The 63,492-nt window shown below is 70.9% G+C and overlaps 2 protein-coding genes across 5 annotated transcripts in view; one reads left to right on the top strand and one right to left on the bottom strand.

Annotated features, from left to right (window-relative positions):
• Window positions 1–3,617: 3,617 nt before the first annotated feature.
• COL5A3 (collagen type V alpha 3 chain) lies at window positions 3,618–54,771 on the bottom strand. 4 transcript variants are annotated; one of them, XM_084610546.1, is made up of 67 exons: window positions 54,580–54,771; window positions 49,613–49,780; window positions 48,658–48,871; window positions 47,768–47,930; window positions 45,809–45,931; window positions 45,079–45,225; window positions 43,885–44,013; window positions 43,603–43,785; window positions 43,166–43,213; window positions 42,771–42,812; window positions 42,576–42,638; window positions 42,346–42,420; window positions 41,976–42,059; window positions 41,816–41,872; window positions 41,442–41,495; window positions 41,049–41,102; window positions 40,045–40,098; window positions 39,475–39,528; window positions 39,280–39,333; window positions 39,153–39,197; window positions 38,799–38,852; window positions 38,679–38,723; window positions 38,428–38,481; window positions 38,004–38,048; window positions 37,707–37,760; window positions 37,231–37,275; window positions 36,911–36,964; window positions 36,578–36,622; window positions 35,962–36,015; window positions 35,539–35,646; window positions 35,406–35,459; window positions 35,267–35,320; window positions 34,503–34,547; window positions 33,651–33,704; window positions 33,165–33,209; window positions 32,838–32,891; window positions 32,225–32,278; window positions 32,084–32,137; window positions 31,759–31,866; window positions 29,029–29,118; window positions 28,885–28,938; window positions 28,450–28,557; window positions 28,091–28,198; window positions 27,133–27,186; window positions 26,797–26,850; window positions 26,309–26,416; window positions 25,577–25,630; window positions 24,984–25,037; window positions 23,666–23,719; window positions 23,052–23,105; window positions 22,650–22,757; window positions 21,743–21,796; window positions 21,349–21,402; window positions 19,117–19,170; window positions 18,712–18,765; window positions 18,339–18,446; window positions 17,990–18,043; window positions 17,702–17,755; window positions 14,874–14,981; window positions 14,507–14,560; window positions 14,172–14,207; window positions 12,789–12,842; window positions 12,366–12,615; window positions 10,867–10,979; window positions 10,514–10,582; window positions 9,763–9,999; window positions 3,618–3,894 (listed from the first exon to the last, which is right to left on the bottom strand). In XM_084610546.1, the coding sequence occupies exons 1-67, from the start codon at window positions 54,677–54,679 to the stop codon at window positions 3,748–3,750; spliced, it is 5,391 nt and encodes a 1,796-aa protein (XP_084466672.1). In that variant the 5' UTR covers window positions 54,680–54,771; the 3' UTR covers window positions 3,618–3,747. The 4 variants fall into 4 exon arrangements, with proteins under 4 accessions (XP_084466672.1, XP_084466673.1, XP_084466674.1 ...); XM_084610547.1 differs by having other exon boundaries at window positions 43,885–44,010; XM_084610548.1 differs by having other exon boundaries at window positions 54,586–54,771.
• A 5,123-nt stretch (window positions 54,772–59,894) lies between these two features.
• The window catches only part of RDH8 (retinol dehydrogenase 8), a gene marked incomplete at its 5' end in the record, with an annotated part of 6,884 nt that continues 3,286 nt past the window's right edge, over window positions 59,895–63,492 (top strand). Inside the window, 5 exons of the mRNA XM_084610441.1 lie at window positions 59,895–60,000; window positions 61,376–61,537; window positions 62,028–62,207; window positions 62,423–62,516; window positions 63,230–63,413. Coding sequence (XP_084466567.1) covers window positions 59,895–60,000; window positions 61,376–61,537; window positions 62,028–62,207; window positions 62,423–62,516; window positions 63,230–63,413 — 726 coding nt within the window. The remainder of the gene's footprint in view (window positions 60,001–61,375; window positions 61,538–62,027; window positions 62,208–62,422; window positions 62,517–63,229; window positions 63,414–63,492) is intronic.

Raw genomic sequence — 63,492 nt, 5'->3', positions numbered from 1 at the left:
TCCAGCCTCCCCCGATTCACAGGCCATGACGAAGTGGGGGGGTTTCTTGGTTTTTCCAATGGTTTGCATGCTGAGGGGGTGGGACTCAGTTTCCCTGGGTGTTGCTGGTTTAACGAGGGGATGGGAGAGGGAGTTTGTGGGGACACAGGGCTGGCGAGGGAACTTGGGACCCCGGCCAGGAGCCTGGAGAACGGACACCCCAGCGACTGATGACTCAGTGACCGGGAGGCCCAGCTCGGGAGGCCCAGCCGGGTCTGGCCAGTGGGGAGACAATGGGCTGCGGAGAGGGGACCCCGGTGACCTGACCAGCCGGTCCCAGCCAGAGGGGCCAGAGGACAGAAGAGGGGAGAGGGGGCCCAGGCGACCCTGTTCACCTGGAGAGAAGACAATGGGCAGAGGGGGGGCTTGGGGCTGGGGATCTCAGAGGCCCAGCGGGGAAGCAGGGGGGCTCGGGGCTGGAGAGAGGGAGGGGGCAGACAGAGCCCCCCTGGGTGCAGGGGAGACTGGGATGTGCTGTGTTGAGGGAGGCCAGGCCTGAGGCTGGAGAGTTTCCTGTGCTGGGTTCAGATGCTCACTAAACCCTCCTGGCCGAGAGTCACTCCGGTCTAGAGAACGGGGGTGGGGGTGGGGGCATCATTTCCTTCGGGGGGTGGGGGCCCCAGGGGCCCAAAGCGAGGGGACTCCCTGAGGAGCCCTGTGACGAAGTGGGACTGTTCTTAATGTTTCCTCTGAATAGTGTGGGGGTGCCTCAGTTTCCCCTAGGCAGTTCTTAAGTATCTAGGTGGTGGGGTAAGGGCGTATGATCATTGCAGAGCCCTAGAGGGCAGGTGTGTGCAGGGGTCTGGACACAGAGAATGGCCGACACCCTGTTTCCTGGCCACTGATGGCCTGGCCCTTCCCCCCTGCAAGGTGAGAGCTGAAGGGTTGGAGAACAAAGGAAACCGGTGACCTCCTGGCCCAGGAAAGGGACAAAGCCCAGAGGAGGAGGGGCTGGAGGGGGTTTTCAGTTTGGGGCTGGCTGGGACATGGAGTGAAGTGCAGACGGGGTTCTCTGGCTCACTGCCCCCCAAAATGGACCCAGCTGAGGGGTCCCGTTCTCTGCACCTACAAGCTCTGTGTTAGACCATGTTCCTGTCGTTTAATAAACCTCTGTTTTACTGGCTGGCTGAGAGTCCCGTCTGACTGCGGAGTTGGGGGGCAGGACCCTCTGGCTTCCCCAGGACCCCGCCTGGGTGGACTCGCTGGGGGAAGCGCACGGAGGGGCAGAGGAGGCTGAATGCTCCGAGGTCAGACCCAGGAAGGTGGAAGCCGGGGGAGCTGTGTGTCCTGCAGACAGGCTGCTTCCAGAAGGAGACTTCCCCAGAGTCCTGCCTGGCTTCGTGGGTAGCAGTTCCAGAGCATCGCCCAGGGACGCCGTGACAACTGGTGGGAGCGGTGGGATGTACTGAACCCCATGGATGGCGCTTCCTGCAGTAAGTGACTGGGGAGCAGTAAAACGAAGGGGGATTGACGGGGACCAGGCGTGCTGAAGATTCGGAGAGAGACGGTTTCAGGGGGTGGTTAACCCCTGGGAGTGTGTGACCAGAGAGAAGGACTTTTGCAGTCACAGGGTCCCCCGGGGGATTGCAGCGAGCGGTCCCAGGGGCGGAGGAGTCTGCAGCTCGACCCTGGCAAAGAGGGGGTGACCTCGAGAAGGGCTGGCACATGAGGGGTTCTCCCTGGAAACCGTGGGGAGCTGAGAGCACACAGGCCTGTGAGTCCACAACACCTTGGGAAGAGCGGAGTGATGGCCTGTCACCGTCTCCTTAAGAAGGACATTGTAGCCCTGTGCAGAAAGAGAGGGTTGCGCATTGGAAAGTTCACCACAGCAGAGTTCATCGTGCAGCTGGAGGAGGATGACCGCTCTAAGGGACAGATTCCTGACCCCCAATGGGGCTATAGCAGGATCTGGGAGCAGCTGGAGTGGGAGCCAGGCATCCCCAAGACTCCTGTCCCCGACCAGACGCAGGTTCCCCATCAGGGGATCGGAGACAGACGGGATTGGAGCTGAGTCTGAGAGAGCAAGAGGACAGTGAGAGCCTGAGAAAGAGCTCCAGAAGCAGCAGAAGCATGAACTGGCGGTGGGGGAGCAGAGAGGCATAGGGGAAACTGAGGCACCCCCACACTATTCAGAGGAAACATTAAGAACAGTCCCACTTCATCACAGGCCCAATGGCAGAGACAGGTGGGCTGAGTCTCCAAGCGGTGCGGCTCCAGGAGGTGGGAGGGCTGAACCCTGAGAGAGGGAGGACCCCCAAGAAGGGCTGTCACACTTAAGGGGGTTCCCCCACGGACCGCACGGGGCCAAGAGTGGGCACGATCTGTGAGTCTGTGACAACGGCACAGGGCACTGGGTGAGTTCTGGGGAGACATGAGGGGGCAGGAGGTTCAGGGGCTCAGAGGCGTGGGGCAGGCCTGGGGCAGAAGGGGTACAGAGGTGCGGGGCAGTGGTGGGGGTTCGGGGGGCTCAGAGGCGTGGGGCAGGCCTGGGGCGGAGGGGGTACAGAGGTGCAGGGCAGTGGTGGGGGGTTCGGGGGGTTCAGAGGCGTGGGGCAGGCCTGGGGCGGAGGGGGTACAGAGGTGCGGGGCAGTGGTGGGAGTTTGGGGGGCTCAGAGGCGTGGGGCAGGCCTGGGGCGGAGGGGGTACAGAGGTGCGGGGCAGTGATGGGGGTTCGGGGGGCTCAGAGGCGTGGGGCAGGCCTGGGGCGCAGGGGGGCTCGGGGCAGAGAGGCGCCGGGCGCTGCGCTTTCATACAGGTTGGTTTATCGTACAGTTTCCGCGCTGCCAAGAACAGACGTGGGGGCCCGGCGAGCGGGGCAGGGGTGAGGTCTGGGTCTCTCGTCCCCCCAGCGCTGCCCTCGGGTTCAACCCCGAGGTGTCTTGTGGGGGGGGGGGCTGGATACTTGCCCCCATGACGCACCCCGCTGCCAGCCGGGGGGTTGTTGGGGTGGGTCCTTGGTGTCTGGCTCCGGGGGCTGCAGCTTCACCCTTTGGCCGAGGGGCCAGGATCGACTCCCCCACGGGGGAAGGAGCCCGGCAGGAGGTGGGGGTCGGGGGGTGTCCCGAGCTCCCCCCTGAGTTACAGGCGTCTCAGGGGGCGCCAGCTCTCGGCCCCACCCAGCCCTGGGAGACACCGGACGGACGGACGGAAGGACGCTCTTCGGCAGCTTCCTGCAGGGGCGCTGGGGGGCCCGACGCTGGTCTGTTCAGTGGGGCAGGGCCTGGATCCCCCAATCGGGCCCCTTGCCTGGGTGTCATGGAGTCCGGGGGGGGGCTGCTTTGCCCCCAGGGCCCGTCCTGCCCCAGCTGGACATTGTGGGGGGGCTGCTGGGCTAGAGACATGTCCAGTGCGTTGCTAACAGAGGCTCCTGGGGGTATCACGGTGCCACGGGGGGGTCAGTCCGTGCCCTGCTCCCTGTTCAGGCCACAGAGGGGCACCCGCCCGCTTGCCCCACAGCACCGGCCCTGGGGGGGCCTGCAGCGTTAATAGGGCTGGGTATCCCGCGGGGCTCCCTGGGCTCGGGCTGGGGGGCCAGCGGCAGAGTCCTGAGTGCGCCCTGGGGACAGTGAGGAAGGGGCACCCGTGGGGGGCAGCGTAGCCCTGGGAGCCGCCCCCCCCGGCAGTCCGGAGCAGGTCCCCAGGGATCTCTGCCCAGTGGCAGGCAGCCTGGCCCCGGGAGTGTCCCTGGGGGGCTCCACGCGGCCCCCTCAGCCCATGAAGCAGACGGGGCCCAGCTCGAAGCCGAATTTCTGGTTGGCGCCTCCGAAGTCCAGGACAGCCACGTCGGCCAGGGGCAGCTGCTCCAGGCGGGACGATCTCACCTCCAGCACCGTGCGCGCCTGGCCCCGGCGCAGCTGCGGGGAGACGGGCAGTGTCAGGGCTGGGCAGGGGCCACAGCCCGGGGGAGGGGCGGCCTTGCCCTGGGGGAGGAGCCAGCAGCCCGGGGGAGGGGCCGCCTTGCCCTGGGAGGAGGGGCCAGCAGCCAGGAGGAGGAGCCTGCAGCTCGGGGACAGGGCAGCCTTGCCCCAGGGCTATGGGGCAGTGGGGGCTGCCCCATAGCCGTGGCCACTGGGACCATCCAAAAATTACTGCGGCCCCTTGAGAGCAGTCCCAGTGTGAGGCCTGGCTCCATGGGTGGGGGTGCAGGAGTCCCCGGGCCCAGGCTGGAGAGGCCCCCCCACGGGAATGGCACGGCCGGGCTTGAGCCAGTTCCTGGCAGACCTGGAGAAGCTATGGGGCAGGAACAGCAGGGTGGGAGTTGTGGGGCTGGACTTTGGGGCGGGAGCTGAGGGGAAGGCAGGGGGTGGGAGCTGTGGGACGGGGGCAGCATCTATGCGGCGGGGGGGGCCGTACTCAGCTCACTTGGCAGCTGTCGCGCAGGGTGTGGACAGGTGCCGCGGGGCTGTGGGGCAGGCTGGGGTCAGGAGCTGTGGGGCCGGGCTGTGGGGCGGGATCTCTGGGGCAGGAGCTGTGGCGTGGGGGCCCAGCTCACCTGGCAGCCATCATGCAGGCCATAGATGGGCACCCTGGTGCTGTGGGGCAGGCCGGGGGCAGGAGCTGTGGGGCGGGGCTGTGGGACGGGAGCTGTGACGAAGTGGGGGAGATTCCTGGTTTCCTTGTTTCCTGTGGGGTTTTTTTCCCTTGGTTTTCCTATGGTTGCATGCAGGGGGCTGCGACTCAGTTTCCCTGGGGGTTACCGGTTGAACGAGGGGACGGACAGCAGAGGGAGCTGGTTGTTCCAGAGGCCCCGCGAGGGAAGGTGGGACCCCGGCCAATGGCCTGGTGACCCGGAGGCCCAACTCAGGAGCCACCGGTGGGGAAACAATGGGCTGCGAGGACCCCCGGGACCCGGGTTCCAGCCAGACGACCCTGTTCACGGCCCTGTTCCCTGGGAGAGAGGACAATGGATGGGGGGGGCTTGGGGCCGGCCCCGCTGGGAAGCAGGGGGGCTCGGGGCTGGAGGGAGGGGGCAGGCAGAGCCCCCCTGGGTGCAGGGGAGGCTGGGATGTGCTGGGCTGAGGGAGGCCAGGCCTGAGGCCGGAGAGTTTCCGGTGCTGGGTTCAGATGCTCACTAAACCCTCCTGCCTTACGCTGGCCGAGAGTCGCTCCGGTCTAGAGAACGGGGGTGGGGGCATCATCCCCTTCGGGGGGTGGAGGCCCCGGGGGCCCAGAGCGAGGGGACTCCCTGAGGGGCCCACGGCAGAGACAGGCGGGCTGAGGCGCCGAGCGGTGCGGCTCCAGGAGGTGGGAGGGCTGAACCCCGAGAGAGAGAGGACCCCCAAGAAGGGCTGTCACACTGAAGGGGGTTCCCCCCACGGACCGCATGGGGCCAAGAGTAGCAAGACCTGTGAGTCTGTGACAGGAGCTGTTGGGTGGGAGCTGTGGGGCAGACAGGAGCTGTGGGGCGGGAGCTATGGGGCAGATCAGAGCTGTGGGCCGGGAGCTGTGGGGCAGGCGGGGGCGGGAGCTGTGGGGCAGACCGGAGCTGTTGGCCGGGAGCTGTGGGGCAGGCGGGGGCGGGAGCTGTGGGGCAGACCGGAGCAGTGGGCTGGAAGCTGTGGGGCAGGCGGGGGCGGGAGCTGTGGGGCAGGTGGGGGCGGGAGCAGTGGGCCGGGGGCTGTGGGGCAGGAGGGGGGGGGAGCTGTGGGGCAGACTGGAGCTGTGGGGCAGGCGGGGGCGGGAGCTGTGGGGCAGACTGGAGCCGTGGGGCAGGCGGGGGCGGGAGCTGTGGGGCAGACTGGAGCTGTGGGGCAGGCGGGGGCGGGAGCAGTGGGGCAGGCGGGGGCGGGAGCAGTGGGCCGGGGGCTGTGGGGCAGGCGGGGTCGGGGGCTGTGGGCCGGGGGCTGTGGGGCAGGCGGGGGCGGGAGCAGTGGGCCGGGAGCTGTGGGGCAGGCGGGGGCGGGAGCTGTGGGGCAGACCGGAGCAGTGGGCTGGGAGCTGTGGGGCAGGCGGGGGCGGGAGCAGTGGGCCGGGGGCTGTGGGGCAGGCGGGGGCGGGAGCTGTGGGCCGGGAGCTGTGGGGCAGGCGGGGGCGGGAGCTGTGGGGCGGGAGCTGTGGGCCGGGGGCTGTGGGGCAGGCGGGGTCGGGGGCTGTGGGCCGGGGGCTGTGAGGCAGACGGGGACGGGAGCTGTGGTCCGGGAGCTGTGGGGCAGGCGGGGGCGGGAGCTGTGGGCCGGGGGCTGTGGGGCAGGCGGGGGCGGGAGCTGTGGTCCGGGAGCTGTGGGGCAGGCGGGGGCGGGAGCTGTGGGCCGGGGGCTGTGGGGCAGGCGGGGGCGGGAGCTGTGGGCAGGGGGCTGTGGGGCAGGCGGGGGCGGGAGCTGTGGGGCAGGCGGGGGCGGGAGCTGTGGGGCAGGCGGGGGCGGGAGCTGTGGGCCGGGGGCTGTGGGGCAGGCGGGGGCGGGAGCTGTGGGCCGGGGGCTGTGGGGCAGGCGGGGGCGGGAGCTGTGGTCCGGGAGCTGTGGGGCAGGCGGGGGCGGGAGCTGTGGGCCGGGGGCTGTGGGGCAGGCGGGGGCGGGAGCTGTGGGCCGGGGGCTGTGGGGCAGGTGGGGGCGGGAGCTGCGGGCCGGGGGCTGTGGGGCAGGTGGGGGCGGGAGCTGGGGGCCGGGGGCTGTGGGGCAGGCGGGGCCAGGGGCTGTGGGGCAGGCGGGGGTGGGAGCTGGGGGGCAGGTGGGGGCGGGAGCAGTGGGCCGGGGGCTGTGGGGCAGGTGGGGGCGGGAGCTGTGGGGCAGGCGGGGCCGGGGGCTGTGGGGCAGGTGGGGGCGGGAGCTGTGGGGCAGGCGGGGCCGGGGGCTGTGGGGCAGGCGGGGGCGGGAGCTGGGGGGCAGGTGGGGGCGGGAGCAGTGGGCCGGGAGCTGTGGGGCAGGCGGGGGCGGGAGCTGTGGGCCGGGGGCTGTGGGGCAGGCGGGGGCGGGAGCTGTGGGCCGGGGGCTGTGGGGCAGGCGGGGGCGGGAGCTGTGGGCCGGGGGCTGTGGGGCAGGCGGGGGCGGGAGCAGTGGGCCGGGAGCTGTGGGGCAGGCGGGGGCGGGAGCAGTGGGCCGGGGGCTGTGGGGCAGGCGGGGGCGGGAGCTGTGGGCCGGGGGCTGTGGGGCAGGCGGGGGCGGGAGCTGTGGTCCGGGAGCTGTGGGGCAGGCGGGGGCGGGAGCTGTGGGGCAGGCGGGGGCGGGAGCAGTGAGCCGGGGGCTGTGGGGCAGGCGGGGGCGGGAGCTGTGGTCTGGGAGCTGTGGGGCAGGCGGGGGTGGGAGCTGTGGGCAGGGGGCTGTGGGGCAGGCGGGGGCGGGAGCTGTGGGCAGGGGGCTGTGGGGCAGGCGGGGGCGGGAGCTGTGGGCAGGGGGCTGTGGGGCAGGCGGGGGCGGGAGCTGTGGGCCGGGGGCTGTGAGGCAGGCGGGGCCGGGGGCTGTGAGGCAGGCGGGGGCGGGAGCTGTGGGCAGGGGGCTGTGGGGCAGGCGGGGGCGGGAGCTGTGGGCCGGGGGCTGTGGGGCAGGCGGGGGCGGGAGCTGTGGTCCGGGAGCTGTGGGGCAGGCGGGGGCGGGAGCTGTGGGCCGGGGGCTGTGGGGCAGGCGGGGGCGGGAGCTGTGGTCCGGGAGCTGTGGGGCAGGCGGGGGCGGGAGCTGTGGGCCGGGGGCTGTGGGGCAGGCGGGGGCGGGAGCTGAGGGCAGGGGGCTGTGGGGCAGGCGGGGGCGGGAGCTGTGGGGCAGGCGGGGGCGGGAGCTGTGGGCAGGGGGCTGTGGGGCAGGCGGGGGCGGGAGCTGTGGGCCGGGGGCTGTGAGGCAGGCGGGGCCGGGGGCTGTGAGGCAGGCGGGGCCGGGGGCTGTGAGGCAGGCGGGGGCGGGAGCTGTGGGCAGGGGGCTGTGGGGCAGGCGGGGGCGGGAGCTGTGGGCCGGGGGCTGTGAGGCAGACGGGGACGGGAGCTGTGGTCCGGGAGCTGTGGGGCAGGCGGGGGCGGGAGCTGTGGGCCGGGGGCTGTGGGGCAGGCGGGGGCGGGAGCTGTGGTCCGGGAGCTGTGGGGCAGGCGGGGGCGGGAGCTGTGGGCCGGGGGCTGTGGGGCAGGCGGGGGCGGGAGCTGTGGGCCGGGGGCTGTGGGGCAGGCGGGGGCGGGAGCTGTGGGCAGGGGGCTGTGGGGCAGGCGGGGGCGGGAGCTGTGGGCAGGGGGCTGTGGGGCAGGCGGGGGCGGGAGCTGTGGGGCAGGCGGGGGCGGGAGCTGTGGGCCGGGGGCTGTGGGGCAGGCGGGGGCGGGAGCTGTGGGCCGGGGGCTGTGGGGCAGGCGGGGGCGGGAGCTGTGGGCCGGGGGCTGTGGGGCAGGCGGGGGCGGGAGCTGTGGGCCGGGAGCTGTGGGGCAGGCGGGGGCGGGAGCTGTGGGCCGGGGGCTGTGGGGCAGGTGGGGGCGGGAGCTGTGGGCCGGGAGCTGTGGGGCAGGTGGGGGCAGGAGCTGTGGGGCAGGCGGGGCCGGGGGCTGTGGGGCAGGCGGGGGCGGGAGCAGTGGGCCGGGGGCTGTGGGGCAGGCGGGGGCGGGAGCAGTGGGCCGGGGGCTGTGGGGCAGGCGGGGGCGGGAGCTGTGGGCCGGGGGCTGTGGGGCAGGTGGGGGCGGGAGCTGCGGGCCGGGGGCTGTGGGGCAGGCGGGGCCGGGGGCTGTGGGGCAGGCGGGGCCGGGGGCTGTGGGGGAGGCGGGGGCGGGAGCAGTGGGCTGGGGGCTGTGGGCCGGGGGCTGTGGGGCAGGCGGGGCCGGGGGCTGTGGGGGAGGCGGGGGCGGGAGCAGTGGGCTGGGGGCTGTGGGCCGGGGGCTGTGGGGCAGGCGGGGGCGGGAGCTGTGGGCTGTGGGCTGTGGGGCAGGCGGGGCCGGGGGCTGTGGGGCAGGTGGGGGCGGGAGCTGGGGGCCGGGAGCTGTGGGGCAGGCAGGGGCGGGAGCTGTGGGGGAGGCGGGGGCGGGAGCTGTGGGGGAGGCGGGGGCGGGAGCTGTGGGGGAGGCGGGGGCGGGAGCAGTGGGCTGGGGGCTGTGGGGCAGGCGGGGGCGGGAGCTGTGGGGCAGGTGGGGGCGGGAGCTGTGGGGCGGGAGCTGTGGGGCAGGTGGGGGCGGGAGCTGTGGGCCGGGGGCTGTGGGGCAGGCGGGGGCGGGGGCTGTGGGCCGGGGGCTGGGGGGCAGGCGGGGGCGGGAGCTGTGGGCTGTGGGCTGTGGGGCAGGAGGGGCCGGGGGCTGTGGGGCAGGCGGGGGCGGGAGCTGTGGGCCGGGGGCTGTGGGGCAGGCGGGGCCGGGGGCTGTGGGGCAGGCGGGGGCGGGAGCAGTGGGCCGGGGGCTGTGGGGCAGGCGGGGGCGGGAGCTGTGGGCCGGGGGCTGTGGGGCAGGCGGGGGCGGGGGCTGTGGGCCGGGGGCTGGGGGGCAGGCGGGGGCGGGAGCTGTGGGCCGGGAGCTGTGGGGGAGGCGGGGGCGGGAGCAGTGGGCTGGGGGCTGTGGGGCAGGCGGGGGCGGGAGCTGTGGGCCGGGGGCTGTGGGGCAGGCGGGGGCGGGGGCTGTGGGCCGGGGGCTGTGGGGCAGGCGGGGCCGGGAGCTGTGGGCTGGGGGCTGTGGGGCGGGGGCTGTGGGGCAGGCGGGGCCGGGAGCTGTGGGGGAGGCGGGGGCGGGAGCAGTGGGCTGGGGGCTGTGGGGCAGGCGGGGGCGGGGGCTGTGGGCCGGGGGCTGGGGGGCAGGCGGGGGCGGGAGCTGTGGGGCGGGAGGGCCGGGCCCGGCTCACCTGGCAGCCGTCGTGCAGGGCGAGGACGGGGCTGGCGGTGCGGTTGTGCCCCATCTCCTGCCCGTCGGCGCCCCGGAGGCGCAGGGCCCGGGCGTAGCTGGCGGCCCCGGCGTGGTACCAGGCGGCCGCGTCCTGGCAGCTCAGCGTGAAGGTCTGGCGGGCGCGGGCGCTCAGCAGCCGCAGGAAGGTCAGTTGGGTCACGCCCAGCGGGTTCCCCTCCGCGTCCACGTAGGAGAACTGGGGGGCGGCACCGGGCAGGCGGCCTGAGTCGGGGGCCCCCGGCCCGGCTCCCCGGCACCGCCCCCCGGCTCCCCGGCACTGCCCCCCGGCTCCCCCGCCCCCCTCCGAGGTACGCCAGGCCCGGCCCCCGGCCCCGCCCCCCGGCTCCCCGGCACTGCCCCCCCCGTCTCCCCCCGCCCCATCCCCTCCGGCCCCCCACCCCCCTCCCGGGTACGCCAGGCCCGGCCCCCCGGCACCGCCCCCCGGCTCCCCAGCACTGCCCCCCGGCTCCCCCGCCCCCCTCCCAGGTACGCCAGGCCCGGCCCCCGGCCTCGTCCCCCGGCACTGCCCCCCGTCTCCCCCCGCCCCATCCCCTCCAGCCCCCCCGCCCCCCTCCCGGGTACGCCAGGCCCGGCCCCCCGGCACCGCCCCCCGTCTCCCCGGCACCGCCCCCCGGCTCCCCCCGCCCCATCCCCTCCGGCCCCCCCGCCGGCGGCCCCCCCCCCGTACGCCAGCCCCAGCCCCGCCCTACCATCCTGCCCCTCCGGAAGGTGCTGAACCAGCTCCCCGGCTTCTCCTTGCTCCAGGCAGCCAGTCGGACCTGGGGGGCGAGAGGGGACAGCTCTGCCGGTGCCCCTCACTCCCGACCCCCAGCCCCCTTATCCCAGCCCTGCCCCCCACCCGCAGCTCTGCCGGTGCCCCTCACTCCCGACCCCCAGCCCCCTTATCCCAGCCCTGCCCCCCACCCGCAGCTCTGCTGGTGCCCCTCACTCCCGACCCCCAGCCCCCTTATCCCAGCCCTGCCCCCCACCCGCAGCTCTGCCGGTGCCCCTCACTCCCGACCCCCAGCCCCGGTATCCCAGCCCTGCCCCCCCCCCCACTCACACTCTCGAATCTCTTGTCTGGGAACAGGCAGGTCTCCCCGCCTGCCGTGAAGTTGCAGAAAACCTTGAAGGCGTCTCGAGTGCAGCCCTGGTTGGGGTCGATCCAGTACTCGCCTGGAGGAAGGGAGAGGTTGGGGGGCAGCCACAGGGGCCTTCCCCGGGCTGGTCCCTCTGAACGCCCGGCCTGCCCCCCACGCCCACTCCTGAGGGGTGCCCCCGTCTCACCCTCTGGCGTGGGCATGGCACAGAGGTGCCCCCAGACCCGGCCTGGGCCCCCCGATCCCCAGCACCCACGTCAGACAGCAGGGCCTTGGGCCCACCCTCCCCCCAGATTCCAGGCTCCCAGCACCCCCTCCCTGGACTCCGGGGTCCCCAGCACCCCCCAGGGTCCCAGCACCCCCTCCCCACAGACTCCAGGCTCCCAGCACCCCCTCCCCGGACTCCGGGGTCCCCAGCACCCCCCAGGGTCCCGGCAACCCCTCCCCCCAGACTCCCAGCACCCCCTCCCCGGACTCTGGGGTCCCCAGCACCCCCCAGGGTCCCAGCACCCCCTCCCCCCAGACTCCCAGCACCCCCTCCCCGGACTCCGGGGTCCCCAGCACCCCCCAGGGTCCCAGCACCCCCTCCCCCCAGACTCCAGGCTCCCAGCACCCCCTCCCCGGACTCCAGGGTCCCCAGCACCCCCCAGGGTCCCAGCACCCCCTCCCCCCAGACTCCAGGCTCCCAGCACCCCCCAGGGTCCCAGCACCCCCTCCCCGGACTCTGGGGTCCCCAGCACCCCCCAGGGTCCCAGCACCCCCTCCCCCCAGACTCCAGGCTCCCAGCACCCCCTCCCCGGACTCCAGGCTCCCAGCACCCCCCAGGGTCCCAGCACCCCCTCCCCGCAGACTCCAGGCTCCCAGCACCCCCCAGGCTCCCAGCACCCCCTCCCCGGACTCCGGGGTCCCCAGCACCCCCCAGGGTCCCAGCACCCCCTCCCCCCAGACTCCAGGCTCCCAGCACCCCCTCCCCGGACTCCGGGGTCCCCAGCACCCCCCAGGGTCCCGGCACCCCCTCCCCCCAGACTCCAGGCTCCCAGCACCCCCCAGGGTCCCAGCACCCCCTCCCCGGACTCTGGGGTCCCCAGCACCCCCCAGGGTCCCAGCACCCCCTCCCCCCAGACTCCAGGCTCCCAGCACCCCCTCCCCGGACTCCAGGCTCCCAGCACCCCCCAGGGTCCCAGCACCCCCTCCCCGCAGACTCCAGGCTCCCAGCACCCCCCAGGCTCCCAGCACCCCCTCCCCGGACTCCGGGGTCCCCAGCACCCCCCAGGGTCCCAGCACCCCCTCCCCGCAGACTCCAGGCTCCCAGCACCCCCCAGGCTCCCAGCACCCCCTCCCCGGACTCCGGGGTCCCCAGCACCCCCCAGGGTCCCAGCACCCCCTCCCCCCAGACTCCAGGCTCCCAGCACCCCCTCCCCGGACTCCGGGGTCCCCAGTACCCCCCAGGGTCCCGGCTCACCGTCGGGGAAGTGGGGGTGACAGAGCTGCAGCTCCTTGCAGACGCGGGCTGGGCTCTCGGGGGTGCCCCGGGGGCATCTCAACTGCTCGACCTCGGTGCGCAGGGAGCTGAGTGAGGCGTACACCTCCTCCAGCCCCTCGGGCGCGTAGTCTGGGGGCCACGCCTGGTCCCCCTGCTCCCCCTCCGCCTCCCGGCGCCGCTTCCGGACCCGCTCCATGGGCAGGGGCTCCAGCGGCTCCGCCGGGCGGCCCTGGGGGCGAGACGCGGGTGTGAGGGGGGGCAGCACCCCGGGGGGCTCTGGGAAGGGAATCCCAGCCAGGGGCACTGACCCACCCCCGTGCCCAGGCTCGGGGGCCTCCACCCCCTGCTGACCCCCAGCCCCCACTGCCCCCGGCGGCCCCCCGGCTGCCCCCCAGCACTCACCGGTGGCCCTGGGGGTCCAGGGGGTCCTGTGTCTCCTCTGGGGCCCAGGGCTCCCTGCAGAGGAAGAGCAAAGGGTCAGAGCATGGAGCTGCCCAGCCAGAAACTCCTGCACCCCCCTCCCTTCCCCCACAGCCTCCCCATCGCCCCCCTGGAGCCCCCTCCCCTCCCCCACAGCCTCCCCATTGCCCCCCTGCAGCCCCCTCCCTTCCCCCACAGCCTCCCCATCGCCCCCCTGCAGCCCCCTCCCCTCCCCCACAGCCTCCCCATCGCCCCCCTGGAGCCTCCTCCCTTCCCCCACAGCCTTCCCATCGCCCCCCTGGAGCCCCCTCCCCTCCCCCACAGCCTCCCCATCGCCCCCCTGCAGCCCCCTCCCTTCCCCCACAGCCTCCCCATCGCCCCCCTGCAGCCCCCTCCCCTCCCCTCCCCCACAGCCTCCCCATCGCCCCCCTGGAGCCTCCTCCCTTCCCCCACAGCCTCCCCATCGCCCCCCTGGAGCCCCCTCCCCTCCCCCACAGCCTCCCCATCGCCCCCCTGGAGCCCCCTCCCCTCCCCCACAGCCTCCCCATCGCCCCCCTGGAGCCCCCTCCCCTCCCCCACAGCCTCCCCATCGCCCCCCTGGAGCCCCCTCCCCTCCCCCACAGCCTCCCCATCGCCCCCCTGCAGCCCCCTCCCCTCCCCCACAGCCTCCCCATCGCCCCCCTGCAGCCCCCTCCCTTCCCCCACAGCCTCCCCATCGCCCCCCTGCAGCCCCCTCCCTTCCCCCACAGCCTCCCCATCGCCCCCCTGGAGCCCCCTCCCCTCCCCCACAGCCTCCCCATCGCCCCCCTGCAGCCCTCTCCCTTCCCCCACAGCCTCCCCATCGCCCCCCTGGAGCCTCCTCCCTTCCCCCACAGCCTTCCCATCGCCCCCCTGGAGCTCCCTCCCCTCCCCCACAGCCTCCCCATCGCCCCCCTGGAGCCCCCTCCCTTCCCCCACAGCCTCCCCATCGCCCCCCTGCAGCCCCCTCCCTTCCCCCACAGCCTCCTCATCGCCCCCTGGAGCCCCCTCCCCTCCCCCACAGCCTTCCCATCGCCCCCCTGGAGCCCCCTCGTGTCCCCCACAGCCTCCCCATTGCCCCCCTGGAGCCTCTCCCCTCCCCCACAGCCTCCACATCGCCCCCCTGGAGCAGGGCTCGCACCAGCAGCCCCCAGGGACCAACGGACTCTGGCTGTGGAAGACCTTACGTGGGTCAGGAGCCAGGACTCCTGGGTTCCCTCCCCGGCTCTGTGGGGTGGGGGGTCTGGTGCAGGTCTCCTGGGACCCTTTCCTGGCTCTGATCTGGGGGATGCCCCCCCCTTGCTCCCCACCCCTCCTGGAGCCCCAATCCCTGCCCTGGGTACTCACCGGCGACCCCTTGGAGCCCTTCTGACCCAGCGGCCCCTGTGGATAGAATGGGAGGGGTGAGCGTGGGGAGGTGCTGGGGGTCCCGGAGCCAGGGCATGGGTGGGGGCCATTCTCCAGGGGTCTCTGGGTGGCACTGGGGGTCTCAAGCCCAGCTCCCGCCCCATCCCTGGGACAGACAGACGGACAGACCGGGCTGTACAGCACTGGGGGGCCCCTGTAAGAGCAGGACGTGTGCCCAGGCCTGGCGTGCAGAGGCCGGGCGAGGGGCCCTGGGGCGTGGAGGGGGCAGGCAAGGGGCACGGAGGGGGCGGGCCCAGCGGCTGTGTGATACTCACCACGAGCCCAGGGGATCCAGGAGGGCCCGGGGGGCCAATGGGGCCAGCCAAGCCCTGCAGGGAAGGGACATGTCAGCTCTGCTCCCTCCGACCAGACACTGACCGACGGCCACGGGGGACCCCACTGCTGACGGTGCAGACCCAGACGTGTTTCCCCAGCGCCGGGAGATGTGGGGGGCACATGCAGCCTCCCCATCCTGCCTGACCCCCCACCCCACACACAGTCTCCCCTTCCTGCCTGAGCCTCCCACCACATGCAGCCCCCATCGTGCCTAAACCCTCCCCCCCACATGCAGCCCCCACACCCCTCACGCAGCCCCCATATTGTGTCTGAGACCCCCGCCCCCATGCAGCCCCACATACTCACGGGGTCTCCTTTGGGCCCTGGGGCCCCCTGGTTGCCAGGCAGCCCCTGGTCGCCCTTCTCCCCCATCTCCCCCGGGGGGCCGATGAGCCCGATGAGCCCTGCGTGACCCTGGGGTGGGCAGAGGGTTTAGCTGTGGGGGTGTCTGTGCCATGGAGCTTGGGGGGGGGGTCTGTCCCACAGAGCTGGGGGGGTCTGTCCCATGGGACCCCGATCTGGGTAGTGGTGTAGATAAATCTCTGCATTAAGCATCTTCAAATAACTTTCATATGACTTTGTATTATGCCTCTATTTTCAAATAACTTTGTACCAGATCCTTATGTAGAAAACTTTGTCTTGAGCCTTGGTATAAAGTTAAAAAAATGTCTTTTTGCTCGGAGTAGAATAAGATCTTCCCCCTTTTAATCAATTGCCCTGTGACTGAAGGAGGTGGGAACGAGTAAAGGCCTGGAAGGCAAGGGCCTCCAGACAGCTGCAACAGTTGGAGAGGGGATGGAAGCCAGACCCAAGAGCAATAAAACTTGTCAAGTGGGCTCCTAAAGAAGATCAGGTTTCAGAGGAGCAGCCCTGTGAGTCTGTATCCGCAAACAGAACAGGAGGCCTTGTGGCACCTTAGAGACGAACCCATTTATTAGAGCATAAGCTTTCGTGAGCTGCGTCGGCTGCATAGAATGGAACCTAGAGTAAGAAGATAGACATCTACATACAGAGAAGTTGGAAGCTGCCGTACAAACTGTGAGAGGCTAATTAGTTAAGATGAGCTAGTATCAGCAGGAGAAAAAACCTTTTGTCGTGATAATCAAGGTGGCCCATATATCATGGGATATATCACACTGGTATGCCATCCTGTGCCAGCAATGCCCCTCTGCCATGTACATTGGCCAAACCGGACAGTCTCTACGCAAAAGAATAAATGGACACAAATCTGACATCAGGAATCAGAACATTCAAAAACCAGTAGGCGAACACGTCAACCTCTCTGGCCACTCAGTAGAAGATTTAAGGGTGGCAATTTTGCAACAGAAAAGCTTCAAAAACAGACTCCAACAAGAAACTGCTGAGCTTGAATGAATATGCAAACTAGATCCCATGAACTTGGGTTTGAAGAGACTGGGAGTGGCTGGGTCATTCCACATATTGACTCTATTTCCCCATGTTCAGTATCCTCCTCACACCTTCTTGTCAACTGTCGAAATGGGCCAGCTTGATTATCAGGACAAAAGTTTTTTTCTCCTGCTGATAATAGCTCATCTTAACTAATTAAGCCCGGCTCCACCCCTCCCCCATCTAACTCACCTGGCCAGGGCAGTTACGGGGAGCAACCAGTTGGTAGCCACAGCAAGAGGGGGCGCGTGTGAGCCCAGGAGCGTAATGTCGGTCATGTGCGCATGGTGCCGCGTTGCTTGATTCGCGTATGACCAATAAATGTGGCACTTTAACTTACTCCCCCGAAAAGATCCTGGGCAGAACGTTACGTACACCAGCGGTGTAAACAAGCGGAGCCAAGTGGGAATGTTCCTGATGTTCTCTGAACACTGTGTGTGCCTCGGTTTCCCCATGTTCCCCATGCTGGGGGGCGACGGGTGTGTGAGGCTGCAGAGACCCCCAGAGGGCAGGTGTAAGTACCCTCGGCACAGGCACTGGGGGGCAGACTGTAACCTAGCAACCCCCTGATGCATGGCAACACATTAAAACAAATGAAGGGCCCCAGCTGGACGCCCCCCACCATGTGCAACGAGAACCCAGGAGTCCGGCCCCAGCTATACCACCCCTCCCCCAGGGTGCTGGCAGCTCCCGTCCCCCACCCCACAGCTGCCCAAGGCTTAACGCTGGGTTAAGGCCCCCTGTGACGAAGTGGGACTGTTCTTAATGTTTCCTCTGAATACTGTAGGAGTGCCTCAGTTTCCCCTAGGCATTTCTTAAGTCTCTACGTGGTGGGATAAGGCAGGGGGTGTAACTGTTGCGGGGAGCAAAAGGGCCAGGGTACATAAATGGCGACACTCTGTCTCCTGGCAACTGATGGCCTGGGCCCTTCCCCCTGCAAGGTGAGAGCTAAAGTGTTGGAGAACGAAGGAATCAGGTGACAAAGCGGGAAAGGGACAAAGCCCAGAGGAGGAGGGGCTGGAGAGAGTTTCAGTTTGGGGCTGGCTGGGACGTGGAGTGAAGGGCAGACGGGGTCGTCTGGCTCACTGCCCCCCACAAATGGACCCGGCTGAGGGGTCCCGTTCTCTGCACCTGCAAGCTCTGTGTTCGACCATGTTCCTGTCGTCTAATAAACCTTCTGTTTCCCCGGCTGGCTGAGAGTCCCGTCTGACTGCGGAGTTGGGGGGCAGGACCCTCTGGCTTCCCCAGGACCCCGCCTGGGCGGACTGGCTGTGGGAAGCGCAGGGAGGGGCAGAGGAGGCTGAATGCTTCGAGGTCAGACCCAGGAAGGTGGAGCCGGGTGAGCTGTGTGTCCTGCAGACAGGCTGCTCCCAGAGAGGAGACTTCCCCAGAGTCCTGCCTGGCTTCGTAGGGAGCAGTTCCAGAGCATCGCTCGGGGACCCCGGGACACCCCGCAGCGAGGGCAGCTCTGGCTGTGATGGGGCCTGGCACAGGGCAGCTGTGGGGCTGGCAGCAGTGGCCCCAGCATGGGCCCCATGGGGGTGGGGAAGCTCACAACTGGGGCAGATCCCAGGAGCCGCGGGGGAGGGGGGGGCTCTGAGTGGGGGGTGCAATTCCTGGGCCTGCAGCGGACTGGGGGGAGCGGTGATGCCAGGCCAGCAAGGGGAGGGGGAGGGGAGATGGCTGAGCAGGGTGGGGGGGAGGCCCCCCGTTGGGGCCCCACTCACCTTGTCACCCTTGTAGCCGGGGTCTCCCTTGAGGCCGGGCAACCCTGTGGGGCCCTGTGAGAGACGAGAGGCCATTACCCTCAGTGCCCCAGCCCTGCCCCCCAGCCCTCCCCCCCAGCCCCAGCCGCCCAGCCCTGCTCCCCTGTCCCCAGCTGCCCAGCCCTGCCCTCCAGCCCTCCCCCCAGCCACCCAGCCCTGCCCCCCTGTCCCCAGCCCTCCCCCAGCCCCCCAGCCCTGCCCCCCAGTCCTCCCCCCAGCCACCCAGCTCTGCCCCTGGAGCTCACTCACCATGGGGCCCGGTGGCCCTGCCTGCCCCGGGGCCCCCAGCAGGCCCTGCTCCCCCTGGGGAGGAAACACAGAGTTATGAGAGTACAATGTGGGGGGAGACGTGGCTCCCCCAAACCGAGGCCCCCCAGCCACAGGGCAAGTCCCTGACCCCCTGCCAGCTCCAGGCATCGCCAGAGCCAGACGGGGTCACCCCACAAACCAAGAGCCCCCCAATTCCCTCATCCAGCCCTCCTGCTCTGCCCCCTCTGCTTACCCCCACCCATCCAGCCGGCCACCACCCCCGGCCAGCTGCCCCCCTCGCCCACCCCACCCCCACCCGCACTGTGCCCCACCCCCGGCTGGCACTCACAGCTGGACCGGGGATCCCGCGCAGACCTTCAGAGCCAGGCCGGCCAGGGGGTCCCTGCACCCCCACGGGGCCCATCTTTCCGGGAGGCCCCTCGGTGCCAGGCTCGCCCTGGGCAGGGGGAGAAATGTCACGTCAGAGCCCGGGCACCAGGCAGGGATCCCCGTCTCACCGGCTCCCGGGCAGGGGGGTGAATAGAGTTGGGTGGGTCTCAGCCCAGCCCTGGGGCAGGTGTCCCGAGCGCACTCCCCCGCCCCCCGGGCCTCTGGCTGCCAGCTCAGCACAGACGGGGGCTGCCCTGGGGGGGGGGGGCAGGATCTGGCAGCACCCGCGACGAGGCACCAGAAGCACTGGGGGACTGGGGGGGTCCCCTTACCTTGGCGCCCTTCTCGCCCGGCCGACCCTCACGCCCGGCTGGCCCCACTGCGCCCTGCACAGAGACAGGGCGAGTGAGTCACCCGCACCCCTCAGGCAGCCCCAAACCCCATGGGGCCTTGGGGGGGAGTGAGCCCCCATCCCCCCTCCCTGACCCCAGTGGGCCCCTTCCCCCAGATCCTGACCCCATTAGCCTGTCCCCCAATCCCCCCACCCCTGACCCCACTGGGCCCCTCCCCCCAGATCTGACCCCATTAGCCTGTCCTCCAATCCCCCCATCCCTGACCCCATTGGGCCCCTCTCCCCAGATCCTGACCCCACGGGGCTCCTCCCCCAATCCTCTCCTCCATGACCCCATTGGGCCCCTCTCCCCAGATCCCCGACCCCACTGGCAGCCCGTACTCACCCTCTTCCCTGGGGCACCGGGAGGACCTGGTTCCCCAGAAGCGCCCGCTGGGCCCTGCACAGAAACCGCACGGTCAGGGGTTAAGAACATGGGAGCGGCCAGACTGGGTCAGAGCAAAGGTCCCTCCAGCCCAGTGTCCTGTCTCTGACAGTGGCCAGTGCCAGAGGCCCCAGAGGGAATGAACAGAACAGGGCAATTATCGAGTGGTCCATCCCATCGTCCATTCCCCACTTCTGGCAAACAGAGACTAAAAACATCATCCCTGCCCAGCCTGGCTAATAGCCATTGATGGACCTATCCTCCAGGAACTTTTCTAGTTCTTTTTTGAACCCTGTCTTGGCCTTCACAATATCCTCTGGCAAGGAGTTCCAAAGGTTGACTGCGTTGTGTGAATAAATACTTCCTTTTGTGTGTGTTAACCTGCTGCCTATTAACTTCATTGGGTGACCCCTAGTTCTTGTGTTGAGAAGGGGTAAATAACACTTCCTGATTCACTTTCTCCACACCAGTTGTGGTTTTATAGACCTCAGTCGTATCCCCCCGTAGTCGCCTCTTTGCCACGCTGAACAGTGCCAGTCATTTTAATCCCTCCTCATCCACACCGGGGCGACCAGCTCTGCCCGCAGCGTTCAAGGTGTGGGCATCCCAGGGCAATAGGATATTTTCTGTCTTATTATCTCTCCCTTTTTTAATGGCTCCCAACATCGGGTTAGTTTCTGAGCCCGATGCGGCACACTGCGTGGTCTTCAGAGAACTCTCCACCATGGCGCCCGGATCTCGCCCTAGAGGTAGCTGACATTCACCCTGAATACAAAGAAACTCCAAGGTGTGGTGGGCCCACGGCTCAGCCAACTGGGGGTGGGGGGCTGAGGGACCATGGGCAGGTGACTGGCTTGTTTCCTGCAGGCCGGCTGGAGCAGGGACCCAGACAGGACATGGTGAAGCAGGCTGACTATCAGGGTTCAGAAGACACCCAACCTTCAGCCTCCGGCTGGCCACACTCACCCAGCCTCCCCTGCCCTGGTTTGTCCCTGCGGGCGTGGCTGGGTTTGTATTTCCTTTCCCTGCTCTCCGCCCTGGCCTCGCGAACAGCACAAGGTCCGGCCTCGCACGCAGCTTAGAGCGGCTGAGACGCTCAATGCAGTTCACGTCCCAAACGTACACGTGTTGCATCTTCCCTGCTCTCCGCCCCAGCAGCCAGCCTGTGCGCGTCCCTCCGAGACAAGCCCGCGGGCTGCGCCCTCGCTGTGCGCTCCAGCGCTGGCTTGTAGGACGTCCTGGCAGCTCTCACCCCGGACTGACAAAGAGCCAGAGATCCAGCCCAGATGGGCTCCAGAGCAGCTCGGCTGGGCAGAGCCCTGGTGTGATGAAGTGAGCAATTTTCTTTATGGTTGCATGAACACTCTGTGTGCCTCAGTTTCCTGTATACTGCGTGTGTGAGGAGGGGTGGGAGGGGGAGTTCGTTGCTGCAGGGGACCAGGTGTGACCTCGCCTAGCAGCTGGGACCCTGGACGGACACTGGCCTGGAGATTGGGGACCCAGCGACTGGTGACCGGGAGGCCCCCCCAGCTCGGGAGCCCGCTGGTTCTGGCCAGCGGGGGGGGGGCAAAGGACAGAAGAAAGAGGCTGCGGGGCCGGAGGGCCTGGCCCCAGTGAGAGAGAGAGCCACCCTCGCAGGGGCACTGAGGGGGGTTCCTCCCGGGGCCGTTCGGAGCCTGGGAGTCCGTGACACCTGGCTCGGCCGCATGGCCCATGTCTGATCCTTCGCTGCTCTGCACCAACCTGGGGCCTTCCCGGGCCGGGGGCTAACGAGCCCGTCGCTGCTTGGGGGCCAGGGGTCGCTGCCAGTCCTGGCTGAGCCGCGCTGGTCCCGGCAGAGGGGCCAGGTCTGTGCCCAGGCGTCTGGCTCAGCTGGATCCGCCGGGCAGAGCTCACAGTGGGCAGCAGGAGGGCTGGGGCCCAGAGGCTCAGCCTCAGAGGCCGTGGGGCCACGTGGCCAGGCCTGCAGGAAGAGCGGGTCCCCTGGGGGCTCTGGCACACCGAGGGGCTCCTGCCTGGGACGGCTGGAAAGCCGGGGCTCAGCGCAGATCTGTGACACCATCCCCACACATCACTTGTTGGCCCCTCTGTTAGGGGGCCCGGGGCCTCTCCCTCAGGGGCTCTGGGTGCTGCTTCCAGCCCATGGATGTCCGTGCGGCATGCCCCCCACCCCATAGTGCTCCCATCACTCACCGGCATGCCGGGGTCCCCGCCGTCACCCTTCTCCCCGGGGGCACCGTCCAGGCCCTGCGCACAGGGGACGGGTTAGTGGCCTGCCCCAGCCAGCACCACCCCCACACTTCCACTTCCTGGCAAGCTCAGCACTGCCCCCGTCCTGGGAACAGAGCCACGGATAGAACCCAGGAGTCCTGGCTCCCAGCTCCCCCACTAACCACTAGACTCCCCTCCCCTCCCAGAGCCACGGATAGAACCCAGGAGTCCTGGCTCCCAGCCCCCCCTGCTCTAACCACTAGACTCCCCTCCCCTCCCAGAGCTGGGGAGAGAACCCAGGAGTCCTGGACAGATCCCTCTCCCCAGGGCCTGTCAGGATGGGCTGGAGCCACGTGGGGCAAGCAGGGGTACTCACCGGCACCCCGGGGTCTCCAGCGGGGCCTGGGTCGCCAGGGAAGCCGATGGGGCCCTGCAGGGAGAAACGGTCCGTGAGCACAAGGCAGAGCACAAGGCAGAGCCCAAGACCCCCCCAAGGCCTGGACACCGGGGGAGTGGGAGCAACTGGGGGCTGGGCGGGTGTGAGAGGGTTGGGTGCTGGGTGTTTGGGGGGAGCTGGGTGTGTCACGAGGGGGGTGGGTGTGCTGGGATGTGGACTGGGTGGGAGATGCAGGGTGAGGGCAGCTGCCAGCAATGAAGTCACGACCCCTGTTCTCCTTATCCTCCTTTCCCCCTGCTGTGCCCCCCAGCCCCGCTGGCCCCATGCGGAGCCCCCCCCAGCCCCATGCTGTGCCCCCTAGCCCCGCTGGCCCCATGCGGAGCCCCCCCCAGCCCCATGCTGTGCCCCCCAGCCCCGCTGGCCCCATGCGGAGCCCCCCCCAGCCCCATGCTGTGCCCCCCAGCCCCGCTGGCCCCATGCGGAGACCCCCCCAGCCCCATGCTGTGCCCCCCAGCCCCGCTGGCCCCATGCGGAGCTCCCCAGCCCCATGCTGTGCCCCCCAGCCCCACTGGCCCCATGCAGAGACCCCCCCAGCCCCATGCTGTGCCCCCCTGCTGTGCCCCCCAGCCCCGCTGGCCCCATGCAGAGACCCCCCCAGCCCCCCGCTGTGCCCCCCAGCCCCGCTGGCCCCATGCAGAGACCCCCCCAGCCCCCCGCTGTGCCCCCCAGCCCCGCTGGCCCCATCTGGAACCCCCCCAGCCCCATGCTGTGCCCCCCCAGCCCCGCTGGCCCCATGCTGTGCCCCCAGCCCACTGGCTCCATGCGGTGCCCCCCAGCCCCATGTGGTACCCCCCTGCTGTGCCCCCCCCAGCCCTGCTGCACTCACCAGGTTGCCTTTGGCTCCATCCTCTCCTGGGGGCCCCCTCTTGCCCGGGGCCCCAGCGGCGCCCGACGGACCAGAATCTCCCTTCTCCCCCAGTTCCCCATTGATGCCCTGCAGGGAGACACGGGCGTCAGGGCTGGCACTGGGAGGGCAGCATCCCATGGAGCTTGCCCCCCTGGCGCTGCTTCCCCCACTCCATGGTGGCCCCAGCATGGGGCTGGTGGACACAGGACAGCGAGGCGTTAACCTGTGAGACTAGCTGCTGCAGGAGGGCGCTGGGCCAGGCACCCTCAATTCGCTTCCAGGCCCGAGACTTCTCAGCACACTGCCGGGGGGCCCCCGGTCCCCGCTGTGTGTCCTGGGCATAGACAGAGACCCCCTGTCCCACTGTGCCCCAGAACTTACCGGCTGGCCTGGCTCCCCTGGGGCCCCGGGGTCTCCCGCCTCACCCGGCTCTCCCTGAGCAAGGAGAGAAGAGCAGAGTGAGCCCCGTGCTAGCCCAGCTGATGGGCACAGCCCCGCTGGGCTGGGGGACCCAGAGGGCAAGGCTGGGGGCAGGATGGAGAAGGGGAGGATTTCTGTAATATTTATACGGCAACTATGAGTGACTCAGTTTCCCCACTCGCACTGTACTGCTCTCCCCCCGAGTGTTCATTCTCCTTCTGGGGCGGGGGAGAGGGAAGGGGGGCTGTGTGGGCTGGCAGGATGCACTCTGCAGAACTGCCCTGGAGAAACCAGAGCTGGACGGGGAGGGGGCCCTGTCCCGAGGAGGCGGGCTGGGATGGGGCCCCAGGGAGGGGCATGGGGACAGGGGTGGAGGTTCTGCCCCGGGAAGGGCGCTGGGACAGGGGAGGGGGCAGGTGTGCGGGGACATTGCTGGGAGGGGGGCACGTAGCTGGCTCTGGGGGGCAGAAGGTTCCCATACACCCTTCCCAGCTGGGGTCCCCAGTGCCCTGGCCGGGGGCAGGGGGGCAGGACACAGCATCATGGCATCCCCCGTGCCCCTTCCCCACACTCACCTTGTCCCCGACGGCGCCCGGCTGACCCGTTCCACCTGGCATCCCCTGGGGGCCCTAGGGACAGGGAGGACGCGGGGGTGACGTGAGGAGGGTAGGATAATATCTCTTGGAAAGGGGACCGGCCCAGAGCGAGTTAACGAACTCCCAGCCTGACCGGACCCGGGGCCGCACTTTGAGGGGGGTGAGGAAGAGCTGGCAACGCAGAGAGCTGTGAAATGGGCGTTGGAGGGAGAGAAGGGGGCTGTGTGCGCAGGGCCTGGGCGGTCAGCAAACGAGTCTTGTCTGTTGCTATGGCTTTGCCTGAAAGAGTACGATCCTCTCGGTCTCTTGGACGGTGGAGGTAACCTGCATTTAGTTAATGTTTATTTGATGGATAAATGACCCTGGGCTAACTGCAGGATGTTTGGGAGACAGAAAGTCAAGCCTGTTGTGTTCTCAGGCCGAGAGGCTGCTGGAAATGTATAAAGACCCTGGGACCCGATCCTTCTTCATCGCAGATCTGCTTTGGGTTTCAAGAAGGGGAAACCCTGAGCCACAAGGACTGAGATCCCAGTCGCTGACTGGAGTCACCCTGAACATGGACGCTGGACTATGACCTCTGGACTTTTTGGCAACTGCAAACTCACCATCTCTGCTCTGTATCTGGACCTCAAGAATTGAACTCAGGTCTGTCTGTATATTGATCTTTCAACCAACTCTCTCTTTTATTTTTTAATAAATTTTAGTTTAGTTAATAAGAATTGGCTAGAAGCATGCATTGTGGGTAAGATCTGAGTTATCATTTGACCTGGGTCTGGGGCTTGGTCCTTTGGGGTTGGAAGAGCCCTTTTTCTTTCACTGGGGTATTGGTTTTCATAACCATTCGTCCCCACGACGAAGGGCCCTGGTGGGGATACTGGGAAACTGGAGAGTCGAAGGGAATTGCTTGGGTGACTTGTGGTTAGCCAGTGGGGTGAGACCGAAGTCCTCTCTGCCTGGCTGGTTTGATGCCTGAGAGGGGGAGAAACCCCAGCCTGGGGCTGTGACTTCCCTGCTCTAAGCAATTGGTCCTGAATTGATACTCCCAGTTGTACCCCGCCAAAGGCAGCATCATTACGGGGGTGGGGGGGGGGGGAGAGGGAAAGACTCGCTGCTCAGCCCCCCGGGAGCCCTGTCCCACTCCTTCCCGCCACTGGGGCTGTGCCCTGCCAGGCAGTGAGGCTCACAGTGCCCGCCCCACAGCAGCCTCTGTCGCCCCAGGCACCCTCTGCCCCTGGAATTCCCCCCCGCCGCTCCATGGCAGCCTCCACTCCCGCCCCGGAAAGGACGGGGAACTCACATCGCCGCCGGCAGGTCCCTGCGCCCCACGTGGCCCCGCAGCGCCGGGAAGGCCCTGCAGAGAAGGATAGGACAGGCAGCTCGAGCCAGGGGGTACGGGGCACCGAAGGGGCACAGTCACTCGGGGAGGGGCAGTGGGGGAGCTAAGGGGAGGCAAGGGGGCAGGGGGATTTCTTCACACAACGCACAGTCAACCTGTGGAACTCCGTGCCAGAGGATGTTGTGAAGGCCAAGGCTATAACGGGGTTCAAAAAAGAACTAGATACGTTCCTGGCAGCTAGGTCCATGAATGGCTATTAGCCAGGATGGGCAGGGACGGTGTCCCCAGCCTCTGTTTGCCAGAAGCTGGGAATGAGCGACAGGGGATGGATCACTGGATGATTCCCTGTTCTGTTCTCTGCCTCTGGGGCACCTGGCGTCGGCCACCGTCAGAGACAGGACACAGGGCTGGAGGGACCTTGGGTCTGACCCAGTCTGGCCGTTCGTATGTTCTTATTGGAGGTGAGGGGAGGAGGGGGGCAAGAGGGGAGGGGCGGGGGCAGCGGAGGGGTGGGGGGAGCTGAGGGGCGGGGGGGATCTCCGTGGAGCTCATACCATGGGGCCGACATCTCCGCTCTCGCCCTTCTCACCCTGCGGGCCCGGCATGCCCTGCGGAGAACCACATGGGGGGTTAACCGGGGGCACAGGGGCTTCCCGACCCCTCCTGGAGCATGTAGGCCTGCCCCCAAACTGCTCTGCCAGTGCCAACCCGCAGCCCCTGCCAGCCGGGCCCTGGGCTCCCCCCACAGCGCTGCCGGTGCCCCTCACTCCCGACCCGCAGCCCCTGCCAGCCCGGCCCTGGGCTCCCCCCCACAGCACTGCCGGTGCCCCTCACTCCCGACCCACAGCCCCTGCCAGCCCAGCCCTGGGCTCCCCGCACAGCCCTGCCGGTGCCCCTCACTCCTGACCCACAGCCCCTGCTAGCCCAGCCCTGGGCTCCCCCCACAGCGCTGCCGGTGCCCCTCACTCCTGACCCGCAGCCCCTGCCAGCCGGGCCCTGGGCTCCCCCCACAGCGCTGCCGGTGCCCCTCACTCCTGACCCGCAGCCCCTGCCAGCCCAGCCCTGGGCTCCCCCCACAGCGCTGCCGGTGCCCCTCACTCCCGACCCGCAGCCCTGGCCAGCCCAGCCCTGGGCTCCCCCCACAGCGCTGCCGGTGCCCCTCACTCCTGACCCGCAGCCCCTGCCAGCCCAGCCCTGGGCTCCCCCCACAGCGCTGCCGGTGCCCCTCACTCCTGACCCGCAGCCCCGGCCAGCCCGGCCCAGCTCCCACCGGCGCCCGTCCCTACCTGCAATCCGACAGGGCCGCTCAAGCCAGGGAATCCCCGAGCCCCCTCATCTCCCTTCTGGCCAAACATCCCCTGCTGCCCACGGCGGCCAGGCTCCCCATCCATTCCCTGCAGGGCCAGAGGGGTCGGGGTCAGTGCCCCCCCGGGGCAGAGACCCGCCGGTGCCCGCCCCGTGCAGTGCCCCTCCTCGGAGGCAGAGTTGGGGGTTGTGCAGCTCGGGGAGGTCTCGCAGTTCGGGGTGGGGGTCGCACAGCTCCAGGGGGGTCACACAGCAGCGTGAAGGGCCAGGCACAGTGCCCGCAATGGAGACTGGGGCAGGAGGGGTCTCCCGGGAGTGTGAGACGCAGCCCCGGGCACTAGTGGGGCACGGAGGGCGGGGCTGCGTGTGACTCCCTGGTGGGGCTGGGCGGTCAGAGGGGAGCAGGGGTGCTGAGGGGTGACTGGGCCGAGGGCCCCAGTGGCCAGCTGGGTGCTCCCTAGATACTCACCGCGGAGCCGGGGTGCCCGATGGGTCCCTGGATACCAGTTGGTCCCGGTGGGCCCTGGGTGGGGGAAGCGCAAAGTTAGAGCTGGGGCAAAAGCAGCCCCTAAGCCAGGCCCCTGCCCCCCTACCTGCCCCACTGTTCACCCCACCAGCATCTCCAGCCCCTTCCGAGCCCTCCACTACACCCCTCCCCTGTCTCCACCTGCCTCCTCCTTAGACCCGCCCCCCGCACCACCCCACACCCCTGGCTCATGCCGGGGTGGAACTGGGTGTGAGGAGCCTGGCTGCGGGGCCCAGTCAGGTCCCTACAGCGACCCCCAGTGCTTCCCCCGGTACTTACCGCCTCGCCCTTGTCCCCCTTGCTCCCTTTCTGTCCGGAGCCCCCCAGCTCGCCCTGCAAAGGCAAAGCGTGACGAAGTGGGACTGTTCTTAATGTTTCCTCTGAATACTGTAGGGGTGCCTCAGTTTCCCCTAGGCATTTCTTAAGTCTCTAGGTGGTGGGATAAGGGGGTGTAATTGTTGCAGAGCAAAGGGCCAGGGTACATAAATGGCCGACACTCTGTCTCCTGGCAACTGATGGCCTGGGCTCTTCCCCCCTGCAAGGTGAGAGCTAAAGGGTTGGAGAACAAAGGAATCAGGTGACCTCCTGGCCCAGGAAAGGGACAAAGCCCAGAGGAGGAGGGGCTGGAGAGACTTTCAGTTTGGGGCTGGCTGGGACATGGAGTGAAGGGCAGACGTGGTTGTCTGGCTCACTGCCCCCCAAAATGGACCCGGCTGAGGGGTCCCGTTCTCTGCACCTGCAAGCTCTGTGTTAGACCATGTTCCTGTCGTCTAATAAACCTTCTGTTTTACTGGCTGGCTGAGAGTCCCGTCTGACTGCGGAGTTGGGGGGCAGGACCCTCTGGCTGCCCCAGGACCCCGCCTGGGCGGACTCGCTGGAGGGGCAGAGGAGGCTGAATGCTCTGGGGTCAGACCCAGGAAGGTGGAAGCCGGGTGAGCTGTGTCCCCTGCAGACAGGCTGCTCCCAGAGAGGAGACTCCCCCAGAGTCCTGCCTGGCTTCGTGGGGAGCAGTTCCAGAGCATCGCCCGGGGACGCCGTGACACAAAGAGACCTCGATGAGACCTTCTGAGGACCCCGTGCCAGGGGAACCGTCCCCAGGGAACCTGCCATCCCCGGGGGAACCGTCCCCCACAAACCAGCCATCGCCACGGGAACCATCCCCAGGGAACCCGCCATCACCGGGGGAACCGTCGCTGGAGACCCCACCCAGCTCGGCGCAATGCTCCATCCCACCTACCTTGTCGCCATCCTCACCCGCAGGGCCCGGGGGTCCGGCTGGGCCTGGCAGGCCCCCGGGCCCCTGGATCCCATCATGCCCGGCAGGGCCCATTGGGCCCCTCTCGCCCTGTGGGGCAGAAAAGGGAGCAACCAAAAGCAGGGTCAGTAGGGGCCACATGGGGCATAGACCAAACCCCTCCCCCCAGGGTTCCCCACACCCCACGGGGCACAGACCAAGCCCCTTCCCCCAGGGTTCTCACCCCCCCAGGGCAGAGACTGACCCCCCAGGAAGGTGCAGTCCCCCCACTGCACTCACACTACCCCCCTTCAAGAGCCCCATGTCCAAGAGTGGCCCCAACAGGAGCAGCCAGCACTTACCGGGGCACCCTTCTCCCCAGCGGGGCCGGGGGGGCCCTGCTCCCCCCCATGGCCTGGCAGCCCGATGCCTCCAGCTGCCCCCGAGGGGCCTCGCTCACCGGGGGAGCCCTGGGGAGAATTGCACATTGGTTGGGGGGTGCCATGCCCCCAATTCCCCCATGGAAGACTCTCACTACCAAACACCACTGAGACCCTGTCCTGAGAACCCTCAGAGCCCACCACACCGCACCCCCTCTGACAGCCCCCCAAGTCCCCCATTGACCCTCCCAAAGACAGCCCCCCAGAACCCCATTCCCCCAACCCCGCAAGCCTCCCAAAGGCCCCCAAGAGTCCCCACACCCCCTTCCCTCCCCCCCCAGAAGTCCCCTGTGGGCCCCCACCCCAGCACTGGGCTCCCCCAGGAGAGGGGATGGGGCCATGGGGCCAGCTACTCACTGTGGGGCCCGGGGGCCCGGGAGGCCCTTCCCTGCCCTTCAGGCCGGCCGGCCCCTGGGGAGGAGACAAGACAGGACCGTTACACCCCGCGGGTGCCCCACCCCAGCACCAGCCCTCACAGCCCCCCGCTCACGCAGCACTCACCGTCTCTCCGGGCGCGGCCCTGGCGCCGGGAAAGCCAGGGATTCCCGGGGGGCCGTTCTTCCCAGGCAGGCCGGCCGGGCCAGGGTCGCCCTAGGGATCAGAGACGGTTAGCAGTGAGGGGGGACCCCTCCCACGCCCCCACCGCAGGCAGACACCCCTCACCCTACCAGAGCCAAGGGGGCAGGGCCTGCAGCAGGGCACAGCCCCCCACTCCCCAAGCCCTGGGGCGGGGGCAGAGCTGGCTGGGGCGGCTGAGCCCTCGGTCCATACAGGAAGCAGCGAGGGGCCCCAGGGGCTGGTGCTGGGCACCTGCAGAGCGGGAAGAAGGTACCAGTGTTGGGGGAGGCTGGGGGAGTCGGCTGGATGGGGTTTGGAGCTGGCTGGGGAAATGGAGGGAGGCTCAGATGGGGGCTCTGGCCTCCCTGCCCCCCAAGACGGACCTGACTAAGGGGTCCTGTTCTCTGCACCCACAAGCTCTGTGTTAGACCATGTTCCTGTCGTCTAATAAACCTTCTGTTTTACTGGCTGGCTGAGAGTCCCGTCTGACTGCGGAGTTGGGGGGCAGGACCCTCTGGCCCCCCCAAGACCCCACCTGGGCGGACTCACTGTGGGAAGCGCACGGAGGGGCAGAGGAGGCTGAATGCTCCGAGGTCAGACCCAGGAAGGTGAAGCCGGGTGAGCTGCGTCCCCTGCAGACAGGCTGCTCCCCGAGAGGAGACTTCCCCAGAGTCCTGCCTGGCTTCGTAGGGAGCAGCTCCAGAGCATCGCCCGGGGACTCCGTGACAACTTGGTGTGTGCTGGACCCCACACTTCTCCCACAAGCACCGGAGCAGAGTTGACATGAAATTGGAGCTCTGGTCTGTAAGGACCTCCTCGGGGAACCCCACTGTCGTGGAGTCCCCGGGCGATGCTCTGGACCTGCTCTCTGCGAAGCCAGGCAGGACTCTGGGGAAGTCTCCTCTCGGGGAGCAGCCTGTCTGCAGGGGACGCAGCTCACCCGGCTTCACCTTCCTGGGTCTGACCTCGGAGCATTCAGCCTCCTCTGCCCCTCCGTGCGCTTCCCACAGCGAGTCCGCCCAGGTGGGGTCTTGGGGGGGCCAGAGGGTCCTGCCCCCCAACTCCGCAGTCAGACGGGACTCTCAGCCAGCCAGTAAAACAGAAGGTTTATTAGACAACAGGAACATGGTCTAACACAGAGCTTGTGGGTGCAGAGAACAGGACCCCTTAGTCAGGTCCGTCTTGGGGGGCAGGGAGGCCAGAGCCCCCATCTGAGCCTCCCTCCATTTCCCCAGCCAGCTCCAAACCCCGTCCAGCCGACTCCCCCAGCCTCCCCCAGCCCCTCCTCCAGCCTTTGTCCAGCTTCCCCGGGCAGAAGGTGTCACCCGGCCCCAGCCCCCTCCTGGCTCAGGTGACAGGCTCAGGTATCGTCCCTCCAGTGAAACCCCCCCGCTATCCCATCCCAGTGCCGACAGTCCCAGTAAAACTCCCTTGCGACATCCGCAGGTCAATCCGCCCCGCTCCCTGCTGCACCACACCCATCCTGCTGAAAACGGGGGCCCCAAGGGGCCACCCCCGGGACAGCAGGGAGCGAAATCCACCACCAGTATGAGTTGCCTTGTTGAGGGGTCCCCAAGATGAATAAAACCCCACTTCATCACACGGCCCCTCTGCATCGAGAAGGGTTGGGGGTTCTGAGACCTTCTCTAGCGCGAACAGGCCCTAATTGGGGGCTGTCCTAGCAGCAGGCTGGATGGGATGATCACAGTGGGTCCTCCTGGCCTTAAACCTTATTAATCTCTGCCCCAGGCATGGAGCCAGCCTGGGCAGAGCTAAGGGTAGGACCCAGGAGTCCAGGCTCCCCACCCCACTGCCTCTAACCACTAGACCACACTGTGACAAAGTGGATTTTTCCTCCTTATTGTGTTGTGCACAAGACCATGTGAGTCTTACTGTTTTGCATGAATACTGGGTGCCTCAGTTTCCCTGTGTATTGCACCAACGCCTAGGTGGTGGGAATTGGGTGTTTGACTTTTGCTGAGACCCTTGGGGGCGGCTCCAGCTGCCAGCACATGTGCGATGGATGGTGCCCTTCGTAACCTGAGACCCAGGAAGGGGAATGCGACCAGACGACACTTTGCCCCGGGGAAGAGAGACAAAGACCAGGAGGAGGAACAACAGGTGTGTCAGGGGGTCGGGTTGCTGGAAGCTGAGCAGTCTCGGAGGCATCTGGCCCGGGGTCCCCCCAAAAGTCACTGATCCTGTTCCCGTCGACTGGCTGAGAGTCACGGCTGACTGCGGAGTGGGGGGGCAGGGCCCTCTGGCTGCCCCAGGGGTCCCGTCCCGCTGCACCGGCCAAGGGGAAGTGTGAGGTGCGAACAGGCTGCTGGCCGGGCCGAGGTCAGACCAGAACGGCTGTCGCGAAGGAGGCTCCTTGCCCTGGTGACAGGTGCCCTGAGGGGAGTCGCGCCACCCCAGACCTGGCTGGAGGCTCCTTGCCCTGGTGACAGGTGCCCTGAGGGGAGTCGCGCCACCCCAGACCTGGCTGGCTTCATACATAGCCATTCCGGAGCATCGGACCCACCCACTCCCCTCCCAGAGAACCCAGGTGTCCGGGCTCCCAGCCCCTGGTCAGGCCTGCTTGCAGTGCTGCCCATGCAGGAACTGGGGGGCACGTGAGCACCCCCCCCCCCGCTCCATGCATGAATCCACGGTCCCCAGCATGGCACTTACCTTAGCCCCTTCCCGGCCGGCAGCCCCTGGTAGCCCCTGCTCCCCAGGGGGGCCAGGGGAGCCCGGATGCCCCCGCTCTCCAATGGGGCCCGTCTCGCCCGAGTTACCCTGAGGGGCAGAGAAGGGGCACCAGTGAAGTGGGGCAGGGTGGTCTGGATCCAATGGGGGGCTTGCTGGGCCCTGCAAGAGAAGGGGCAGCCCCACCCCCACAGCAGCCAGTGGAAGGGGGGACCCATCACAGGCCATTGACAGGGAGATGGGCCCAGGCTCCCGAGGGCACGGAGCCAGGGCAGGCATGGGGCCGGGGGACGTGGGGCTCACTCACCTGGGGTCCCACCACTCCCGTGGGGCCAGGGGGGCCGGTCTTGCCATGGTATCCCTGCGGAGAGACGGGGGGTGAGCGTTGGGCAGCCCCAGCCGCTAGGCCTCACTGGGGCAGCGACAGGGGTATGGGGGGGCCACTCACCGGCTCCCCGCGCTGTCCTGGGTGTCCAGGCAACCCGTCCTTCCCGGCTGGGCCCTGCCAAGGCGCAGAGTCAGGGGCTGCGAGCGCCAACCGGCCGGACCCCCCCAGGGCCGCCCCAGACGCCTCCCCCCCAGGGCCACCCCACACGCCTCCCCCCAGGGCTGCCCCATGCACCAACCGGCCGGATCCCCCAAGGGCTGCCCCACGCACCAACCGGCCGGATCCCGCCCAGGGCTGCCCCACACACCTCTCCCCCAGGGCAGCCCCATGCACTAACTGGCCGGATTCCCCCCAGGGCCGCCCCACACACCTCCCCCCAAGGGCCGCCCCACGCACCAACTGCCCAGATTCCCCCCCCAGGGCCGCCCCACAAGGCTGCCCCACGCACCAACAGGCCAGATCCCCATCCCCCCGCCCAGGGCCACCCCACTCGCTCCGCAGCTCCTCCCATAATGGCCCTCCCTGAACCCCAGCCGTGCAGGAGGGACCCCCAGGAGGGTTCATTCCTCTGTAAGAGGCCCCCGTAGCCAGCAGCGGGGAGGGGGATCCCAGCCCAGGCACCCCAGGGGCGCTGAGCCCCCTGCACCGGTGGGAAGGGGGGAGTTGTACTTACAGGTGGACCCTTCGGGCCTCGGAAACCGTTGGGGCCCTGCGGCCCCTGGGGGCCCTGGGAGAGCAGGAGAACAGCTGTGAGCACAAGGGGGACAGCACCCAGACCCCCCTCAATTCCCCTCCCCCACCCTCCCCCACAGCCCTCCAGGACCCCTGTACTCCTCCCCCTCCCCTTAGCCCCCCAGGACCCCTGTACCCCCCTTCCCCCAAGCCCCACAGAGGCCCTGCTCCCCCTGGGTGGCTGTCCTGCCCCAGGGCAGGGGGTCGGTGGGGGATCCCCCATGCCCACAGACACTGGCCAGCCCGTGGGGTCCCTGCTCAGACTCACCTTCTCCCCCACGGCTCCGGGGGCCCCGTCATGGCTGGCGTCGCCCTGGGGACAGAGAACCAGGCTGAGGGCGGCCAGCCCCCGCTCGGGGACGGGGACCCTGCGCCAGGGCAGCGGGGATGGGTGCCGGGTAGGGGTGAGTCGAGGGGACGGGGGCGAGGCAGGGCCTGTGTGGGGGGCGGACCAGGGGGCGGGATGCCTGGCAGGGATGTCAGGTGAGGAAGATGGGGGGCACTGGGGGCCACCGGGTACTGTGGAGGCGCGGGGCAGAGGGAGGGCACTGGGTATGGGGGGCAGAGGTCAATGGGGGGATGGCAGGGAACGGGCTCGGTCCCCAGCGCCCCATGGAGTGGGGCCAGGGTGCTGTACCCACGGTGGGGGGGGCATTGGGCAAGGGTGGTCTGGCTAATATCCGGAGGGTGGAGATGGATGGACGGACGGACGGAGTGGGTGGGGCTGGTGCGGTGCAGCCAGACCCTGAGCTACCTTCGGTCCCGGCTTCCCCGTCGGCCCCGTCTGGCCTCGCTCCCCTGGCAGGCCCTGGGCAGAGAGAGGGAGAGCGGGATGAGCGGGTGCAAGGCGGGGCGGGCTGCCCGAGACCAGGACCTGGCGGGTGGGGGGCACCGGGGCCTGCTCAGCACTGGCTGGGGGGGGCTCTGGGGCCCCGCTGGGGCCGGTCACTGGGGGGGGGGCTCTGGGGCCCAGCTGGGGCCGGTCACTGCGGGGGGTGCTCTGGGGCCCAGCTGGGGCCGGTCACTGTGGGGGGGGCTCTGGGGCCCCACTGGGGCCGGTCACTGTGGGGGGGCTCTGGGGCCCCGCTGGGGCCGGTCACTGGGGGGGGGGCTCTGGGGCCCCGCTGGGGCCGGTCACTGGGGGGGAGCTCTGGGGCCCCGCTGGGGCCGGTCACTGTGGGGGGGCTCTGGGGCCCCGCTGGGGCCGGTCACTGTGGGGGGGCTCTGGGGCCCCGCTGGGGCCGGTCACTGGGGGGGGGCTCTGGGGCCCCGCTGGGGCCGGTCACTGGGGGGGGGGGCTCTGGGGCCCCGCTGGGGCCGGTCACTGGGGGGGGCTCTGGGGCCCAGCTGGGGCCGGTCACTGGGGGGGGCTCTGGGGCCCAGCTGGGGCCGGTCACTGTGGGGGGGGCTCTGGGGCCCAGCTGGGGCTGGTCACTGGAGGGGCGGGGAGCGGCTCTGGGGCCCAGCCGGGGCCAGTCACTAGAGTATGGGGGGAGTCAGGGCTGGTAGCTGGGGAACATGGGGGCTGTCACTGGGGGACAGAGCTGACTCTTTGGCCTGTCCCCCCAGGCACTGTGGGGGACCAGGGGTGTCTGGGGCCGCTCACCGGAGGTCCACGCTGTCCTGCCTGCCCGGCCTGGCCAGCCTTGCCCTGCGAGGGGAGAACAAAACGGTAGCGTGGGCGAAATACTGTGCGTGGTGCTGCCCTGCCCCACGGGATCACACGCCACGTGCCCCATGCATGCCGGCCCTGCACATGCGGAAGGGCCGGCTGCCCCCCTGCGATCACCTATGAGACTCTTGTAATATATAGATCAAGCCAGCGCGTGCCTCAGTTTCCCTGGTGCGGCTGGCACAGGGCTGCTGGCTCACAGGGTGGTCCTGCCACGCTGGGCGAGGGGCGTCAGTCCCTGGACCGCGCTGCCCGGAGGTCGCAGGGGGCTGCAGGCCCAGAGCTCGGGCCGAAGGGACGTGGGTTTCCCACAGAGGGAGCGGGCCACCCGGGGGCTTGGCTCAGGGATGGAGCCTCCCGGAGGCTGTTCCAACCCGTGGGTCCGTGACACGCCCCGGCTGACACGCGGGTGACGGTGCCAGGACACGGCACACGTGACACGTCTCTCCCAGCGCCCGCCGGCGAGGGACCCGGACCCGAGGGGGGCACGCACACACCCAGGCCGTGGGCGCCCGGCTGGGAGGGACAGGGGGGCTGGCCGAGCGTAGGGCCCACGGGGCGGGGACTCAGAGCTCCAGGCTTCCGCCCCTGGCCCTGCCGCCCGCTCCCAGCGTGGCCTCGGGCCTCTGGCCTCAGTGTCCCCAACTGCTGCTGCCCGTCTGCCAGGGGCGCGTGGGGCAGGGGCCCCGCTCACTCACCCGCTTTCCTTTCTCCCCTGCGAGCCCCAGGGGGCCCGGGAAGCCGGCAGAGCCCTGTGGGAGAGAGCACGGGTTAGGGGGGCGAAGCCGGGGGGCCTGGACCCCCCTCCCAGGTCCCAGCCTCCTGCCCCCCACTTACCTTGGGGCCCTGGCGCCCAGGGTAGCCCGGCAGGCCTGGCACGCCCAGCTTGCCCTGCAGCGAGAGAGAGCGGAGCTGAGAGGCGGCAGGGCCCCCAGCCGGACGCGGGGGCGGGGGACGGGGACGCACTTACCTTCTCCCCCGCCGGGCCGGAGGCGCCCGCCTCCCCCACGGGGCCCAGCTGGCCCTTCAGCCCCTCGGGGCCGTCCTCCCCCCGCGGCCCCAGCGGCCCTGCGTTGCCCTGCAACGGAGAGAGAGACACCCCCCGGCACAGGGATACCGCGGCGTTAGGGGGGGGACTGCCCCTGTGCCACCCCCTTCACCTTCTGGCCCGGAGCCCCCCTCCTGCCCCCCCAATCCCCGCCCCTCCCCCTTCTGCCACAGCCCCGCCTGCCCCTCCCTCCTCCCGCCCCACACCCAGAGCCCAACCCCCTCTCCCGGGTCCCTGCCCCATTGCCCAGCTCTGCCAGGCCCAGCCGACAGGCAGTGTCCAACAATTTACGGTGATTTGTGCAGTCAGCCCCCCCAGTTCCCCCTCAGGAGGGGCCCCGCTCACCCTGTCACCCTTGTGGCCCATGTCACCCTTGAAGCCGGGGAATCCGTCTTCTCCCTGGACAGAGACATGGGTCAGGCCGGGTGGGGCCAACCCCGAAACCCGGGGGGGGGGTCCCCTTCTCGTAGTCAACTGGGAGCTCAGCCCCCTGAACGATCAACATAGGGGATGCCCAAAGGTCCCCCAGCCCCCTGCCAACCCAGCCCTGCCCCCCAACCCTGCCGGTGCCCCTCACTCCCGACCCGCAGCCCCCTGCTAGCCCAGCCCTGGGCTCCCCCCAGCTCTGCCGGTGCCCCTCGCTCCCGACCCGCAGCCCCCTGCCAGCCCGGCCCTCGGCCCCCCCAGACCTGCCGGTGCCCCTCACTCCTGATCCGCAGCCCCCTGCCAGCCCGGCCCTGGGCCCCCCCAAACCTGCCGGTGCCCCTCACTCCCGACCCGGAGCCCCCTGCTAGCCCAGCCCTGCCCGCCCAGCCCTGCCGGTGCCCCTCACTCCCGACCCGCAGCCCCTGCTAGCCTGGCCCCAGCCCATGACTCCTCCCTGCAGGCCCCACTCCCGCAGTGGGACATGTCACCTGGCAGGTCCCAGCTGGTGTGTTCCCCACCGCCCCCCCATCCTTACCTTCTCCCCTTTGCTTCCCTTCAGGCCCCTGGCTCCGAAGGCCCCCTGCAGAGACACGGGGGGAGGGGGTCAGAGCAGGACTCTGGGCCCCAAACACTCTGGAGGCAGCCAGCGCCCCCCGTGCCCCCCACTGGCGTCGGGCTGGAGGCCCTGGGCACGTGTGGGGAGAGGCCCCGTGGGGTTGCCAGAGTCACACGCGGAGGCTTTGGCATGGCAGGGGGCAGCTCCTGTCTGGGCTCTGACCCTGCCGTGGGGCTGGCCTGGCTGACGGCCCCGGGTGGGGGAAGGGAGGCCTTCGCTGGGGCACAGCTGAGCACTGGGGGCAGGACCCACCTTGACCCCGCGGGGGCCTGGGTAGCCAACGGGTCCCACGGTGCCGGCTGGACCCTAGGGAGAGAGAGCGTCAGACACCCCAGCCCTGCTCCCCATGGGCCCCACCCCCCACGGAAACGACACCCCCCCCCACGAACCCTCCCCACAGGCCCCACCTCCGGTACAACCCCCCCACAACCCTCACGCCCTGCACGACCCCCTCATGGGCTCCATGGGCCCTGCCCCCCAAGGATGGGGCTGTGGCCCTGGGGCGTGCGGCTGCTTTTCCTGCTCCCCACGTGCCCCTGATGGGGGGCAGCCCAGCCCCAGGGGCTCTGTACCTGGAGCCCTTTCTCCCCCGCCGGCCCCTCTCTGCCAGGGTGACCCTGCAAGGAAGCACAAGAGACACGGGCAGGTTAGCGCCAGGCTGGGCTCCGGGGCCCCCAGCAGCCCCACCCCGGCCGCTATCCAGCTCACTGGCTGCAGGGGATAGAAGAGGAGGGGATGGGGGGTGCCCAGAGGGATGGGGGATGCTGGGGGGCGTGTGCCCGGGGGGATGTGCCGCGGGAGGGGGCAGATGCTGTAGTCCGCCTGTGTGTTTGCCCCGGGGGGGGTGTTCCCGGGGAGGGACACGTACCAGTGGGGGGGATGCATGTGTGCCCAGGGTGGGGGGGGGTGGGGGGGACATGCTGTGGTCTGTCTGTGTTTGTTCCTGGGGAGTGGGGGGAATGTGCCAGGCAAAGCCCAGGCCTGTGTCGGAGCCCCCAGCCCCTCCGCCGACCCCTGCCCTCCGGAGCCTGGCGTCCCCAGTACTTACGGGGGGCCCGTCAGCGCCGGCCACGCCCTGCATGCCCCGCTTCCCCAGCGGGCCCTGCGCGGAGAAAGGACACGTCACGGGGGCGCCTACCTCAGATCCTGCCGCCCCCACTCGCAGCCGCCGTGGGGCCTGGCCGTGGGGCACAGCCCCCCAGGGCCCCGGCAGCCCTGGCCTCCCACACCGGCCCTGCAACGGGCACCCCACTGAGCCATCGCTCCATGCCCCCAACCCTGCAGTGGGGGTCCCAGGAGGCCCCACATATGCTCCAGAGCTGCCCCATGGCCTCCCCACACTCACCTTCTCCCCCGGCATCCCGATGGGCCCCTGGGGGCCAGGCAGGCCCTAGTGGAGAGAACAGAGATGGGTCACAGAAGGACGGTGTACAGCCCCCCCTGCACACACCCCGGATCCCCCCGCCACACCCCAGGCCCCTACCCCCCCAGCATCCCCGCCCCCCAAGCCCACACCCCTGCCTCAGTCCCATCCCCCAGCCCGTCCCCTGACCCCACCCCCATCACACGCGCCACCCTGGACCCCAGCCCCCCTGCGGCCTCATCCACCAGGCCAGGCCCCCATCTCTGGCCCACACCTCCAGTGGGACTGGCTGGGGGGGTGGGAAGCACTGGCCGACCACGCCCACTATTAGTGAAGGGGTCAGGGGGAGCAATCCGGCCTCGCCCCATTGGCCCACATTTGGCCCCCGTGCGAGCGACGGACATACCTGGGGTCCCGGGGTTCCCTGCTGCCCGGGGGGGCCCGGCTCCCCCTGGATCCCCTGGGGAGAGAGCAGCATCCGTGAGACGTGGGCACAGGCCACCCCCACCCCCACCCTGCCCAGCTGCCAGGGCAAGGCGCTTCAAGTCCAGCTGGGGGGGCCCCCCACAACCACCCCCCAGCCCCTTCTACCTCCCAGAGCCCCCCCAACATCCCTCAGCCCCCGGCACCTCTAGGGTCGGCCCCGCCCGCTCTCACCACGTTGCCCTTGGGCCCAGGCACGCCATCCATGCCGCTCACGCCCTGCGGGGAGAGGGGAGAGCATCAGTGGGGGGCAACAAACACGGGGGGGGACGGACACATTGACAGGACTCGTACCGGCTGTCCTGGGGGGCCGGGGAGGCCACGGGAGCCGACCAAGCCGCGCACGCCCTATGGCCGAAGAAAGAGACGTTAGACTGCCTGAGAATACCAGCCCCCCACCCCCTGCTTGACCCCACCAGAGCCTACTCCCCTCCCACAGCCAGAGAGGGAACCCAGGAGTCCTGGCTCCCAGCTTCCCCTGCTCTAACCACTAGCCCCCACCCCCTCCCAGAGCTGGGAGAGAACCCAGGAGTCCTGGCTCCCAGCCCGCTCTGCTCAACCCCGCCAGAGCCCACCCCCTCCCACAGCCAAGGAGCGAACCCAGGAGTCCTGCCCCCACCCCCGCCAGTGCCAGTGTGGGGTACTCACGGGCTCCCCGGGCTGCCCCCTGGGTCCTGCCGGGCCGCCCGAGCCCTAGGAGAGAGAGAGCAGAGCTGAGGGGGGCTGTGCTGGGTCTGGCAGTGCCCGTGCCCCCTTCCCCGCCTGGGGCCCTTACCTTGGCTCCGTTCTCTCCTGGGGGGCCCGCTGGCCCTGGCTTCCCCACGTCCCCCTGCGGGAGAGAGAGTGAGAGGTGAGGCCTGTGGGGCCAGGCGGGGGGGCGCTCACAGCTGCCCCATGGGGCCAGGAATGGGGGGTCGGGGCCCTGTGTTCACAGCTGCCCCGTGGGGCCGGGCGGGGGGCTCACACTTACCTTGTGACCCTTCTCACCCGGCAGCCCCGGCAGCCCATCGAAGCCCCTGTCGCCCTACGGGTGCGGGGGGGAGGTCGTTAGCCATGCAGGCCCAGTTGGGAGTGGGGCAGGGAGCAGGCCCAGCACACGGGGTGTGAAGGGGGCCACAGACACCCCCTGCCCCACCCCAGAGGGCTTCGCTCCCTGCCACGGTCCCTCAGCCAGCCCCTTATCTCCTCGCTTGCCCCCTTCCCCCCCTTCCCCCCCCACATCATCCACTCGCCCCATCGTCCCCTGCCAGACTGAGCTCCAGCTGCAAAGCCCTTGGAAATGAGGCCGTGCAGGACCCGGGGGCCACAGAGTTGCCTCTTTATGTCAGAGCGGGGGAAACTGAGGCGCCAGAGGGGAAGAGACTCACCAGCCACACAGCAAGGGGGTTTGTGGCAAGGCTGGGAACAGAACCAGGGCTCCTGGCCCCACCCCCCACAACCCACCAGTTGCTCCCCTCCTGGTGCTGGAGATAGAACCCAGGAGTCCTGACTCCCAGCCCCCCCCCATCCCCCCGCCAGGGACCTCAATCCAGCCACAGACCTTGGGTCCGGTGTCCCCTGGGAGGCCCCGGGCACCGTCCGCCCCAGAGCGACCCTGCAAAACATGTCAAGGGTGTGAGAGGCCCGCTCTGCAGGCTGGACCGGCTAAAGGGGGCCGGTTCGGGGCCGGCTGTGGGGCGTTGGGAGGCTCACAGGGGGGGCGTCTGGGACGTCGATAGGGACTGACGCCACCTCGGGGCCGGGCTGCCAGAGCCTGTGGAACAAAGCACCGGCTGGGCTGAGCTCTCGGGGGACCGGGGGGCTGAGGACCCCCAGTGCGGGGCTCAGCCCCTGACGCGGCCCCCCGGGGTGGCACCGTGGCTGCAGGTCACCTGGCCCCTGGGGACAGTTCAAAGCTCCCAGCGGGGTCCCAGGGCCCAATGCAGACACGACCAGACCTGGTGAATAACCAGCTGGGCCGTGGCTCTGTGCCAGGGAAGGGACGGGCCCCCGGGGCCCCATCCTTAGGGGAGGGCTGGCAGAACAGAGGCCCCAGGAGCCTGGTGCTTGTTCAGAGCCGGGGGGGGAGCAAGGCTGTGGGCTTCCCTTGTCGGCGACACGTTTACCCCCAGAGCCCGAGGGCTGGGCGGGATCCGGGGGTCCCCAGGGGCCAAAGCGAAGCCGGGTGGCCGGGGCAGAGCCTGCTCCAGAGGGCCGGGGCCGGGTCTCGGTGGGACCCCAGCGCGAGAGCACGGCCCCGCTGCTCCGAGCTGTGACCAGGCCGTGGGGGACCCGCCAGGCCGCCCTTGCTGGGCCAGGGCAGGGATCGGGGCCCCACCGCGAGTCGCCGACAGGCAGGAGCCGGGGGCAGGGACGGGGTCACTGAGGAGGGGGCCGGGGGCGCACGGGGCGGGCCGGGGGGTGAGGGGCACGGAGCAGAGGTGTTGGGGCAGGAACTCTGTCGTTTTACTGCCCCAGGGGAGGGTGCTGCATTGCCAGGTGCCCCGGACCAGGCGGGAGGGGGGCAGCCCCCCAGGGCACCCCCCAGACTGTGCCCCCACTCACCCGTTTGCCCCCTTTCCCCGGCGGGCCGGGTGGGCCCTGCATCCCTCGCGGACCCTGCGGGAGAAAGAAGGGCTGACGGCTCCACCGGACACCCCAGCTGGGCCCCCCCCAGTCTTGTGCCACCTACACCCCCCATCAGGCCCCACCCCCCAACCCCCCCACTGGGCCCCACTCTTCCCCCCATCCAGACTCTGCACCCCACTGGGCCCCACACTGGTCCCCAGCCTGCTCCACACACCCATCCCAGCCGGCCCCGGCACTGACCACCCCCCACCCAAACCTGCCCCAAACCCCGTCCCCCCAGCCGGCTGGGCACAGGGGCCATGCGCTGCTTAGCACCCCTGCCCCACGGCACAGGGAGCCCCCTGGCCTCCCTGCGGTCCCCCGGCTCACCTGAGGCCCCATGTCTCCCGAGTCCCCTTTCAGGCCGGGATTCCCAGGGAGACCCTACAAAAAACAAAGGAGAAAATCCACAGTGCGCCGGGGTGGGGGGGGAGGAACGGTGGGCAGGGGGAGGAGGTGATGGTCCCAAGGTCAGAGTCACTGGCAGGGGAAAGGCTACGTCCTGGCTCAGCCCCCCCGCTGGCCCCCCACATCCCATTCCCTGCCTCCCGAGCTGCCTCCTCCCCACGTCCCATTTCCTGCCTCCCAGGCTGGCCCCCCCAGCCCTTGGGGGTCACTTTACATCCCGGAAATAAACCCCACGACACGCCCCTACCCGATGCTGCCCCCCCTTCCCCTGGTGCCCCCCCAGCCCCACCACTCACCAGGGGGCCCGGCCGGCCGGTCAAGCCCATGGGGCCCGGGGGTCCCTTCATGGAGAGCTGGAAGAGAAGGAGCCCGGTGAGGCGGGGGGAGAGGCGGGCCCCGGCGAGCGGGCGGGGGCCTGGGTGCGGATCCCGGCGCGGGCGCAAGGCCTGGCCTTACCTTGGCCTGCTGCAGGACAGCCTGCGCCTGCACCTCCTGGAAGGACACGGTGGGGCCCTTGGGCGAGTCGCTGCCGAACTGGAACTGGGGGGGGATGGGCAGCGCCCGGGTCAGAGCCAGGGCAGGGAGCGGCTGGGCCCCCCTCTGGGGCACCAACCCCCTGCCCCCCGCCTGCGCACCAGCCCCCCAGAGAGAGCGGGGAATGGCCCGCTCCCCCCCACCTGGGCACCAGCCCCCCCAGCCCTACCCGAAGAGTGGGGACCAGACTGCCCCCCTCGATGGACACCAGCCCCCCAGCCAGTCTCAGCACCCCACAACCCTCCCGGCCCGTCCTGCCCCGCGCAGCCCACGGCGACCCCCCCCCACCTACCGGCAGCATGATCATGGTCCCCGGAGGCCCCCGGCCCCCGTCGGCTCCCGGCAGCCCCGGCCGCCCCGCAGGGCCCTGTGGGGGAGGGAAGGAGCCCCCCGTCAATCAGCGGGCGGTGCAGGCAGGGACTCGCAGCCCCCGCGGCGGGGAGCATGCCGCCCATTCCTGAGCCCCCCTGCCCCCCTGCAGCCTCAGACAGGGCCCCCTCCCCCGGCACCGCGGCTGCTTACCTGCTCGCCGGGGTCGCCCGGCAGCCCCGCCGGCCCCACCGGCCCTGGGGGGCCCATCTCGCCCTGCCAGAGACACAGAGGAACCTCAGCCACTGCAGAGACCCAGCGAGCCCCCCCGCTCCCGCTCCCGCCTAGTCCCCCGCCCGCCAGCCCTGCTCCCCCCGGTCCCCACTCCCCGCAGCGTGGGGTCCTTACCGCTGGGCCCGGGGCTCCCGGCAGCCCTTCGAATCGCCGGCCCTAGGGGGAGAAGAACCAGTTAGGGCAGCGCGTCCCGACCCCCCGACCGGGGATCCGGCCCCTCGTGCAGCCCCAGCACCTGGCAGGATTGAACCCATGGTCCCCGGAGCTGGGCGAGCCCCCGCCCAGTGCCCCCCGCCCTGCCGCTCGCTCCCCAGGGCCGGTCAGCCGGACGGGGCCCATTGGGGGCCCCCCACAGCCTGGTTCCCCTTGGCCAGGGCCCCCCCCACAGCCCGACCTGGCCAGGGGCCAGTCCCACCCCACCCCTGGCCCAGCTGGCTCTGCTGCAGGACGAGGCACCCTGGGGAGGGCCCCCCCAAGACAGCTCTGCCCTGGGCTGCACTGGTACTCACGGGCTCGAAGGTGGCCGGCTCCCCCTTCTCCCCCTTCCGGCTGGCTTCCTGCAAGGGACGCATGGGTCAGGGTGACACAGGTGGCAAACAGCCCCAGCCCCCCACGCCCAGCCACTGCAACCCCCCCTCACTGCCCGGCTTCCCAAGCCTGCCCCACAGGGGGAGGGCGCCACCCCCCTGCCTCCCGCAGGCCTAGCTCTAGGCTAGCGGCTGGTTACGGGAGGCCCCAAGGAGAAGCCCAGATGGCCGACACTCCACCTTCCCCGGCGCTTTGTCCCCCCAGCGCCTAGTCCCCCCTGGCACCCCGTCCCCCGATTCCCACCCGTGCCCCTTCCTCCGATTCCCACCCACACCCCAGCACCCTGTCTACACTAGCACCCTGTCCCCCCCTGGCCTCCCGTCCCCCCATTGCCGCCAGCGCCCCATCCCGTTCGTACCCGGGCAGCCTGGCCCAGGGCTTCCCGTCGCTCGGCAGGGCCGTAGCGCTCCAGGCTGGCGTCGTGGCCCAGGGGCTCCCCGTCGTCGTACTCCTCATACTCCCTCAGGGCGTAGTCAGGGGGCTCGGTGCTGTTGGCCCCGGGGTCACCATCCGCCCCGATCCCGTGCTCCTCTCCCAGATCCTGCAGGCGAGGGGGGGAAGCCGGGGTCACTGGCGTTTGCCAGGGGTGAGAGCTGTGTGCCCCACTGCATCCCTCCAGCCCCCTCCCCAGCCACGGTACCTCGTAGGCCTCAGGCAGGTTCGGGCTGATGGTCACGGTGCTGGCAGGGGTGGTCCCGGGCAGTGGGGTGACGTGCTCCTCCCCAGATGGGGTCGCCTCCAGGGTAGGAGCTGCTTGGGTCAGGGCCTCCTCAAAGGGCAGTGGAGAGAAAACAGGGCATTAGAGGAGAAAAGACAGTGGCCAGGACGGCCCCACCCTGGGCATGGCCCACCAGGCAAGAGGGACTGGCAGGGGGGCGGCAAGGGGAGGTAGCTGGGGGGCAGCCAAGGGGGTAGTTGGGGGGGCAGGGGCACCTCCTGCTGTGGGGAGCATTGTACCCTCCCAGGTGCCGCGGGGGCTTGGTGCCAGGTGCAGGATCCAACCTGGGGCTGCAACAGCCAACGGCTCCCAGAGCCAGGGAGGGAACCCCCCGCGCCCTCCCCGCCAGGCGTGACTCATGGCTCCGCTCCTGCCCCGACCCACATCTGCCAGCTGCAGCCTTGGCCCCAGCCCGGGGAGGGGGGCTCGTTCCCTGTCCCAGCCCTCAGCCCTCCCATTCCCGGGGGCGCAGCTCAGACATTACTCTGCCCAGAAGGGTCCGAGGCGTGTGGAGAAAGTGCCCCCCGGCCCCCGCCCCCCAGCTCTCCACCCCAGCGCCCGGCTCCCCTGCCCCACGCCCCCAGCCTGGGAGCTGGGCTGCCCGGCTGGCTCTATCCCCAGCCAGTCTTTAGGGAAGCCAGGAGCAAGCCGGAGACGGAGGGGGGAGCAGGGGTGGGTCTGTCCCAGGACCCCTGGCTACCCAGACTCCCCACGTTACCCCCTGGCTGAGTCTCCCCCTGCCCAGGGCTTGGCCAGGGGCTCACGGCCCGAGTGCAGGTCCAGGGGGCACAGAGGCTGAATCGTACCCGAGCAGGGTCTGGGGCTGGAGGTGTCTGCAGCGCCTAGCGAGAGGGGCCTGGGCCAGAGGGGGAGATGGAGCGGGGGGGCAGGGGGCAGGTGGGTAAAGTGTTGGGGGGTGGCGGGAGGGATGGATGGATGGACGGACGCACAGAGCTCTCTCCTCTCGCCCACGCCCTCGCCCCAGCCCGCGGCCTGGCTCTGGGTCTCCCCGGGGCTGCGCTGGGCCCGGGGCGTGTGTGGGGCCCGGGGGGCAGAGCTGGGTTAGCCAGCGGCAGGACTAGGCTCAGGCCGTGGCGGGTTAGTCGCTCTCTCTACCTGGCCCGGCCCCACGGTGGGCGCGGTGTCCCGCTGCTCTGCCAGCTCCTTGTTCCTCTTCTTCTTGCCCTTGCCCCTGCGTTTGCCCTTCCCTTTGCCCTTCCTGCCCTTGCTCCGGGCGGGGGCAGCCGGGGGCTCCGGCCCGCTCTGCGCGGGGCAGGACGGGGGCGACCAGAGAACGGGGGAGAGACAGAGAGGGGCGTGAGAGACCTGCAGGTGCACACAGCCCCCCGGCTGGCATGGGCAACCCCCACACTGGCAGGGGGGGAGGCCCGGGCGTCTGGGGGCTCCCAGGCTCTGGCACCGTCCGTTCCCGTCCGGCTACACCCGAGCGCTCGCGGGGGCCGGCCGTGGGGCCTGGTCAGGCCGTCACAGCAGGGCCGGCCCCTCCCCGGCTTGGGAGCGCTGCGGGCAGGGGGCTCCCACGCCGAGCCGGGCAGCGGGCAGCACAGGACTCGTCTCACGGCGGCGCGAGCCGCGTGGGGTGAAGGACCCTGCTGCCCAAAACACGCAGGGCTGCTCTGTCAGGGTGGGGTCGGCTGCCCCAGGGGCGCGTTCCCAGGCTCCGGCCGTGACTCATCCCGAGCCCGGATCGAGACCCCCCAGCCGCTGACGCAGGCTCCGGCCGTGCCAAGCCCAGCTGGGCATATCCTGGCACCCGCGGGCGCACCTGGCCTCCTGGAGCCGGGCCGAGCAGCTCAGCGGGGCGGGGAAGGCGGGGGGCACCTACCTCCTCGGGGTCCAGGCCCTGCAGGGCGTAGGGCAGCGGCATGTCGCACCCGGGCATGTAGGTCTCGCAGTAGTGCAGGGCTGCCTGTGGGTCCGGGGAGATTAGCAGCTGCTGGATGTCGCCCTGGCGGGGGGAGGCGAAATGGGCTGAGTGGGGGCTGAGGCATTGTGGGGTGAGCCCGCTGGGGGGGCCCCACGTGCACCAGGCATGGCCACTTGTGCGCGCTCCGTGGGCCTGGCCCCTGCCCCCCTCCAGCTGGCACCCATGTCCGAGGCCTGCCCCCCCCCAGCCCAGCTCACCGGCCCCTCCTGGGCCCGGGCCAGCGGCCGCAGCTGCGAGAAGCTGGCTGGGATCCGGCCCAGGCGGGGCGGGGGGAGCGGGCAGGTGTTTCCGAACGCGCAGCGTGAGGGGGCTGGCGCGGGGCCTGGGCGCTGCTGGCATCAGCACAAGCCAAGAGCCGCATCCCTCAGGGCCTCGCTGTCGGCTCGTTAGAGCCTCGTTGGGGGGGGGGGACTGCTGGGGACCGGGGAAGACAGGACGCCAGGGGGATGGGCACGGCCTGCCAAGCGGGGATCTGTGAGGAGAACTGCACAGGTGCCTGTAACCACCGCCGACGCCCCCTCAGACCCCCAAGTACCCAGATACCCCAAAGCCAAATGGGACCCCCGCTCCCGCCCCCTCCCCCCGCAACCCCTTCGCTCCTGGCCATGGGCCCCACAGCCCTGGGGAGAGACGCACCCCTCACACATACAGCCCTGCGGGGACCTGTCTGACCCGCTGGGACGCACTGGCTGGGGGCAGCCCCCCAACCCCTCCCAGCTTCCACCGCTCAGCTCCCCCATGGAGCCGCCGGTCACCTGTGGGGCTTGGGCGCAGCCCTGGGGCAGCCCCGCCGGGACCGGGGAGCTGCGCGCACATTCCTGGTGGGGGCGTGGGAAATGGGACCAGATGGGCCCGGCCCCCCCAGCAGGCGGATGGGGGGTGCCCTGGGAACATTCCTCCCAGCCCGGCCGCCCCCACGTTCCCAGGGAGATCGGCTTCACCCGCCGGGCGCAGCCAGCAGCCAGCGCGCACCGGCCAGCACGGGGCATCTGGCACTAGACAGAGGGGGACCGCCGGGGTCAGCCCAGGTCTCCCGGCTCCCCAGCCCCTCTGTCCAGCTGCAGCTGCCAGAAAAGAGGGGCCCCACCCAGGTCCAGGCCCTGCCTTTGTCTCCCCCAGCCTCTCCCCGGGCCAGCCCCTTGGGGGCAGTGCTGGGGGCCCTGGGGGGGTGCAGGGCTGCGGGTGGCCCCCGGGGCAGAGCCGTGAGCTGTGGCCTGGTCCAGCCCCTCTCCAGCCCTGCCCTGGGGAGCCCTCAGGGGCCCGACTCCAGGACAAGCCCGGCCTTGTTCCCAGCCGCCCCCAGCCCGGCTCCCCGGCATCAATGGGGGCCTTCTCCGTGGCCCCTGACATTTGCTGCTGGCAGCTGCAGCCGGCAGGAATGTGGGGGGTGGCAGGGCCTGGGGGCAGCTCTCGGCCCTGCTGCCGCAGCTCCCGGCTCCTCGGGGTGCAGCCCCACCCAGCTCCAAGGCCCTGCCCCCGCACAGGAGGGCCTGGATAAGCCCCCCCACCCCCCCACACTGGGGAGAATGGCAAACTGGGCCCTGCCCCTGTCCAACCCCCCCCATGGGGGCAGACTGCAGACACAGCCGGGGGGGTGTCCCTGAGCAGGGTGCCAGGACCTGGCATAGCAAGGGGGGTGCCAGGCTCCCACCACAGCAGGCCCAGCCTGACCCACAACACGCAGCCCCCCGGCACCAGGACAAAGGGCCGGTACGCAGGGCAGGGGCTCCCCACCGCCCCCCCCAGCCTGCCCCTGACTCGCCCCCGACCTGGCTGGGAGCTGCCAGGCTGCGCAAAGCCCCCAGCCCCCCCAGGAGCCGCGCACCCCCCAGCGCGGCCCCCCCGGTGCAGCCCCACCTGGAAAACCTCCTTGTCCAGCAGCCGGGCCCCCAGCAGGGTGACGCCTGCGGTGCTGACGACGGGCCGCGGGCCACGCTCCAGGGGCAGCGTCACGGGCGCCTCGCAGTCCACGAGCAGGGCCACGCTGGCCCCCTCCACGCGCAGTGCCACGCGGTGCCACCTGCGGGGGCTGAGCGTCACGGGCCGGGCCGGGAGCCCGGACGCCTGGGTTCCCTCCCCGGCTCCGGGAGGGGAGTGGGGCCCTGTGGTTAGAGTGCAGAGGGGCGGGGAGCCCGGACACCTGGGTTCCCTCCCCGGCTCCGGGAGAGGAGTGGGGCCCTGTGGTTAGAGTGCAGGGGGGGCCGGGAGCCCGGACGCCTGGGTTCCCTCCCCAGCTCCGGGAGGGGAGTGGGGCCCTGTGGTTAGAGTGTAGGGGGGGGCCGGGAGCCCGGACGCCTGGGTTCCCTCCCCGGCTCCGGGAGGGGAGTGGGGCCCTGTGGTTAGAGTGCAGGGGAGGCGGGGAGCCCGGACGCCTGGGTTCCCTCCCCGGCTCCAGGAGGGGAGTGGGGCCCTGTGGTTAGAGTGCAGGGGGGGTCTGGGAGCCCGGACGCCTGGGTTCCCTCCCCGGCTCCGGGAGGGGAGTGGGGCCCTGTGGTTAGAGTGCAGGGGGGGGCCGGGAGCCAGGACGCCTGGGTTCTCTCCCCAGCTCCGGGAGGGGAGTGGGGCCCTGTGGTTAGAGTGCAGGGGGGGGAGCCGGGAGCCCGGACGCCTGGGTTCCCTCCCCAGCTCCGGGAGGGGAGTGGGGCCCTGTGGTTAGAGTGCAGGGGGGGGCCGGGAGCCCGGACGCCTGGGTTCTCTCCCCGGCTCTACCCTGAGTCGCACAGGGCAGCCCCGGTCCCGGCACTCACTTGCCATCGGCCAGGCTGACCCTGCTGAAGAGCGGGTATTGCTCGGGCGCCGGCTGCCCGGTCTGGTCCTCGTACAGGAAGACGGGCGAGCGGCCGATCTCCACACCCAGCTGCTGCACCCCGCGCTCGTCGTACAGCGACAGCAGGAAGGCCTGGCTGCCCCGCCGGGCCCGCAGCGTCGCCAGGATGGAGAAATCCTCAGGGAAGGGGCCATCTGGGAGACCAGGTGTGGGGCTGAGCCCCGGCCCTGTGCCCACAGCGCCCCTGGACCCAGAGCCTCCCTGCCCGGAGCCTCCCCACACCCAGCACACCCGGGCCCGTATCCGCCCCACAGAACAGTCCCATAGCCAGTGCCCCTCAGCCCCTGTGCTGGCAGCCAGCGCCCCTCAGCCCCGCCCCACAGCCCCTGTGCCCACAACCCCACCCCACAGCCCCACGCTGCAACCCCTGTGCCCACAGCCAGCGCCCCTCAGCCCCGCCCCATAGCCCCTGTGCCCACAGCCAACGCCCCTCAGACCCGCCCCATAGCCCCTGTGCCCACAGCCAGCGCCCCTCTGCCCCACCCTGCAGCCCCTGTGCCCACAGCCAGCGCCCCTCAGCCCCGCCCCATAGCCCCTGTGCCCACAGCCAGCGCCCCTCAGCCCCGCTCCATAGCCCCTGTGCCCACAGCCAGCGCCCCTCAGCCCCGCCCCATAGCCCCTGTGCCCACAGCCGGCGCCCCTCAGCCCCGCCCCTGTGCCCCTGTGCCCACAGCCGGCGCCCCTCAGCCCCGCCCCATAGCCCCTGTGCCCACAGCCGGCGCCCCTCAGCCCCGCCCCATAGCCCCTGTGCCCACAGCCGGCGCCCCTCAGCCCTGCCCCATAGCCCCTGTGCCCACAGCCGGCGCCCCTCAGCCCTGCCCCATAGCCCCTGTGCCCACAGCCGGCGCCCCTCTGCCCCACCCCGGCGCCCCTACCTGGGAAGAGCTGGCGGGTGGGGGCGCTGAGCTGGGTGCTGTTCTCCAGGCGGAAGGCGAAGTCGCTCTCCTCGGCCCCGCGCCGCTGGGGGCAGATCCCGGCCGCGATGGAGATGCCGTCCCTGCCAACCCGCACCCCCAGTGCCCGCAACACATCCACCGTCTCGGCTATGGAGCAAGGGGGAGGCAGGGTCACAGTCCAGGGTCCCCCCCGCCCCTGGGCTCCCCCCCCCGGCACCAGGGTCGCCCCCGGGTCACCCCCCCACACCGGGGTCACCCCCCCTCCACACCAGGGTCACCCCCCCACACTGGGGTCACCCCCAGACAGTCAGCCAGTCTCAGTCTGGACTCACGTCAGGCCCTGCACAATCAGCTCCCAGAATGCCTTGCTCACCCAGCCTGGGGTGAGTCCCCCCACCCAGTGCCTCAGTTTCCCCCATCCTGGGGGTGCTGCCAAGGCGGAACCTGCCCGGAGCCAGGCAGCTGTATGGCCCCGACACCCCGTCCCCACCCTATGGCCATGATTCCTTCCCCTCATTCCTCCGCCCCCACCTGGAAGGCACCGCTGGGGCTTGTCTCCCCATGGGGCATGGAGCTGCGCTGCCCCCATTTCCCGGGGGGCCATGGCTGCTCTGAGGCAGAGTGGGGCAGTGAGGGGGCAAGTGGCACCTGGGGACGCCCTCCCTGCCCCCTTCCCAGTCCCACTCCCCCCGCAGGTCGGAGCAGAGGGGCTGGGTGAGAGCAGCCACCCTCCCTCCCATTTCCCACAGACTCTTGGGGCAGGGACGGGGACCCCACTCCCAGCAATGAGATCATGGCCAGCCCCCCAAGCATCCACCCGCAGACCTGGCACCTCAGGGGTTAATCTCAGAGCGGGGGGGGGAGACACTGTAATGGGGGGGTCGGATTTGCATCAGAGAGAGAGAGAGTGGCCCCCTCTGCCCTGGGGCAGCCCCACCCCTCCCCACTCGCCTGGTGGAGGGGCCTGTCTGGACCCGCTGGGGGAGGGGTGCCTGCTGCAGGGGCCGGGGGGGGCAGGGGGGTGGGCCAGGTCTTCTGCTAAGGAACCAGCCTGGGGCAGAGCCGGCCGGCCAGACAGATGGGGCTGGGACGCCTGGCTCGTGGGTCAGACCCACCGAATGGGGCCGGGGTGGCTCTGTGCCCTGCTGGCTGTGAGCGAGGGGAACCAGCGCCCCACGTCCGCCCACTCTGGAGGCTCAGCCCAGCCCACGGGGCCCGGCTGAGAACCGGGCCCGGGCGGCTCCGTCTCCCAGGCTCTGTTGACCCCGGCGCTCGGTTCCCATTTCCTGCCGGGAGCTCCCAGAGGAGCTGCCCTCGGTCTCCAGGCCCCAGCAAGGGGGGGCTGCGTGCCCCCCCCCCGGCTCGGATCACGGGCTACAGCAAGCCGGTGGGGTAAGGGGCTGCCCCTCAGCTGTCACCTCCTGGTGCCCTGTGAGCCTCCCTGCATCCCCTGCTCGACTCTTGGGGCAGGGACCCCACTCCCAGCAATGAGATCATGGCCTACACCCAGGCCCCCACCCAGCCACAGCCCCCACCATCCGGGACAACAGATCTGGGGGGGGCAGAGACCCCCCCAAGCCAGGGACAGGCACAGGGCTGGGCTAGCAGGGGTTGCAGGTCAGGACTGGGGGGCACCGGCAGAGCTGGGGGGGAGCCCTGGCCAGGAGGCAACTCGGGGTATGTGCAGGCCCTGGGAGGGAGCAGGGCTGGTCGCTCGGCCTTGGAGGCTGCGCTGTGGGTGGTCTCTGGCCGTGGGTCCGGCCCTGTCCCTCTCCAGCCCTCGGGCTGCACAGAGCCCAGGCCTCGCCTCCTTCGACCCCAATCCCAGCCCTGCTCTCCAGCCCGCCCACCCGCCAGCACCAGCAGCCCGGGTGCAATGGTGGGGGCAGAACCCAGTAGCAGCTGCAGGTGACCCTGGCGGCTCCCGCTTGGCCTCAGCCCCCGGCTCTGCACCCCAGGAGCCGCAGGGGTCCCTGGCCCAGGCCCCAGCACGGAGCGTCCAGGGACCCTGGCAGGATGCAGCCAACTCAGACCCCCCCATGCCCAGCCGGAGGCTCCCGCTCCTGCCCTGCCAGCCCCGGCCCCTCCCACCCCACGGCCCGGTGGGATCAGTTCTCCGGCTCACAGGGGGCCTGGCCCAGCTGGGGTGGGGGCACTGGGACTCCGACCCCTCCGCATTCCCCAGCCGCGGCCCCGGGGCAGCACCGGCCTCGGTCTGCAGGTGCGGCAGGGCCCCGCTTGCCAGAGAGCTGGACCCCCCAGGCAATGTGGTACAGATCTGCACGGCCGGGACACAGCACCATCTGGGGGGTTCCCGGCCTGGCCCCGTGTGTCTCGCACCCCCGCCCCCAGGCCAGAAATCGAGCCTTGTCCCTGGGGGTGGGCGGACGGACCGGGGGGGGTGCCCAAGCCACCTGTGGGGCGACCCTGCCGGCCACGGGCCATCCCAGCTCAGCTCCCCCTGCTGCTGGGGGCTGCCATGGGGGGCTGGCTCCAGCTGTCTCTGCCGTGGGGCCCAGCCAACCCCCAGGTGCCAGCTGACTCACCCAGACTCATCGTGGCACCTGTCAGGCCCCCCCATTCCCTCCAGCTGGGGGTGCCAGTGAGAGAATCTGGGGCGGAGAAGTTCCCGCCCGCCCTGCCAGGAGCCCCCCTTGCCGGGCAGTGCCAATGGGCCGAGGCCAGAGGCACTGGCTGGCCCCATGCCCAGGCTGGTCACGCTCCCTGCCAGATACTGCTAAGGCCCCCAACAAGGGCCTGTCCCTGCCAGCCAGGCTGCCCCCCAACAACTTGGGGCCACTCCCTGCCCCAGGTGTGGGGGGTGGAGCCCTCCTTGGTGCTCTGTCCATGGTGCTGAACGTGGCCCGGCAGGCTAGGCCCCACTCCCCCCAGGGCCAGGGGGAGGACCCAGGAGTCCTGGCTCCCAGGCCTCCTCCCCGCCCCGCTCCAACCCTCATCCCCTCCCCGAGCCATGGGGCAGTGGGTAAATGGGCCTTGGCCCATCTCTAGGGCTTCTGTGGCTCCAGCACGGGGCCACGCCTCCAGCAGGGCCCCTCCCGCAGCCCCCCAGCACCTTGAGCCCAGGGGGGAGGGCAGAGTCCAGCCCAGCAGGGCCCCCCAGCCCATACCTCTCGCTCAGCCCGGTTGCTGCTGCCCACCGGAGCCTGGGAGGTAGCCCAGGGACATGGTGTGGGGGCAGGAGGAGAGGGGGCAGAGCCCTGGGGGCTGGACCCCTGGGGCGTCTGGTTCTGCTGGGGGAGACAGAGGAGCTGGGGCCATGACACTCCCGCTGCCCTTAGGTGCTTGACTGGGGCGAGCTGGGGCTTAGGGGTCTGGCTCTGGGAGAGCTGGGGTCTGGGTAGGGGTCTGAGGGCACAGTGATGGGGGAGCTGGTTTGGGCAGAGCTGGGGTCTGGGTGGGGCCTGGGGGCAAAGGGATGGGGGGAGCTGGTTCGGGGAGAGCTGAGGACTGGGTAGGGGCCTGGGGGCACAGGGATGGGGGAGCTGGTTTGGGCAGAGCTGGGGTCTGGGTAGGGGCCTGGGGGCAAAGGGATGGGGGGAGCTGGTTCGGGGAAAGCTGGGGTCTGGGTAGGGGTCTGGGGGCACAGGGATGGGGGGAGCTGGTTCGGGGAGAGCTGAGGACTGGGTGGGGCCTGGGGGCAAAGGGATGGGGGGAGCTGGTTCGGGGAGAGCTGAGGGCTGGGTAGGGGCCTGGGGGCAAAGGGATGGGGGAGCTGGTTCGGGGAGAGCTGAGGACTGGGTAGGGGTCTGGGGGCACAGGGATGGGGGAGCTGGTTTGGGCAGAGCTGGGGTCTGGGTAGGGGCCTGGGGGCAAAGGGATGGGGGGAGCTGGTTCGGGGAGAGCTGAGGACTGGGTAGGGGTCTGGGGGCACAGGGATGGGGGAGCTGGTTTGGGCAGAGCTGGGGTCTGGGTAGGGGCCTGGGGGCACAGGGATGGGGGGAGCTGGTTCGGGGAGAGCTGAGGGCTGGGTAGGGGCCTGGGGGCACAGGGATGGGAGTGGGGAGCTGGCTTGGGGGGAGAGTGGGGGCTGGGCCTGCCCCGATCTCTCCCCACCACACGCCCACCCATTGCGCACTCCCCCTAATTGTTTTCAATCAAAGCACATTTTGACCTGAGTCTCCCGGGCGAAGCCTCAGCCAGAATTGCCCCCCGGCGGCTGGGGCAGCCCCGCAATGGGGCAGGGGATGGGGGGCCCTGCTGGGCTGTGTCTATGTCACAGTGTGCGACTGGCCCAGGCGGGCGTGTTTTGCCTCCTGCTTTTCAGCGGCCGGGGGCCGACAGAACGTGCAGCCGGGGTGGGGGGGGTTGCACAGCGTGTGGGTGGGAGACAACATCAGCTTGTGTAAATGTGTGCACGGAGGGGATAAATGTGTGTGTCACTATAGACAGCTGTGGGGGGTGCAGGCGTGTGTGGGGAGAACCCCCAGCCCCCTCCCAGCCTGTCCAGCACCCCCCATCTCAGAGCTCCCTCCCAGGCCCGGTGGGTGCGGCTCTGCCCCCTTGGTGGCCTGCCTGCCGCGCTCCCAGCTGGGGCACCCTGCACCCCCTCTCCTGGTGACGCTGGCTGGCCTGGCCCCCGAGCCCCGCTGCCCTGGGACCCCCCCCGAACCCCCCTGCCCTGGGATCCTCCCCTCCTGAGCCCACTGCCCTGGGACCCCCCCGAGCCCCGCTGCCCTGGGACCCCCCCCCGAGCCCCGCTGCCCTGGGACCCCGCCTCCTGAGCCCCGCTGCCCTGGGACCCTCCCCTCCTGAGCCCCGCTGCCCTGGGACCCCCCCCCGAGCCCCGCTGCCCTGGGACCCCCCCTGAACCCCCCTGCCCTGGGACCCCCCCTCCTGAGCCCTGCTGCCCTGGGACCCTCCCCTCCCGAGCCCACTGCCCTGGGACCCCCCCCTGAGCCCCGCTGCCCTGGGACCCCCGTACCCACCGTTACCTGCCCGCGCCCGGGGCGGGCCGCGCAGCAGGGCCAGCAGGAGCAGGAGCGTGACCCTGGAGGGACCCCGTGCACCCGGACGGCTTTTCGCCATCCCCAGCGCTGGCTCGGCCCAGCTCCCCAGCCGCTCACGGCTCCAATCCCAGCCGGGCGGCTCCCTGTGCAGACTCGCCCCAGTCCCACGGAGAGACTGGGAGCGAGAGCCCTGCCCGGCCCTGCCCGGTCCAATTCCCCTCCCCTCGTCCCTCCTCCCCGGCCCTGCCCGGTCCTATTCCCCTCCCCTCTTCCCTCCCCCCCCAGTTCCCCTCCTGCCCAACCCTATTCCCCTCCCCTCCCCTCCCCTGTTCCCTCCCCTCCCTCTGGGTCCCCAGGGCGCCCCCTCCCCCTCAGCTGTCCCATGAGGGCTGGGCATGGCTGGGGGATGCTGCCCCACTTGCTGGCCAGGCCTGGCACCCTGGAGACGTGGGGTGAGCGGCTGCACCCCCTGACGGGGCCCCCTCCCCGCTGGTTCCCCCGACAGGGCGGCTCAAAGCAGGGGGAGGAGCAACGAGCCGGTTCCAAGCACCCCGCCGAGCACAGCCCGGGCCAGGGGGACGCCGGGCTGGGCCGGGCCCAAGGGGGACACTGAACCGGGCCGAACGGGGACGCCGGGCTGGGCCGGGCTGAAGGGGGACGCCGGGCTGGGCCAGACCGAAGGGGGACACTGAACCGGGCCGAACGGGGACGCCGGGCTGGGCCGGGCCCAAGGGGGACACTGAACCGGGCCGAACGGGGATGCGGGGCCGGGCTGGGCCGAAGGGGGACACTGAACCGGGCCGAACGGGGATGCCGGGCTGGACCGGGCCGAAGGGGGACGCCGGGCTGGGACGAACGGGGACGCCGGGCTGGGCCGGGCCGAAGGGGGACACTGAACCGGGCCGAACGGGGATGCGGGGCCGGGCTGGGCCGAAGGGGGACGCCGGGCTGGGACGAACGGGGACGCCGGGCTGGGACGAACGGGGACGCCGGGCTGGACCGGGCCGAAGGGGGACACTGAACCGGGCCGAACGGGGATGCGGGGCCGGGCTGGGCCGAAGGGGGACGCCGGGCTGGGATGAACGGGGACGCCGGGCTGGCCCGGGCCGAAGGGGAACGCTGGGCCGGGCTGGGCTGGTTCCAAGCACACAGTGGGGCCCGGAGCAGCGCCGAGGGGCTGGGGACGAGAGCGACGCGGTCGTGCAGGCCTGGTGTCCGGTGAATGGCGGCCCAAGGAGGCTGGGACAGAGCCAGGGATGGAACCCCGGTGTCCTGCGCCCCACTCCTGGCATCTCCCTCGCCTGAGCCCCCAACACGGCACCTGGGAGCCAGGCCACAGAGGAGCCACGCGGGCCCCGACCAGCCCAGCTCCAGCAGCGCCGCGACCCCGGGGCTGGTGGGGGCTGGGGGGTTAGACCCCCCAGCTCCGCGAGGTGGGCGCCTTGTGTCCATCTGCAGCCCGGGGCTGGGCAACGTCACCAGGCTAGGGCCTGAGGCTCCCTCCCCCTCCCCCCCACGCGCCCCTACCCCCCGACAACCCCAGCTGGGACCAGGCTGCTGACCCCCCGCCCCACCATCAGGGACCAGCCCCTCCCCACTGACCTTCTCGGATGGGGGGGCTCCCCACACAGCTGCCCTCTGGTGGCCAAGGGCGGGGATTGCTCGTCCCCCACAGCCCCAAGGCCAGGTGCCGATGGAGCCTGCAACCTCCCTCCCCCCACGCCCCCCAACACCCCTGCCTCCCCCCATACAGGCTGTGTCACCCACCTCCCCCCACATCCCCTGACTCCCCCTACACCCGCTGGCCCCCCACCTCCCCTCATAGCCCCATGCCCCCACTTCCCCCCACACAGCTGAGCCACCCACCTCCCCCCAAACGCTGCGCTAACTCCCCCCGACACCCCCTGTCCCTCCCCCACCACACCTTGCCCCCCTGCCCCACCCCCTACCTGTCAGGGTCTCCCCCGAGCTCAGCTGGGCCCAATGAGCTGCGGGTGGTGCTGGTTCTCCTGGCTGGACAGACCAGCCCAGGGAGCCCCCGCACCGCCCCTCACTCCCCTCTGCCCTGTGGGTCTGCTCTGACCAGGTCACGCTGCCCCCCTGGCTTCCCACAGCCCAGACCCCAATGGTGCCTCTGGTGCCGCCCCCATTCCTATGGCACATGGCTGTCTGTCTGTCCGGCGCCCGTCTGGCCCTGGCGCGCCTTCCCAGCCCATCCTGTGGCCTGTGGGCCCCCGGGGTTATTATGTCCCTCCCTCTTCAGGAGCCAGATGTGTGGTGCCCCTCACTCCCGACCCACAGCCCCTGATAGCCCAGCCCTGACCCCCCAGCCCTGCCGGTGCCCCTCACTCCCGACCCGCAGCCCTTGCTAGCCCAGCCCTGACCCCCCAGCCCTGCCGGTGCCCCTCACTCCCGACCCACAGCCCCTGCTAGCCCAGCCCTGACCCCCCAGCCCTGCCGGTGCCCCTCACTCCCGACCCGCAGCACCTGCTAGCCCAGCCCTGGGGTCCCCCCGCTTTGCTGCAGCCCCCTGCTAGCCCAGCCCTGACCCCCCAGCCCTGCCGGTGCCCCTCACTCCCGACCCGCAGCCCTTGCTAGCCCAGCCCTGCCGGTGCCCCTCACTCCCGACCCACAGCCCCCAGCCCTGACCCCCAAGCCCTGCCGGTGCCCCTCACTCCCGACCCGCAGCCCCTGCTAGCCCAGCCCTGACCCCCCAGCCCTGCCGGTGCCCCTCACTCCCGACCCGCAGCCCCTGCTAGCCCAGCCCTGACCCCCCAGCCCTGCCGGTGCCCCTCACTCCGGACCCGCAGCCCCTGCTAGCCCAGCCCTGACCCCCCAGCCCTGCCGGTGCCCCTCACTCCGGACCCGCAGCCCCTGCTAGCCCAGCCCTGACCCCCAAGCCCTGCCGGTGCCCCTCACTCCCGACCCGCAGCCCCTGCTAGCCCAGCCCTGACCCCCAAGCCCTGCCGGTGCCCCTCACTCCCGACCCGCAGCACCTGCTAGCCCAGCCCTGGGGTCCCCCCGCTTTGCTGCAGCCCCCTGCTAGCCCAGCCCTGCCCCCCCCCAACTCTGCTGGTGCCCCTCCCTCCTGACCCACAGCCCCTGGGCCCCCCAGCTCTGTCGGTGCACCTCACTCCCGACCCGCAGCCCCTGCTAGCCCAGCCCTGACCCCCAAGCCCTGCCGGTGCCCCTCACTCCCGACCCGCAGCACCTGCTAGCCCAGCCCTGGGGTCCCCCCGCTTTGCTGCAGCCCCCTGCTAGCCCAGCCCTGCCCCCCCCAACTCTGCTGGTGCCCCTCCCTCCTGACCCACAGCCCCTGGGCCCCCCAGCCCTGCCGGTGCCCCTCACTCCCCACACGCAGCCCCTGCTAGCCCAGCCCAGGGTCCCGCCCCCGGCCATGCAGCTGCTGTTGCTCCCCCCCCGCCCCATTGCCTCACTGCATGAGTCACCAGCTCGGCTCCGAACCCACTTACCCCCCTCCGCTTCCTGGCAAATATTTACAGCGTCTCTGCAGTAACGGGGTCCCCTGGGCCAGGCTGGGCTGTGGGTTCCCACCGGCCCTGCGCCCCCCAACCGTGGGCACCCGGCCCCGGCCGCTCTGCTGGGGGGACACAGCGGGGAGCCAAGCGCAGCCTGGGGCCAGTTGGGAAAAGCCCATCCCCCTCCGGGGGGGCTGCCGTGGCCGGAGCTCCGACCCCCCCGCACGACCCAGCACATCGGGGAACTGGGGCTCAATCCGAGGAGGGAGCTGGAGGAGCAGGGGGAGTTACAGAGCCCCCACCCCACCCAGCAGGTCCCGCTTTTCCACCCCCTTGTGAGAGCTTCCCCGTGCGGGGGGGGGGGGGCAGGGCTGGGCTGGGCTAGCAGGGGGCTGCGGGTCGGGAGTGAGGGGCACCGGCAGAACTGGGGGGAGCCCAGGGCTGGGCTAGCAGGGGGCTGCGGGTCGGGAGTGAGGGGCACCGGCAGAACTGGGGGGAGCCCAGGGCTGGGCTAGCAGGGGGCTGCGGGTCGGGAGTGAGGGGCACCGGCAGAACTGGGGGGAGCCCAGGGCTGGGCTAGCAGGGGGCTGCGGGTCGGGAGTGAGGGGCACCGGCAGAACTGGGGGGAGCCCAGGGCTGGGCTAGCAGGGGGCTGCGGGTCGGGAGTGAGGGGCACCGGCAGGGCTGGGGGCTCAGGGCTGGGCTAGCAGGGGGCTGTGGGTCAGGAGAGAGGCACCCCACTCTGGCCCTGCATGGGTGTTCCCGCCCGCCCCATGGGTGCCACGTCCCACATTCCTGGCGAAGGGGGGGGGCAGTCTCCCCTGCACACCTGGCCAGCCACCCCCAGGGCTCCCACGTCAGGGGCTGACAGGAGCAGGGGCGGGGATCCACCGCACAGAGTGACCGGCCTCCCTGGCCCCCCACCCCCGTGCACTGGGAGGGGAAGGGACCCCCTGGAGGTCATAGCCAGGCAGGGATGGAACCCAGGAGTCCTGGCTCCCTCCTCTGCCATTGCCCCCCATGAGCCTGACCTCTGCAGCCAGCCCCAGATGCCCCTTTGCCGCCCCCCTGGCCTGGTCCTGTGGGGGCAGGGGGTCCCAGGGGTCCCACCCACATGCCCCAGAGCTCTGCTCCTCCCAGCCCCACGGGGAGTGGGACAGAGCAGGGGCCGAGGTGGGGGGCTCAACTCAGCACAGCTGGACAGCCAGGCCCAAGGAGGAGGCAGGACCGAGGGGTCCCAAACACCAGGCCCAGGGTCACGGGGGGAGGGAGGGGGGCTGGATGTTCAACGCCAGGGCTGAGCTGGGGGGGGGGCAGCACATGACGGGGGGAGCTGGTGTCCTCACTCACTCTAGTGGGCAGCATGTGAGCCGGGGGGGTGCGGTGGGGGCAGCATCTCAGCCCCACACACGTTGCCATGGAACCAGGCTCAGGAGACCTGGCTCCCCCCTTCTCTGGGTGCTCATGGCCCTTGGCTGCCCCACGGGGGACTGGGGGGGGGCAGGGAGCACAGTGGAGGGGCTCAAAAGTCATGGCCGGGAACTGGGATGGGGAGGGGTGCGAGGGGCTGGGGGGCCGGGGGGCCAGAGGAGGGGTGAGGGGGCCAGGGGAAGGGGTGAGGGGGCTGGGGCAGGGGTATGGGAGCCGGGGGGGGCAGGGGCTGGGGGTCCAGGGGCAGGGGAGAGGGGGCCAGGCCTCAGCCCGCCCGTCCCTGCCCCGCCTGGCTCAGGGCTCCCAGGGGACTGGCTGATCCCTGGCCCCACGTGACGCCGGGTCTGATCCCATAAGAGCCTTTGGGTGCCGGGCGGTGCAGCCATGGGCAGCGCGGGGCCGAGGACGGTGCTCATCACGGGCTGCTCCTCGGGCATCGGGCTCCGCCTGGCCGTGCAGCTGGCACAGGACCCTGGGCAGCGCTTCCAGGGTGAGGGGCTGCGAGGCGCGGGGGGGCTGTGGGGAGCCGCAGGGGCCAGGGCTGCAGAATGGGGTGCGTGGGGGGTGCAGTGCCCAGGGGCTGCCAGGCCTTGCTGGCCCATTCGCTGCTCCAGCTGCCCCCCCCCGCCGCACTCGGGATCCCTGCAGGGAGAGTCTGGGGGGGCTTTTCCAGCCCTGGGGGGCCAGCAGCAGCCTCTGTGCCCAGCATCGCCCGGGCTCCCAGCACGGCCTTGCATTGGGGGCTGCAGTGAGGCCCAGCTGCGGGGGTGGCCTGGTGCCCCCCAGCCAGCGCCCCACCCCCACCCGGTGCCCCCCTCCAGCCCAACCCTGCCCCATCCCCTCCCTGGCACCATCCCCCGGGGATTATCCCGGTGAGCAGATTGCGGGGCCGCCGGGAGGGCACTTGCATAACACCTCCCCCCCGACCCCGTGCAGCTGAGCTGCCAGCCCCAGCCAGGGCGTGACCCCTCTCCCCCCCCCCCCCCCCGGCAGCCCGAACACCCCCCAGCCCCGCCCCACTCGCTAACACGGGTCCTGGCCCCAGCAAATGCCAGCTGGGTGGAGGCAGCTGCCTCTGCTCCAGGGCTGCCCCCCTGTTCCTGTGCCCCCGTGCCGGGCAATGGGGCTGGGCAGAGTCAGGTGCATGGGGCAGGCCCCCCTGCGCCCACCCCCACAGACATGCCAGGGCTCAGCAACGTGGGGATTAGGCCCAAAGCCTCTTAGGGATCGAGAATCCTGGCTTGGCCCCTTGACCCCGCCGCTCTGGGCCAGCCCTTCCCCCATCTGGTGCCCGGCTGGGGGGCAGAGCGGGGGGGTCTGTTCCAGGCTGGGGTGGCAGGAGGAGGGGCCATGCCAGGCTGGGGGGGCAGGGTAAGGGATGCCAGGCTGGGGGGGCAGGAAAGGGGGGGCTGTGCCAGGCTGGGGTGGCAGGGTGGGGGGAGTTCCAGGCTGGGGTGGCAGGGCAGGAGGAGGGGCCATGCCAGGCGGGGGAGCAGGGTGGGGGGTGCCAGGCTGGGGGGGCAGGGAAGGGGGGCTGTGCCAGGCTGGGGGGGCAGGGAAGGGGGGCTGTGCCAGGCTGGGGGGCAGGGTGGGGGGCTGTGCCAGGCTGGTGTAGCAGGGCAGAAGGAGGGGCCATGCCAGGCTGGGAGGGCAGGGTGGGGGGCTGTGCCAGGCTGGGGGGGCAGGGAAGGGGGGGCAGGGAAGGGGGGGCCGTGCCAGGTTGGGGGGGCAGGGCTGGGGGAGTGGCAGGCTGGGGGGGCAGGGCAGGGGCCGTGCCAGGCTGGGGGGGCAGGGGGCAGGAGGAGCCCAGGGGCCTGGCTGGGCCCTGTGTCGCCCCCTCCCCTCAGACCCGCTGCGCCCTCCAGTCATCGCCACCATGCGGGACCTGCAGAAGAGGGAGAAGCTGGAGCAGACGGCGGGCGCGGCCCTGGGCAGGACCCTCAGCATCCGGCACCTGGACGTCTGCAGCGAGGCCTCGGTGGCCCAGTGCCTGGGCGGCATCCCCGAGCGCCGGGTGGACGTGCTGGGTGAGGTGCCGCCGGGGGGCAGCAGGGGGCGCTGGGCTGCAGGGGGCGGGGGGGACGGTATGTGGGTGGATGTGGGAGCTGGGCAGGGGGAGCTGGGGGGGCAGCAGGGAGGCTGTGCCATGGGGGGGGACAGTGGGGGGCTGTGCTGTGGGGAGGGGGGACAGCGGGGGGCGCTGGGCTGGGGGGAGCTGGGGGAGCAGTAGGGGGCTGTGCTCCGGGGAGCTGGGGGGACAGCGGGGGGCTGGGCTGTGGGAAGCAGGGGGCAGTAGAGGGCACTGGGCTGGGGGGGACCTGGGGGGACAGCGGGGGGCTGGGCTGTGGGGAGGGGGGACAGCGGGGGGCTGGGCTGTGGGGAGCTGGGGGACAGCGGGGCGCTGGGCTGTGGGGAGCTGGGGCACAGCCGGGGGGCGGCGTTGCCGTGGGCTCAGCAGGGCTCTCTCTGCCCATGTGGGGCTGGGGGGGCCGGGGGCTCTGAGCGTCTCCCCCGCAGTGAACAACGCGGGCGTGGGGCTCATCGGGCCCATCGAGAGCATCAGCATCACGGAGATGAAACGCGTCTTCGAGACCAACTTCTTCGGCGCCGTGCGCATGGTGCAGGCCGTGCTGCCCGGCATGAAGCTGCGCCGGAGTGGCCACATCGTGGTCATGAGCAGTGTCATGGGGCTGCAAGGTGAGGGGCAGCAGCACCCGGGGGGCCGGGCACGGGGGGGTTCGGCGAGGGGGTGTCGGGGAGGGGGCGGGGGGCCGTGGGGGGGATGCAGGGGGCGGGGGGTCAGGGGGCCGTGGGGGGGATGCAGGGGGAGGTGGGGGGGGGCAAGTGGGTTAATGGACCCCAATGGCCCCCCCAGGCACACTGCCCCCCCAAGTTCACCCCCCTCTCCCCAGGCATCGTGTTCAACGACGTCTACGCCGCCTCCAAGTTCGCCATGGAGGGTTTCTGCGAGAGCCTGGCCGTGCAGCTGCTCCAGTTCCACGTCTTGTGAGTGCCGGGGGGGCCCGTGGGCGGGGGCCCGGGGGGGCCCCGGGGGGGTGGGTGCCCAGGGTCGGGCCGGGGGCCCTCAGTTGCTCCCCAGGCCAGGCCAGAGCACAGGGCTCAGGGCCCAGCCCCGGGCCAGGCCTGCTGCTGCCATGCGCCTCGGGGGCTCGGTGCGGGGCTCAGGCTGCCCACGTACACGGAGCCCCCCGCTCTGGATCCTGCCCCAGCCCCCAGCTCCGGAGCCCCCCGGCCCCCCGCTCCGGAGCCGAGCGCCCGCAGCCCCCCACTCCGGAGCCCCCCGAGCCCCCCGCTCCGGAGCCCCCCCCGGCCCCCCACTCCGGAGCCGAGCGCCCGCAGCCCCCCACTCCGGAGCCCCCCGAGCCCCCCGCTCCGGAGCCCCCCGAGCCCCCCGCTCCGGAGCCGAGCGCCCTCAGCCCCCCACTCCGGAGCCCCCCGAGCCCCCCGCTCCGGAGCCCCCCCCGGCCCCCCGCTCCGGAGCCGAGCGCCCGCAGCCCCCCACTCCGGAGCCCCCCGAGCCCCCCGCTCCGGAGCCCCCCGAGCCCCCCGCTCCGGAGCCCCCCCCGGCCCCCCGCTCCGGAGCCGAGCGCCCTCAGCCCCCCACTCCGGAGCCCCCCGAGCCCCCCGCTCCGGAGCCCCCCCCGGCCCCCCGCTCCAGAGCCGAGCGCCCGCAGCCCCTGAGGCTCGGCTTCCCGCAGCGTGTCCCTGGTGGAGCCGGGCCCGGTGAACACGGACTTCGAGCTGAAGCTGATGGAGGACGTGTCCCGCTCCGAGTTCCCCGGCACCGACCCGGCCACGCTGCGCTACTTCCAGGAGGTGTACCTGCCGGCCTCCCGCGAGATCTTCTCCGCCATGGGCCAGAGCCCTGAGGACGTGGCCAAGGTGGGCTCACCTCCCCCGGCCTGCGGCTCCCTCCCCACAGCAGGCCCCACGGACCTGGGGAACTCCCTGCCTGGGGCTG

Source organism: Lepidochelys olivacea (assembly GCF_965140295.1).
Source record: "Lepidochelys olivacea isolate rLepOli2 genome assembly, chromosome: 20".
In the NCBI taxonomy this organism is placed as follows: Eukaryota; Metazoa; Chordata; order Testudines; family Cheloniidae; genus Lepidochelys; species Lepidochelys olivacea.
This window is presented reverse-complemented; position numbering and strand designations above follow the sequence as displayed.

Bases quoted from the DNA above. Each gene is read 5' to 3' on its own strand.
- COL5A3 (XM_084610546.1), bottom strand. From the start codon at position 54,679: ATGGCGAAAAGCCGTCCGGGTGCACGGGGTCCCTCCAGGGTCACGCTC. The intron at 42,813-43,165 runs GTGAGTACCAGT...TTCTCCCCCTAG, and splicing joins AGCCGGCCACCTTCGAGCCC to GGCCGGCGATTCGAAGGGCT. The intron at 14,208-14,506 runs GTGAGTATCACA...TTCTATCCACAG, and splicing joins CTGGATCCCCTGGGCTCGTG to GGGCCGCTGGGTCAGAAGGG.